General features: G+C 42.3%; 1 non-coding gene across 1 annotated transcript; it reads left to right on the top strand.

Annotated features, from left to right (window-relative positions):
• Nucleotides 1–56,104: 56,104 nt before the first annotated feature.
• Nucleotides 56,105–56,211, top strand: LOC136162035 (U6 spliceosomal RNA). Its single transcript, XR_010661887.1, has one exon. It is a non-coding gene; the product is annotated as a U6 spliceosomal RNA (small nuclear RNA).
• Nucleotides 56,212–60,948: the final 4,737 nt, after the last annotated feature.

The raw sequence follows: 60,948 nt of genomic DNA on the forward strand, positions 1-60,948 counted from the left end.
TTGTAAAGCCATTCAAAAGTCTAAGGGGATCCATAAACCTCCGAAAAATCCACATATGTGCAAAATTGTGCATATCACTCTTTTTCACTGGACATAGATTCCTTTCATATAGTCATCAGTAAGATCACTTTTTGTCAAAATGTTGTCTCTTTCACTTCTTTCCAGACAAAAATGAATGGCTACTTCTCCCTCCTTCACAAGGAAACAGTTACAGATTACACAAATAGAACAGAAAGGCAACTATAATTCTGCATGAAAGTAAATTTCCACTGGAAGGTTCTTTGGTTTGGATTGACTGGGAGGGTCAATCTGTAGATGGGTCTTTGGCATGGCCATCGCTGCCATCTGACCCATTTCATTTCTAGTTCATTCTGTGAGGGACACGTACTGCTAGGTGCACAAGCACTAACAGAATTCCTGTTGCTCCTGTGGCCAGGTAAGGAGGAGGCTGACCAGAGAAACACCAGGATTCCCCAAGACATCCAGTGGAATGTGTTTTACATCAGTCCCTTTTTTTCAGGTTGGACAGGTCATGTGTACCAGAACCTGCTGTGCTGACAATATCCACAGCAGCAGAAGGTTATGTATTTCCATGTTAAATCTCTCTCCCCGAGCATAAGAAAATTTCTAAAAGTCCCTATAGCCTTCCAGGTGTCCATCAATGTCCACCTGCCCTCAAACTGACAAGGATTTGCCACCGTCAAGTGTACTTGTGAGGTCATTCCACTAGCACTGACCAGGTGTTCCCTCATAATTCCTCCATTCTCAGATGTACATGTTAAAATTTTCCCTCTTAAAGTTGATGAGCACATTGGATGTGGCAATATCCCCTTGTCCACTTGAACTTTTAGTAAAGTAATGGTGTATTTTATAGTAGATTTCATCTTAAAATTGAAGCAATGGGTAAATTCTCAACCACCAGTCTCACCCGCAGTATGAAGGCTAAAGGGTTCAGAGTTTTTTTTTTTGCAACAGCTTCCATAACAAGGATGGCAAGAACTTGAATTAAGACAATTAACCCCTTCATTTGATTTTTTAAAAAAATCTGCCAAGAATGCCAAGCTTTAGATGTTACCAAATTGTTTTGAGAATAGACATTATCTTCTGCCCAGTGGTCAATCAAGTGCATTATCCCCTGAAAACTAGGGAACGTCAGGATTTTGGAACAAGTCTTCAGTCTGTTTCCATTTTCTGAGAAGCCCCATGGAAAGATGGTGAACAGAATCTAGCTCTAATACCATGGAGACCCTACCTGTAGTTGACCAGCTGCCTGTCAGCATATTTGGCAGACTGTTTTGACACTAGTGGAATCCTCTGGAAAAAGAAAAAAGCAGCAAGTTAGGATAATGTATAGAACTTCTTTATTCACCCAAGTAGCAAAACCAGATGAGATGTCAGCTTTGCAGGTGTACAGGTCTTAGCTTGGATTTTCCCCAAAACAGTCCGTGACATGACACGGGAATATGAAGCTAAGTAGTTTATTTTGGAGGTGATTCCAGGAAGCAGCTGTTGTAGGGCAGTGAGGAAGTGAGTCAGGAAGTGGAAAGAAGATTCTAAAGGGTGTGTGCGCCACTCGGGTGCAGTCTTGCTGGCACCTCCTGGGAGAGAGTGAAGAACATGCTTCAGAATTATCCCAACTGAGGGATGTTTCAGCATCAACCTCCATTCATCACTGGTTGGGGGCTGCTCCCCTGGAAATATTAACTATTCCAGCAGTTTGATCCTGCTTGGTGCATGGACTGAGCCTACTCCAGCATTCTGAAAATACTTTTAGGTTGAGAGTGGCAGGTGTTTACAGCAAGAAGCCATCGGAATTCAGGAGATGGTGAGTGGCAAGGAGATTCGGGCAGGACTCAGACAGGATCTGCTATACATAGATACTTTGAGCTTCCTTCCAGGTGACATTTTTACCATTTCCAAGAGGCTGCTGCAATTTTTAAAAGGTTCACCAGCAATGTGTTTTCCTTGTTGACACTGTTCTCTACATAATGGACCAAAACAAGGCTGTACAGAGGACATGGTTAATCTCCTCCAGTTGTTTGATGAAGGGACGCAGAGTGATGGAGGGACACAGATCCCTCCATGATCTACTTTGAAATAGTGGAAAGTGGATCAGTGATTCTGGGATGGGTGATGTCGTCTGAGCAAAGCAGTTTTACAGTTTTATTCTTCCTTCTAATCCATACTGTAGCTCAACCCTTTCCAAGACACACAGCTTCATCAAGGCTGTTGCAACTATGTAGATTTTTCCATGGATGCTGAAATAAGCAATCTCATAGGGTGCTTTGAAACAAGGCAGGTTTTCCCTTGGACCGCAAGGAGATCAAACCAGTCAATCCTAAAGGAAATCAACCCTGAATGTTCATTGGAAGGATTGATGCTGAAGCGCCAATACTTTGGCCACCTGATATGAAGAGCTGACTCATTGAAAAATACCCTGATGCTGGGAAAGATTGAAGGCAAAAGGAGGAGGGGGCGGCAGAGAATGAGACAGATAGGACCGCCATGAATTGTCATGAATCTGAGTAAACTCCAGGAGATAGTGAAGGACAGGGAAGCCTGGCATGCTGCAGTCCACGGGGTCACAAAGAGTCAGACACGACTTAGTGACTTAACAACAACAAATGCAAGTTTAGGTAAAGTTCCAGTATTTTCAAAACAAGTATACTTTCCACTTAACACCATTCAGACTAGAGGGTTTTCAAGAGGGACAGATGGAAAATACTCCTTTAACTTGTTGACTTCATGTTTCCAGTGGTCCAAACCTCACTGCACAAGAAGGATGACTTCTTATGTTCTGTCACATCCATGCTGCAAGGAAAATGGTCTTATCATATTTTCTTTTCTTTAATACTTTCCAATTTAGGTGTGGCCTGATGCAATCAATGTATATGGATCAAAATGTTGGAAGATCTCAATTCCTACTGATGGAGGAAATAATCTCAACTATGATGATCAATGCATGTTACTCTGATAATCTGAATGATTGTTTAGCACAGGGCTTCCCTGGTGGCTCAGTTGGTAAAGAATCCACCTACAATGCAGGAGACCTGGGTTTGATCCCTGGGTTGGAAAGATCCCCTGGAGGAGGGGACAGCTACCCACTCCAGTACTCTGGCCAGGAGAATTCCATGGACTGTATAGTCCATGCGGTCACAAAGAGTCAGACACAACTGAGCGACTTGTACTTTTTTCTTGCATTCTAGGCAAAGCACACTTCCCCATCCCATTGATCTTGGGCTGGTCCATGTAACTTTGGCAAGCAGAAGTTTGGACATGACACTGGCAGAAACCTTATGTGTCTTGTGCATCTTGGTCTGGCTCTTGTGCTTCTGCTGTTCTCTATAAGAAGATTACATTGTGGGTGGCCATTGGTCCAAAGAGGATATATGGAGGAACCCCTAACTGTCACCTTGGATCTTGCAGTCATGAGCCTGAAGTTCAACCTAGTCCAATCAAGTTGCAACCAGGGCAGAAAGAATGAAATAATGCCATCTGCAGCAACATGAATGGACCTGAAGATTATCATACTAAGTGAAGGAAATCAGACAGAGAAAGATAAACACCATGTTATCACTTATAAGCAGAATCTTTAAAAAGTGATACAAATGAACTGATTTACAAAACAGAAACAGATTCACAGACTTAGAAAATAAACTTATGATTACCAAAGGGGAAAGGTGGCAGGGAGGGATAAATTAGAAGTTTGGGATTGACATATAAACATTACTATATTTAAAACATAACCAACAAGAACTGACTGTATAGCACAAGGACTTCTGCTTAATATTCTGTAATAATCTATTTGAGAAAAGAATTTGAAAAAGAATAGATATATGTGTATTTATAATTGAATTACTTTGCTGTACCTGAAACTACCACGACATTGTAAATCAACTACAGTCCAATATAAAATGAAAATTAAAACAGAGATAATGTCTATAAAAAAAGAAAGGCATCAGTAAAGCATTTGTGCAAAAATCTGTTAAAAATGACAACCAATGCACAAACCCATGGGTGACAAATAAATACTTGTTATTTTAAGACACTGATTTCGGGGGTGGTTGGTACAGTATTTATTGCAGCAATAACTGGCTGCCGTATTACTTTCTTGGATAAACAAGCATCCTTTAACTCCTCATGCTTGTTCAGAATGAGAAATAACCTTGGTACAGTTGGATTTGAAACATTTTCCCCCAAAAGTCAATTTTTCAAAACTAATAAGAAGTGTACTCAAGAAAGATATATCCTTTTTAATGTGTTCTATTCTCACTTCAACCCCAAACTATACAATCTGTGAGAATGGACCTGTCATTCTATTCTTTGTCTTAGTGGTTGGCACTAATTAACAGTCCATTACAATGGTGTCCCCCCAGCTGATGCCTTTTGATGTGAACTTTTTTCAAGTTCCATCCCCTTTGTTGTGAAAACCTTCCAACTCCTCACTCTGCCACAGTTTAATTTGTAATCAAAATTATGAACTAATGAAATAACACAAGTCTTGTTTAAATAGGGTGCTTTGCTTGTTTGTTTTCAAAATTATACCAATTTGCCATTTTACCAAATTCACATCCTTTTTTTTTTTGTTTTTTTTAATGAAAGCAACATCTTCACTATCACAATTTGAAATGAGAAGCCTCTTGGACTTGTTGCCTACAATTAAACCACAACAAAAGGAAGCCGAAGTCATTTCACTTTTCATAAGGCCGTAATTATTCTTTAGCTATTGGAATACGACATCCCTTAGGAGCTAATTATCGAAAAGCTCTCATCACACATAGGAAACACACAAACAAATCCTTCAAGCACAAAGTAAATGTTCAACATTAAAGAGCTGCATCCAGGAAGTCATACCAATCAGTTGGGCCAGCTAATTACTAATCTGATTTTTGGAGTAGTTGCATTAGATAATTATGATGACTATTCATAACATGAGAAGCACATCCTTTGACTGACTTTAATAAAGATCTAGCTGCAAGAAAAACTGTTACTAAGAGCCATAACATAAAATTTGCATTGCAATGGAACCAAGTGTGGTAGACACTTTTTAATAGGAAACATTTCATTTATCACATGATAGATACATTTGATATACCTTTTTTGTGGCTGTTATGTTTGAAAGTAGAGTGAGTTGTATATTGATCTGATTTCATAAGAGCCACGCAGTACTGCTTATAGCCCAATTCAGACTTTAAAATGTATATTATAAAATACTTTTCCAAATCAGTTGAGATTCACATTAGATAAATATAGCATATTAAAGGTTAATTCCAAAGGAACCAAAGTCAGAGTCATATACATAATGTGGTGACTACTCCCCTCCTTTTTAAATGTATTTCTATATCAAGATATTGAAATTCTTCTTAATTTATAAATGGTTTTAAAACAAATAGACACTCATACACTGTTGATGGAAATGTATATTGGTACTTTTTCAGACAGCAACTTGCCAATAACTATTAAAGCTACAATATCTATATCCTTTTGACCTAGCCGCGTACCTTCTGAGATTTTTATCTTGTAGACAGACTTGTGTGCGTGCATGCTAAGTTGCTTCAGTCACGTCTGACTCTTTCTAATCCCATGGACTGTAGCCCGTCAGACTCCTCTGTCCATGGGATTCTCCAGGCAAGAATACTGGAGTGGGTTGCCATGCCCTCCTCCAGGGGATCTTCCCAACCCAGGGATGGAACCTGCGTCTCTTACATCTCCTGCATTGGCAGATGAATTCTTTACCAATAATACCACCTGGGAAGCCAGACAGACTTGCATTAGCACTCAAAAATAATATGTAAGGATGTTCATTACAACATGGGAAGAGAAAACAGAAAGAATAAGTAAAATAAATAATTGAATTGTCATTGCCAATTTTTATCAGAAATACTTTCTGATAAATCCATTGTAACAGAATACTTAGGCAACTGGTGAAGACACTGAGATACAGTGTATCTCAATGTATATATGTGCATTTATACAAAGATGTTCAAGGTCTATTAAATGCATTAAAAGGTACAATATGTATGGTGTGATCCCATTTCATTTTTGTAACCTAACAAGATATGCACATGCTTCCCAGATAAATGTCCATACAAATGTTTTCCAACACTGTATATGTTTATGCGCATGTATTCGTGAGCGTGAGTAGGTAGCTAGAGATGCAGGTAGATAGAGAAAAAGAAAGATCTCTATTCCCTCTATTTCCGCTGTCACTGTCCAGTTCAGGCCATAGTCACCTCTCCGTGATACAGTCAACAGCCTCCTCATTGTCACCATGATGCCTGTCTTGGGAATCTCAGGTCTGTCGTGAACCCAGAGACTCAAATCATTCATCTAAAGGACACACAGTCCACATCACCGGTTGGTGGTGCCCGCCCACCCTACCAGCTGGGCCCACCCTCCTCAGCCAGGCTCACAAGTCCTCCAGAGTGGGGTCCACCTCTCCCCAAGCCTCATTTCCAATTACACCCCCTCTCACCTCCGTGCTCCAACACCGAGGCCTATGCACAGCCTCCAGTACTGTCAAGTCGGGTTTTACACAGCTTATCCCTTGTGCCCAAAATGCCCTTCCTTCCTCACTGCTTCCCTGCCTGTCTTTCTCTCCCTACCCACCTCGTGGGCAGGGAGACCTTCCATGTGGTAGGTCTCTCTCTCACACATGCACTCACACACACAATCAAAAAGTTTGGCTTGGCAGCTGATTCTAATCCTCAGATAGGAACCACTTATATTTCTCTCAGGGCTTCCCTGGTGGCTCAGACGGTAGAGAATCTGCCTGCAATGCGGAGACCTGGGTTCGATCCCTGGGTTGGGAAGATCCCCTGGAGGAGGGCATGGCAACCCACTCCAGTATTCTTGCCTGGAGAATCCCCATGGACAGAGGAATCTGGTGGGCTACAGTCCATGGGATCAAAGACTCAGACACAACTGAGCAATTAAACACACACATACATATATCCATATTTCTCTCAAGAAGCCACCTCTCAGAGCCAGGATTTTGCTCATTCTGTTTCCAATTTCTACATCTACTACTGCTGGCCTCTTCCTCCTTCCAGTTAGTGCAATTCCTCTAAATGATTCCTAGATACTCTTTAGGAGTCAGTTTATAAGATCATCATCTGCTACTCTAAGTTCCCAAAGCATAGTGAGCCCTCTCTACTGAATTTGCCTTCTGACTTGTGTGTCTCCCTCCCTTAGGGTGACCAACCATCCCAGTAGACCTGGGATTGTCCCTGTGTTACTACTGGAGATCCCACATCCCAAGAAACCCTCCGGTCCCAGGCAAACCAGGAAGGCTGGGGACCCACTCCCCCTAGACTTTATGTTCATCGAGAACAAGGACTGAGCAAAAGACCTGGCACATGACAGATGAGTACTGATTTGAATTAAATAAAAGGAGAGAGAGGAATGTGAGTGTAACTATACTTGGACATGTAGGGTGAAGAGCTCTTCATTTGGTTCCTGGTCATGCAAACTTTTTAAATGTCATCAAAACATGATACATTAAGGTTAGGAAAGTTGTCAAATACACAAGTTAGTCAGATGCACATTGTAATTCACAAAACATTCATGCATGTAGTAAGTGTGTATTAACCACCTTTTGTGTGCTGGGTACGGTGAATTACAGTGGGCTACAAGGATTAGGCAGATATGGACTCCTCCCAAAGGAAGTCTGCAGGGGGATTTTATGAAACTCAAAGAGAAACAATTATGGCATTTAAAAAAAAGAGAGAAGACCAGGTAATCTATGTGTGAGCCTACCAAGAAAAGGCTTCAGGGAGGAGGTGAGGGTACATTTCGGAAGGGTTTACATTTGGATAAGGTTTAAGCAGAAGGATGAGAAAGGACTCCCAGTTTGAGAAAAGACTCTGATCTAAGTTTTCCCTGAGATAGGAAAACTCACCATGTGCACATGGCTTGAGAATATGGATGTGTGTGTTTTCTATGGCTGTGTGGAAAAAAAAAAAATCACCACACAGTTAGCATCTGAAAATAATGATCATTTATCGTCCCATAGCTTCCATGGATCAGAAGTCTGGGCTCAACCTCGCTGGTTCTCCACTCAGCATCTCCCAGGGCTGAAATCAAGGTGTTCCTCTGGGGAGCTCCTCTTCCAAGCTCATGTGGTTGTTGGCAGAGCTCAGTTCCCTGCTGTTGTGAGAGCGAGTTTCTGTATTTTTCTTCTTACTTACTGGGGAAGGACCCCTCCTAGCTTCTAGAGGTCACCCTCAGAGCCTTTCCTCATGGCTGCCTCCACAGACCCTCTCACAACAGCAGCTTTCTTCTTCAAGGCCAGCAAAATTTTTCTGTCTTCCAGAAGGATCTGTCCTTCTTTTTAAAGACTCACCTAATTAGGTCATGCCCACCTAGCATGGGGCTTCCCTGGTGGCTCAGTGGTAAAGAACCCACCTGCCGGCACAGGAGACCAGGGTTCAATCCCTGGGTCAGGAAGATCCCCTGGTGGAGGACATGGCAACCCACTCCAGTATTCTTGCCTGGAGAATCCCATGGACAGAGGAGCCTGGCAGGCTAGTCCATGGGGTCGCAAAGAGTCATACATGACTTAGCCTCGGAGCACGGCCCCTTGGCACCTAGGAAAACTCTCCTTTGATGAACTCCGAGTCAGCTGACTGGTAACCTAATCACATTCTCCAGTTTCTCCCATACTTAAAACAAGAAAATTATATCAAGCACATATACTAGGGGTGGAGGCAGGTATAGGAATGTTGGCAGCCGAAGTAGAATATTTCTTACAACAAGGGGTGATAAAGGGATTCGAGGGGCATTCGATTAGTCGTGGGGAGTGAAAGTGTCACATGATGGAGGACCTTGATGGCAAGACAAGGAGTTTGGAGACTGAGGATTTTTAAGTTGAATGAGAAGTAGAACAGGAAAAGGCAGCACCTTTATCAGAACTCTACAGGAGAGCTGGATAAAATCATTTTAAGTGTTAGTCGCTCAGTCCTGTCTGACTCTTTGAAACCCCATGGACCCACCAGGCTTCTCTGTCCATGGAATTCTCCAGGGAAGAATACTGGTGTGGGCTGCCATTCCCTTCTCCAAGGGATCTTTGTGACCCAGGGATTGAACCCAGGTCTTCTGCATGACAGGCAGATTCTTTACTGACTGAGCCACCAAGGAAGCCCAGCATGTGAAAAATGGAGAAGTTTTAGAGCAAGGATGGGAACTCAGTTGCATTAACTCTGATCAAGTAGTACTGGCTGCCTGGAGGGCTGTGCTGGGAGGATTTGGGGTCGTTTCTGGACTGCAAGGGCAGCAGCACTAGGCTATATTGGTAATGTGTGATACAGTGAGGGTACAGACGAGCCACAGCTCTGGAGTTGGGGCTGGCCACCCTGGCATTTGAGAGAATAGTTTCAGACCTTGTACCTCTGCTAAGGAAAATAGCAAGACTATTTTCCAGGATTCTGAGGTTTAATCTAGCATCCTGCAAAGCAAATCAAAACCAGCAAACATTAGGAAGCTCTTCAAGCCTTCTCCAAATGTCAGGAGCTAGAATAAAATACAAATAAATTAATCCACTGGGAGCTTCTGCTATTCCTTTCTCTCTCCCAGTGGTGGTGGTGGGGGTTGGGGGGACAGCTCCAAAATTTAGGAATTTCTAGCAATCTCTTTAAACACCAGAAAACAGGTCTGCCAGGCAAAGAATTCAAATGCCCTTGCTTTGGACTTTGATGATGCATTCCGAGGCTGCATGGAGACATGTGTAAGGAGAGTGATGAGAAAGTTAATCCTCTAATGATAGGTCTAAGACCCAGAGGGAAGCCTCATCACAGGGTCATGCGTGTAGGTGGGGGTGGGGGGATGTCAGCTTGGCAGAGCAGGCACTCACCTGCCCCTCCCCCCACACACACTGCTTAGGCTCTCCCACCATCTCTCACATGCCTTTAGGAGCAGCCTTACGCCTTCCAAATCAGAAGCCAAATTCCCAATAGACTGATTAAATAGGCTTTTTTTTTTCTCCTACATGTCCAAAAGCTGTGCCCTGGGTAATTGATGTTACTCAAGAGAGTGCTAAGAAAATGTGGCTTCAGAGTTGGAAACTCTGGGGGGACTTCTGACTCTACTTTTTGGTGGGTATGGTGGATTAGATTACTGGGTTTTAAAATTTTATTTATTTATTTAGTTTGGGTGCACTAGGCCTTTGTTGCTGTGCACAGACTTTTCTCTAGTTGCGGTAAGCGGGGGCTACTCTCTCGAGTTGAGGTGCTGGGACGGGAGGGTGTTTCTCCTTGTGGTAGTAGCTTCTCTTGTTGCGGAGCACAGGCTCTGGGAACTACTGCAAGGCTTCAGTAGTTGCAGCACCCAGGCTCAGTAATTGTGGCACATGGGCTTAGCTGCCCTGTGGCATGCGGCATCTTCCCAGACCAGGGATCGACCGCGTGTCCCCTGCATTGTCAGGCAGATTCTTGACTAGACCAGCAGGGAAGTCCTAGGTTACTGTTTGATGAACATTCTCTCTGAGTCCCTATGTTCCTATGTCCTTGGAAGGAGCATAATTCCCCTCCACCCTGATGTGGGGGCTGACCATGTGACTTGCACACTGGTTAATGAAACATTAGTGGTTTTGATACAGCTAGAGGTTTAGACTGTGTTTGAGAGATCGGGTTTGCCCACTGTGTCTCCCATCACTACAGGAAAAACATGCCCAAACTAGCCTCTGGTCCAATGAGGATAAAAGGCATACGAGCAGACCTGAACTCAACAGCTGCTTGGAGTTAAGCCTGTAGGAGCCCAGATGAGATCAAGAAAGCTAACAGATATGTAAGCAAGAAGAGTAGATGATGATTATCTTAAGCCACTGAGTTTAGAGGGGTTTGTTACAAGGTTATTGTGACAACACTTGATGGGTATTGTCGGTATGAGGCCTCAGGGAGGTTCCTTTTTCTCCACCTCAGTTTCTTCATATAGTGAATACATGGGTGCTAAGTCGTTTCAGTCCTATCCAACTCTTCACGACCCCATCGACTGTAGCCTGCCAGGCTCCTCTGTCCATGGGATTCTCCAGGCAAGAATACTGGAGTGGGTTGCCATGCCCTCCTCCAGAGGATATTCCCAACCCAGGGATCGAACCTGCATCATTTACGTCTCATGCATTGGCAGGTGGGTTCTCTACCACTAGTGCCACCTAGGAAGCCCTTCTTCATATAGTAAAAGGATACAGCAAAGGTACCTCTTCATAGGGCTGTTGTGAGGATCAACAGAGACAAGGCATTTAAGTAGCTCATGGGGTGAATGATGCAGAAGCACTTAAGCATAGTTTGTCATCACAGAAGAAATGAACTCTGAATCCAGTCTGGGGCAGGTTCAACTCCTGGCACTATGAATCTGCTACAGATTGGGCTGGTGGGGAGAGTCAAGTGTGAGAGTAATTTCAAAACCAAGACATGTCTATGCTAGCAAAGAAGCTTAAATCTGGACCTCCTCGTTCAGCTATATATTCTTGCCTCCATACATCACTAAGGCCCTATGCTAGGCAAGGTCCTGGGATAATTCTCAGGACACAGATTTCTGTGGTCTCTAATCTTAGAAGGGTTCCAAGGCACAGGAGAGGTGGGGGTGAGGCTCTGGGGGCAGAGAGGAGATATGCAAGGAGGGGCTACAGATCCAGGGTATACACAGAGCCCTTTCTGGGACTGGACTTCAACAGACAGGTTGCTCCTCCTGAGGCTGTGGTTTGAGAGGAGGGCTTCCCAGGTAGCTCAGTGGTAAAGAATCCACCTGCCGAAACAGGAGATGTGGACTGGATCCCTGGGTCGGGAAGATCCCCTGGAGGAGGTTATGGCAACCCACTCTAATATTCTTGTCCGGAAATCCCATGGACAGAAGAGCCTGGCGGGCTACAGTCCATAGGGTCTCAAAGAGCTGGACACGTCTTAGGGACTGAGGGTGAACATGAGGACCACTGAAGTCTGCAAGAGTCTTCCGGAGACTCATACCAGGGAGATAAATACGATCCACAGCAACTCAATGCTGGTGGTTTAAAGCTTGGACATTGAAAATTCAGACTCAGAAGGAGAAAGGGTACCTCAGAGAACATTCATGAACAAGACAGATGGTAAGTCTGAGCTAGGAGTTATGTACAATTTCAAGGCTGGGCATTTAGACTTAGAAGATGCACAGTGTAGCAAGTAAAAGCTTTGACTCTGCTAGACTGCCTTAAGTTCAAACCCTGGCTTCTGGCATTTGCAAGTTGTATGACCTTCAGCAAGTTACATAACATCTCTGAACCTCAGTTTCCTAAGGAAGTTAGGAAAATAGGGTTATTACTAGAACTTGTCTTCTCAAGTCCTTATGAGAATTAAAATCATTAAATATATAAAGCACTTCGAATGGACTTCAGTACTGCCTATTAACATTATTTTTATTATTTATTTGAGTGCACCAGGTCTTAGCTGTGGCATGCAGGTTCTAGTTTCTGGACAAGGGAGCAAACCTGGGCCCCCATCAATGGGAGCTTGGTGTCTTAACCACTACACCACCAGGGAAAGTCCTTATTCTTCTTATTATTAATATTATAGGCTCACAAGCCCATATCTGAATCACATGAGCTGGAGATATGTTTTATAATTCAGAATTTTCAGATGTTAGAGAGGAAATCTGAATGTACATATACAAATTGTACAAAAGAAATAAGGTGCAGATATAAAGATTTTAGAGAAGAAACATGGTGTACATAGAAAAGCGCAGCAGGATCTGGGGCTTTATTCTCTAACCAAATATATGAATATTTATGTGGTGAAATATGTGAATATTTAGATCAAATAAGAACTAGAAATAGCTTCATGTTAGTTCAGGTCAAATTCTGCTACCTTATAAGATTTTTTAAAGAGCAAAGCAAACAAATGATAACAAAAATAAAACTCTTTGAGTTTCTAGGGCTTTGAGGATTTGAGAAATGCAAAAAAGGAGATTGTGGCTTTTATCACTGGAAGTGATGGAGACTGTAAAAGTGTGTTGGGTCAGGAGCAGGGGGGCAGAGGAAGGTCCCTTCCACCTAGGTTGGTTGGGAAAGAGTGTAGGAGGCAGATTTGGAATGGAGACCCTCAAGGATTGGCAGGGTCTCAAAGGCAGGACTTAGGCAGCAACACTAGTACCTATTAATAAAAACGGGCAGGAATCAAAGCCCAGGGTAGATGGCTCAGAACTTGTCAAGAAGTGAACTGAAGCTGGACTGTGAATAGCCTTGGATGCCAGGACAAGAATATGGGCTTTCTGTTATGACAAGGAGATGATTTCACTGGAGCTGAATCTGGCATCTCAGCCAATTTCTGCCTCTGGTACAAAGCCTGGCAGGTCTTTTAGAGATAGATGACCTTAAGTTATGCCCTTTGATGGGGACCCTTTGATGCTCTAGAAGCCCTGTCCTTCACCTTTGAAGTTTGATCACTAATACTACCCACTCTGGGACACACTTTGCCTGTCACCATGGTGACAGACACTGTCAGCTGCCCACCCACATCACCTTGGCACTCATTTGTAAATATAGAAGGATGCTCAGTGAGAACACCTGCAAATCTTTACCAAAGGCTCTTTCTGGTTGCTGGTGTACCCTGAACTGGTGCACAAAGTCAACTGGAAATGCAAAGAGCTAATACCCTCAGAAGTAGCCCTTAACCAGTGATGGACAGGATGCTGAGGATAAATATCCCAATTCCCTCACCCTCAGATCAGGATAATAATGAAATATGTTCTCCAACACATATGCTCTCCAAAGTGTCCTACAATTCCCCTGGGAAAATGGGGTCCAGATGTCCCCAGCAGTAACCTTTAATGCACTGTTAGCATCCTGCCCATTTTTGTCTCACTCTTTACCCTGTAGCCATGTTTCTTGGCATCACCTTCCAAATCAACTAGTTGCACTTGAATCTTTGTCTCAGGGTCTATTTCTGGGGCAACTCAAACTGTATCACTATAGACATAGGAGTGGCCTTCATGCTGGACTTGTTTCATGGTTTCCACTGGGAGAGGTTAAACATCTCAAGGAGAGAAACTTATCATTAGCCTTTGAATCCCCATTGTGCACTTAGAGAAAGTAAAAAGAAAGTGAAAGTTAGTCATACAATCCAACTCTTTGCAATTCCATAGACTATAGCTTCCTTGGCTCCTCTGTCCATGGAATTCTCCAGGCAAGAGTACTGGGGTTGCCATTTCCTTCTCCAGGGGATCTTCCCGGGTTCAATCTCTGGGAAAGGATTCAGTTCACCTGCATTACAGGTGAATTCTTTACCAGCTGAGCCAGTAGGGAAGCCCATGGCCCTTAGACAGTAGACATCAAATAAGGTTGATTGTGGATTTACTTGGAAAATTAGATAAGTTGCGATTACGTGCATGTAGTTAAAGGTCACCAATGACTTCAAGGTCAGAGCCCAGTTTCTGCATTTTATTCACTGGCTCTCCCACTGGCTTGGTGATCTTGGGCAAATCCATTAACCTGTCTAAGACTTAGTCTCTATGAAAGGAAGATGAGAAACTGTGCCACTTAGAGCTGCTATGAGCATTATATAAGATCATGTGTGTGAAGCACCAAGCTTATGTCCTGGCTTTCTGTGTTAGTTACAGCTTTAGACACATTCTGTCCCCAAATATCCTATTCTTCACCTCTTTCCTCCCATAACCACTTTCTCCGAGTCATGGTTTTAAGATTCTCTTAAAATTATTGAAGTGGATTCAAGGCCACATGCATATGATCCTGGGCATTCCACCCCCTACACAGAAAATCTCCATCTTTCAAAGAAGACTTTGTGGCAGCTTTTTCATCTTTCATCACCAGCTCTGATATTGATACATGCATACACATACATACAAACATGGATGCATTCTTCACAAGGCACCTTTCTCAGTTCCCTCTGAAATTGCAACATGGACGCCAACTCAACACTCTTGTGTTTAACCAACATAACATTTGTATCACCTAGAGTAAAAAGATTCCTAGGCTTGGACCATAATAATTAGATCTTCTCATTCTATTATCATCATTGAACATTTCCCAAGACATCATGGCACACATGGCCCTAGTCTAGGTGCTTAGGATGCCAAGGAAAGGTGGTACCCGTGAAGCTTACCCACAAAGATCATCAATATGAGGCAGACACCATGTAGTGTGTGTGTGTGTGCATATGGAGATGTATGCTTATGCAGGCATAGATCTTACCTGTTGTGCTGTTCTAGTTCTCCTCCTGCATGCAAATGTGGAGCCAGGAGACAGTTTAAATGAAGTACCAAGAGTCATCATTTGGGTTTCCAGTCCCAAAATGAGTAGAGAGCTGGATGAACCTGAACAGCTCAGTCCCCTTTCCAGACCTCAGTTTTTCCACCTGTAGGAGCAAGTAAGAGTGAATGTTTTTCAGGACTCCATACAGATCTTGGGGCTTCCCAGGTGGCGCAGTAGTAAAGAATCCACCTGCCAATGCAGAAGACACAAGTTCAATCCCTGGGTAGGGAAGATTCCCCTGGAGAAGGAAATGGCAACCCACTCCAGTATTCTTGCTTAGAAAATGCCATGGACTGAGGAGCCTGGTGGGCTACAGTCCATGGGGTTGCAAAGAGTCTGACATGACTGAGCGACTGAGCATACACATAAAGATCTTGAGTTTAGAAAGTTAAATTCAAGAAAAATTTGAAGGCCGGAAGAAGGCACCATGTGATTCCATATACTTTTTTTATATTTGAAAACATCCAACTGAAAACTGATTTGTTAAAAAAAATTGTGCTATTACACTCACCGTGCTTTCTTTATGAACTGGAGTAAAGAGGAGGGATTTATTTGAAAGTCAATAGACTATTTACAGCTCTACTGTAGGTGCTAGTTTAAATTCAACATTTTGAATGGGGTAGAAACAATCACATCGGAATTTGACCAAGGATACATTCCATGTCAGTTTAATGCTCCAGCTGTTTAATCAAAATATGAATAAAAGGTCTAAAGCCCAACAAGCAAAAATATCATAGTTGTGGGATTCAGCGATTGCTTCCCCATTGTCAACCAATTACTGTGTAATTTTTCCCTGTGACTGAATAACTAACTGTTAGCAAATAATGAAAAGGCAATTACAGCGACGCTTTGTTCCTATTACTCCCTTCATTTTATTCCGGCTATAATTATTGTCAGAGCTGGAGGTTTACTGTACCATGGAAGCAGCACCAGGAAAGAAAATGGAATGGGCTGGTGCATGGAAAATTGCAAATGTCACAGCTACCTTCATCGCCACTGTCGGACTTCTGAGATTAAAAAATCAGAGGAAAAAGCTCTCCGTGTGGGTTTTACAAATTCTCTACCTCAAGCTGTTGAAGCAACGGGGGAAGTGGGGATGGAGTTGAGGATGGGGGTGGGGGGGGTGGGGGGCAGAGAATCAGGCTCGATGTTTCTTCTTTCTTCCTGTGTGTAATTCCCAAAGGAAGGTGCCTTTTCACCACAGTCTGCCTGAACCTGACTCGTGGGCTCTTCTTTTAGCCTTTGCTTCTCATTAATGGTCTCCATGCTGTTTCATAATGGGGAGTGGCATATAAATGATGCATTTTATGGGGTTTGATCTTTCTTCAGAGAGGAAATATGCTGCATATGGACAGATGTCTGAAAAAGAAAATGATGACTGTGTCTTCTTTGTGCAGTTGCTGGGACCAGTTTTTAGAAGTTGATTCTCACTGATCAATATATCTTCCAGTTTAACTTTGTTTTTATTAAAAATTTTATTTGTAAAAATAAGATGAAGGGGATAGAGGTATGACCTTCATATTTTTATAGCTTTTTTATTTAATGAACATATTACCTACAATGTGAAAGATATGGGACTGGGCTTTGTGGAATCAGAGAAGACATGGCCCCTGAGACGTGAAGCCGAACAGGCTCCATCTTGAATTTTTTTTTTTTTAAGTCTAAACAAATGTCTGTCTGCATGAAAAGCAACTTAGCAGAGTCGAAAGTGTGTGCAACTATATGTTTGAAGATCTAGATCCCAAGTCCAGCTTTACAATTTACTAACTGGCTTATCTTGTTGTATCAGCTAGCTATCGCTATGTAACAAATTATCATCCAAACTCTATGGTTCAACAACTGTATTTAATGAAAGCTCATGAATTTGCTTTTGAGTGTCTCATTGGTAAAGAATCCACCTGCCAAAGCAGGGGACGGGGGTTTGATCCCTGGGTTGGGAAGATCCTGTGGAGGGGTAAATGGCAAACTACTCCAGTATTCTTGCCTGGGAAATTCCATGGACAGAGGAGCCTGGTGGGCTGCAAAGAGTTAGATGTGACTGAGTGAATGAGGATGAGCACACATGGATCTGCAGTTCAAAGGAGGCTCTGCTCCAGGCTGAGCTTGGCCGGGGCATCTTATCTGGGGAACTTTGCTCCGGATGTTTCTTACCTTCCTCTTTGGAACAGTTGGCCAGCCAGGACTGTCCTTGTGGTAACGTCTGAAGAGCGAGAGATCAATCAGAAGCACGCAGGCACTTTGAAGCCTCTGCTTCAAGCATGTCTGCTAACATCCTGTTAACAGAATGAATACAGTTAGAGGTGACGAGTTGGGGGAATTCATGCAATCACCTGAGCATGGGTAAAGCTCCATGCCTCAATTTCTTTGTCTGTAACATGTAAGCTCAGTTTACCTGCTTTAAAAGAGCACTGAAAGAACCCAAACAAATGAACAGCATTAGTATGTTCTGAAAACTATAAAGAACTATGACAATGTAATTTACTATTTTTCTTATTACTTCATACTTACCTTTATGTCATAAACCTTTTATGATTTTTTTAGACCAAATTAGAGATTCTTTACAAACTTCAAATTTCTTTACGTTCATTCATCAGATATTCTTTCATTCATCAGAGATATCAAAATGGAAAATGGAAATTACTTACACAGTCTATTAATTTTTGTTTTACTTGTAAAACAGGTCACTTCTCCAAGACCCTGATCCTACTTGAGGTCAGACAGAATCTCAGAAGTATTGCTCTCCGTTCCTGTGGCAGCCAGCCAATAGATTCCCCTGGGATTAAGGTAGAAAGAAAAAACGTTTATAGGCTAGATAGCCTCAGGTTGGGTTATTTTTATAGCTAAAGGAAAGCAGGTTATGAGGGGTTAGTTGGTCATAAATAAATAAGCAAGGATATACATTCATAAGGACAGAAGGGTGCAATAATAACAATAAAAACCCTCAGAAAGTCAAACAGATCTAGGTTTGAATCCTTGCTCTATTACTTAATAACTGGCTTATTTAGCTTCCTGGAGCTTCTCTTTCCTTTTTTGTAAATCGGGGACATAAGATCTAATTCACTGTGTTCTTGTGAGGACTAAATGAGCTACAAAACATGTTGAGTCTCCCCAAATAGATACAGTTGACCCTTGAAAAAATACGTGTTTGAACTGTGTAGGTTCACTTACACACAGATTTTTTTTTTCACTAAATACATACTATGGTACCATATGATACAAGGTTGGCTGAATCCATGGAGGCAGAACCATGACATCTGTATTGGGGGGCCAATTCCAATGTTATATGTGAATTTTTGACTATGGGGAGGGTTGGTACCCCTAATCTCTGTGTTGTTCAACGTTTAACTGTAATTTCAATCAATAGTCTTGCAGGATTTTATATTTCATTTGTATCTAAGAGAGGCAGCATCACCAATGGATAGAGAAAGTACAGATTATTTGGTAAAAAGAGAAACTGACTCATAGAATAGAGAAAAAAATCGAATCATAACCTCACAGCATATACAAGAACATAAGCAAGAGATGAACTGGATGAATTAAAAACTGAGATGTGAGGAGTAAAACTTAAGAAATATAGTAAGTAAACAAGATAAATGTATTTGTGACCTTGGAGTGGATAATGATTGTGTAGTCAAAATCCAAACAAACAAATGATATAGTGAAGGGGAAAAGACAGGAAACTAAAAAGATATGAGTAGGTGTTTCCCAAAAAGGGAAACAAGAATAGCTAACATATATACAAAGCTCATGTTCACTGATAGTGAAAGGCAAATTAGAACAAGCTTGCGATGGCACTTTTTACCTATCAAATTGGAAAAAAATCAGGCAATCGGACATATATACACTATCATGTGTAAAACAGATAGCTAGTGGGAAGTTGCTATATAACACAGGGAACCCAGCCTGGCGTTCTGTGACAACCTAGAGGAGTGGGATGGGAGAGGCGGGGGAGGCTCCAGAGGGAGGAGATATATGTATGACTATGACTGATTTGAGTTGTTGTATGGCAGAAACCAACACAACGTGATAAAGCAGTTATCCTCCAATTAAAAAAAAAAGTAGACAATCAGGTAATCATATTAAGTGATGGTGAGAGTGTTAGGAAATAGGAACTCACCCTCATGTCCTGCTGGTGGGGGGTTTACTGCTACAGGTATTTTGCAGAGGAATCTGGCAGTAGTTAGTGGGAGGAAAAATGCACAGATCCTAAGATCCTAGGACACCCTCTTTTGGGTGAGTACCCCAGAGACATTCTCCGAAAGGTTCACAGGAAGACAAGTATATGGGCTGCTTTTTTTCAAAACTGGAGTATAATCACTTGACAACACTGTGTTAGTTTATGCTGCACAATGAAGTGAATCCGCTATACGTATACACATATCCTTTTTCTCTTGAGCCTCCCTCCCACCCCACCCCTCATGCTCCCCCTCTGTCATCACAGCACTGAGCTGAGCCCCCTGTGTTATATAGCTGCTTCCCACTAGCTATGTGTTATACACATGGCGGTGTGTGTGTGTGTCTGTGATACCTCCCAGCCCATCACACCCTTCTCTTCCCACCCAGTGTCTGCACGTCCGTTCTCTACACCTGCCTCTCTATGCCTGCCCCGCAAATAGGCTCATCTGTACTAGCTTTCTAGATTCCACATCTATGCATCAATATACAATATTTGTTTTTCTCTTTCTGACGTACTTCACTCTGTGTGACAGACTCTAGGACCATCCACATCACCACAAATGACTCATTTTCATTATTTTTTATGCCTGAGTAATATTCCATTGTATATATTTACCACATCTTCTTTATACATTCATCTGTTGATGGATGGCCATCACCTAATGAACATTAGGTACATGTGTCTTTTTGAATTATGGTTTTCTTAGGGTATATGCCAGGCATTGATTGAACTGGCAGAACTGGAAATGCAGAGGGGTTCATCAGAGGCAGAATGGAGGAGTAAAATGGTCCACAGTCCTTTATCTGCAATTCTTAAGTACAAAAACCTCTGAAAATATGAATTTTTTCATAACTTTGGCACAAACTTGTTTGAAAGCAGAAATTGACCTGAATGGATGGAAGGATAGGTTTCTTCCACTTGGTGTGATTATTCATACACTGAGATACAGAAATTAAATTAATGTGTTTGATTAAAGAGTGGTACCTAGGGCTTGCAAAATGAGATTTGGGATCCAACACCACCTACTGTTAACACACAGAACTATACAGAATAGTTCCAGAAGACGCACCTATCAATGCACAGAGGCACAGATTAGGAGAGCCTCAGTGAAACTCACCAGCAAGGATGCATGTATGGGAAGTTAGAGATTTGAAGTGAGGCTAGGATGCAGAAGGGTAAAACTTTTTAAAAATGGAATATAGAATAGGATATAAAAAATAAAATAAAGGAACACCTGGCATAAACTGAAGGAAAAAATAAAATAAAATAAGGCCAATAGGTCATTGTGGACCAGCAGCTCAAATGGGAAGGGGGATTTCTATATCAGTTTCTAACTATATCATGCATTTCTTTTTTGGCAAAAGTCCCATTCCCTAACATGGTAACTTACGAATTTTGTTTAACCCTCTGTCTGTCTCATAGGTTGGGCACTCAGAATTTGGGGCTTAAGAGGGAGTTTCAAAGGGAAGGTACCTATGTATACCTATGGCTGATTCATGTTGAGGCTTGACAGAAAACAACAAAATTCTGTAAAGCAATTATCCTTCAATAAATAAAATAAATTTTAAAAAGTTATACATTAACTGAAAGTCCACTGCAGCCAAACAGGACCACCTGGGGGGACTCTTGATACCAGGGCTGTGTTTTATCACCATGGGCAGCACGTGTGAACTATAATTCAGCCAAAAGAGCACTGGGTTTAGAGTAGACTTGGCTTTATATGTGACCATGGGTAGGTCATTTTGCCTTTTCAAGCTTCAGGACTCTGTATCCGTTCCTTATCTTTCCTCTCCCCCAGGTAACCCCTCTAATAGAACCATTCTGGATGTCTTGCAGGTGACCAAAACCACGCCCCCTGACATTTCCGTGATTTTCTATGTATTTTTCCAACTGAAGTGCTCACCACCCCTCATTTGCTCAGAGAAATCCCAAGTTACCTTTTGAATTAGTGCCAACCTGAAGAAGAACTAAAGAACCTCTTGATGAAAGTGGAAGAGGAGAGTGAAAAAGTTGGCTTAAAACTCAACATTCAGAAAACTAAGATCATGGCATCTGGTCCCATCACTTCATGGCAAATAGATGGGGAAACAATGGAAACAGTGACAGACTTTAATTTTGGGGGCTCCAAAATTACTGCAGATGGTGGCTTCAGCCATGAAATTAAAAGACACTTGCTCCTTGGAAGAGAAGTTATGACCAACCTAGATAGCATATTAAAAAGCAGGGACATTACTTTGTCAGCAAAGGCCCATCTAGTCGAAGCTATGGTTTTTCCCGCAGTCATGTACGGATGTGAGAGGTGGACCATAAAGAAGGCTGAACATTGAAGAATTGATGCTTTTGAACTGTGATGTTGAAGAAGACTCTTGAGAGTCCCTTGGACTGCAAGGAGATCCAACCAATCAATCCCAAAGGACTGAATAGTCATTGGAAGGACTGATGCTGAAGCTGAAGCTCCAATATTTTGGCCACCTGACGTGAAGAGCCAACTCACTGGAAAAGATCCTGATGCTGAGAAATACTGGACATGAATTTGAGCAAACTCCAAGAGACAGTGAAGTACAGAGAAGCCTGGCATGCTGCAGTCCATGGGGTCACAGAGTCGGACACGACTTAGCAGCTGAACAACAGCAAAATGAATGTTTTGTTAATAAGGTAAGACATCTATAGGGCAGGAACCATACCTTACTCATCTCTATAATTCTGAGGTCTAGAACAGTATCTAACATGTGGTAGGTTCTCAATTTGGTGAACAAGGCAGACACATTCTTGCCTTCAGACAGCCTGAATCTAATGGGAGGAAACAGATTCTGAGTGGGCAGTTGTGAATGTGAAGAGCTTTTCAAAAGGGGAGCACAGGCAGCTTTTGGTAGGAGGGCACTTATAATTGTGGCCAAATGGGCCCCGGCTGTGAAGATCCCAGCTATTTACATATACATCTAAAATAACACCTCCCTTCCCCAATTTCCTCCTTCCTTGATTCACCATAGACAATAGGGTTTTCATCTTCCAGGCCAAAACCCGACTCAAGGATATGATCATCCCAGCTTTCCAAGCTACACAGGTTGCAGGTAGAGAGTTCAGAGGAGAGGGGGAGCCGAGCAGGCCACACATGCCCTAGAGGGAGGAAGGGAGCCCCAGGTTGTGCTCAAAATAGAAACACCCTGAACTTTCCCGACCCCACATCAGCCATCATTAGGCTCTTCCCAACACCTCCTATAGTTTCTCTCCAGTTCCCCGGAGGATACGCCACGTAACATAAAACAATAATACTAAATCTAAAGGTAAAAAGGAAAGACATCATTACCAGATTAATACATCGTGAAAAAATTCACATTTCTGATAGATACTTAACAGTGCATTGGTGATTAAATTAATTGCACGTGGCGAACAGAAAGATAGCTCTTTAATGCATGTTAAATATTAACAATTGGAGATAATAGGAGTCTACATGTCTCTTCTTTACGGCTTCCTTTGTCAATGAAATGTTCTCTTGTGTTGGAGGAAGAGAGAGTTTGGAATGTGCTGGTCTTATCCGGTGAAGGCCAGCCCTGCCCCCCGCGCCTGCCACACCAGAACCACCAGCAATCAGCTTAATCATAACTGACCGGAACCAAATGGATTCAGGCAGCCATGCTGACTACTGAGTTAAAAAGTTTTATATATCAAGAGTCTGAATGCCAACTAAATCAAAACCTTTCAAGGCAAATCAAAAGGCCAGCAGCCTTCTCCCTGCTTCTGCCAAAAGCTTTGTTTCACCATTTCCTCCCCGGGCCGTCAGGAGGTGGTGGTGGCTTCTGTGGTTCAGCTCGGCCTCATCTGGGGGCATCCTTACATGCCCCCATTATCCTCAGAAAGTCACCCATCACCTTTACATGAAGAGCACCGGGGGGTGGCTTGTGGGGTAGGCGGGGAGCGAAGAGAAGCAAAACACACTGGTTGATTGCAAACCCAGCTATGATGTCAGCATGAATTAATGTTTCCCACAGGCATGCTAATCAGCTCCATGACATAATAACGGCTTCTATTACACCGGTGGGACTTCAAAGTTATTCCAAAGATAACATAACACAACACTTGAAGCCCCAGGAAACTTCCACCGCGCTTTTAGATGTTTTATAAAGTTACCAATCTTTTCATTGCTCGGGAAACACACTCACAAAAAGCTGAAAGGAAACAGAATATTGAATTTGGGATGAATCGGGGTGGAAAGTGATTTCATTACAAATTCCAAATGTTCAAAGAGATAGTGGCAATTAAAAAGCTGCAAGGGGTCGCCATTTAAAAGCAGCTCTGTGCAAACTTTTCTCAGGCAGGCAGATGGGCACAGTTCCTAATGTGGAAAAAAAAATCTAAGTCTGAATGAAAGGTATTTGTTCAGATGAACAAATGAGCCCACAAAAAGTATGTAAGACAGGAGAGCACAGTTATCAAGGTTTGCATCTCGATTCTGACCTCTCTTAGATATTTGTCTCTGGACTATTGTTTAATATTCCTGAGACTCAACTGCTCCTGTATAAATGGAATTAATGATACTGACCTCATGGTAGAACTGGGAGGTCTAGCTCAGGGAATGTATTCCGAGCACTATGTCAAAGTGGGCACCCAGTAAACATTCTTCTTATTATTCTTATCAATAAACATTTGATGTTACTCACCACTGGCTTCCCAGGTAGGGGCTTGATGGTAAAGAATCTGCCTGCCAATGTAGGAGATTCAAGTTTGATCCCTGGGTTGGGAAGACCCCCTGGAGAAGGGAATGGCTATCCACTCCAGTATTCTTGCCTGGAGAATCCCATGAACAGAGGAGCCTGGAGGGCTACAATCCATGGGGTCACAAAGAGTCAGATACGACTAAGTGACTAACACTTCATGCACTTGAACACTGATATGTAATGACTACTACCAGTAACACAAATATCCAGCATTTACATAAGAACTCACACACATCACCTTTCAAAGCATTCACAAGCCAGTAAGTGAGGTACTATTGTGCCTAATGTACAGAGGATGCAATTGAGGTGCAGAGAGGCGTAAGTGACCTGCCTGAGATAACACCCACGAGATAGAATGGCCGGACTGCAAATCCGTGCCATCTGGATCTGTTCTGTATTCTCAACCACCACTTTCTCTAGACATGTGCACACAAGAGGACACACATGTACACTCACACGCAGACATACACTCCACACACACACACACACACACACACACACTTATGCACTGCCCAAAACACATCCTGCGGGTCTCTAATCTCCTACCGTGATGATGACCAACTCGATTTCTGCAGTTTGAAGCCTGTGTGTGAGGTTTGCATACTCCACTTACTCAACGTGACCCTGGGTAAGTCACTTAACCTTTCTGAAACTCAGTCCTCCAACTGTGCAGTGGGAATATTCACAGAACTCATGCCAGGATACCTGGGAAGAGCTCAGCATGGTGCCTAAACTTGTAAACATCTTGATAAATTCAGCCATCATCTTTATTATAGTGTTCATTGACTTCTCTGTGGTGTCTGACTCTTTGTGAGCCCCATGGGCAGGCCTCTGTCCATGGGACTCTCCAGGCAAGAGTCCTGAAGTGGTTGACATTTTCTTCTCCAGGGGATCGTCCCAACCCAGGGACTGAACCTGGGTCTCCTGCATTGCAGGCAAATTCTTGATTGTCTGAGCCATCAGGGAAGCCCCATCATTATTATAAACAACTATTATTTATAATATAATATTTCTACCTCTATCTCTCTTGTCTGTGTGTCCCTGTCTCTGTCTCTCTCTCTCACACACACACAGAGTTCAGTGTCAATCACAAGAATATGTAGACAGAGCTTCCAGAAAGGGATGCACCAGGCACAGGTGTTTGGGCCAACAGGGATTCCCTCGGAGCATCTGAAAGTTACAGAAGGAGGAAGGAGGCAGGAAGAGAGGCTGCCGCTCTGCCTCCTGACCAGATGGTCCCTCCTCTCTCAGATCCTCTCTTGTCCAGTCTGGCAGCTGCCTACCCCCTTGGTGCGTGGGCAGTTCCTAGGGATTGCTGGAGGGCAAGGTTTTCATGGCCCGGAGGTCCCCGAAGACATGGGGGCAGCCATGGGGGTTGCCATACCACTTCTGAGGGCCCATCGACTCCTTGACATTTTCTTTTTTTTTCCAGTTTTTCTAGGTATTTTACTTAAAAATGCTTAAATGTATCTAACATTTTATTTTTATTTGTTTGTTTATACAATATATCCTTATAGCTTATTTGTTTTATCCCTAATAGTTTGTACCTCTTAGTCCCCTACTCCTATCATGTCCTCCCCCTTCCCTCTCCCCACTGGTAACTGTGAATTGTTGTCCATCTCTGTTGACCCGGCATTGTCTGACTGATTCCTGCTAGACAAGGAGGCTTCTCGCACAGCCTGCCCTCAGCTCCCTGGCTGGCAGATCATCATGTTTATTTGAGGAGGAACCACAAGCACCCGGGGAGCTCAGCTGGCAAAGAATCCACCTGCAATGCAGGAGCCCTGATTTGATCGCTAGGTTGGGAAGATCTCCTGGAGAAGGGCTAGGCTACCCACTCCAGAATTCTTGGGCTTCCCTGGTGGCTCAGTTGGTAAAGAATCCACCTGCAATGCGGGACACCTGGGCTCAATCCCTGGGTTGGGAAGATCCCCTGGAGGAAGACATGGCAACCCACTCAGGTTTTCTTGCCTGGAGAAGCCCCGTGGGCAGAGGAGCCGAGCGGGCTGCAGTCCACGTGGTTGCCAAGAGTCAGACGCGACTGAGCAACTAAGCACAGCACATGGGCACCCAGCTTTCTGTCTTGATAAAATGTGCAGTTGAAAAAGGGGTCTTATTGCCCACGTGTTTCTGTCATCATGCTTGGCACCATGTGGCAGCTGGAGTCCTAGACCTGAGGAAGAACATGAGGGATAAGAAATAAAGGAGAACGGAAACCAACTGAGAGGGTGTAGCAAAGAGGTGAGTAGAAATGACAAAGCGAAGTGATGAAAAGAAAAGATGGAGCTACTTCTAGGAGATAAGGCCCTAAGTGTCTCGAACCATGGCTTTGGCTGTTATCCATTTAACTTTAGTTTAATTGATGCTATTCCTTTGAATGAAACCAAATATCAGCTATGATTTTGCCTCAGAATTTGCTGGTATCTTCAAGTGAAGAATCGTGACAGACCTGACTTTCTTTTTGCTTCTGGCAATTTCATAATGTATATGTGAAATATTCCCCTTGGTTCATTTCCTTTCTTCCAACTTTTAGGGTGGACGGAATTGGGGAGGAAAAAAGACTAATTAAAGAAATCAACTCTGTGACTTTGCTAAACTTAATGATAAATAGCTTTGCTGAAGCTGAACTGAATTTGGTACCTGATGTATTCGTGTGACAGATTATTAGCAAACACAGTGTCTAGCTGAGGACCCAGCGGTCACACAACCTGTCCTCAGGATGCTTAAGCTCTAGTGGAGGATAGAAATGCAAAATAGAGTGGTGAGTGCAGTACTAGACACATCTGGGGACACACTTGCTTGCCTTACTTCTGTTCTCAGCCAAGACTGAGCCTGGCATGCTGCTACCAGCCTGAGCAACACACAGGTGCGTTTTCTGGATGACCCAGACAGGGCAGAAGCCCTGGAGAGCTTCGTCAGTCTGTGAAGCTGCACAGCTGGGAAGGGCAGGGAAACGAGCAACTCTTGGGGCAACCCTCAGCCAACGGTGACTGAGCCAGTGGATAAATGCCCCAGTTCCCCTCCTCCAGGCAGTTATACTGGAATTCATCCAGACACTTCCCAGGAGGACCCAGAGGAATTGAGCTCCCATTACTGATAGCAGCAATCTCAGTGGTGCCCCCTAACTTCTTCCTTCCTGGTTTCACTCTCCCAGCTCCCTCATCCCTGCACCCAGGGGTCACTTCCCAAATGCAGTACCTATACCCAAGTCTCTTTTTAAAATATTTATTTATTTGGCTGCACTGGGTCTTAGTTGCGGAAAGCAGGATCATGGATCTTTGTTGCGGCATGCAAACTCTTAGCTGCAGCATGTGGAATCTAGTTCCCTGACCAGGGATTGAACTCAGGCTGCCTGCACTGGGAGTGTGGAGTGTATTAGTCACTGGACCACCAGGGAAGTCCCTACACTCTAGTCTGTCTCAAGGGTTGCTTTCAGGGAGCTCAAGTCAAACAGAGTGATTCACGAGTTCACTTTAAGGGCATCAAACCTAGTCACAGGGCATGGAAGAAGGTATCCTGGTGACGTGTAAATGGGAGGCCAGGTGTTGGGTGCAGAGATGCAGGCAGAGGGGCCTACATTGAAAACACAGGTAGGAGCCAGAAAAAGCATGACATGCTTGTGGGGCTGCAGTTAGTTTAGACAGAAAGAGAGTTCACCCACATTGGATAAATATGTTTCTGGAATCTGACGGAAGAATTCTTTCTTGTCCTTGATGGCAAACCCAAGAGCAAATAATCACATGAACTATGGCAAATGATTTTTTTTTTAATGAATTATATTTGTCTCATGTAAAAGATACATGAGAAAGCCTCTAATATGGCAGGTGGGGGACTTTGGATTGCTGGGACAGAGAAACCAATGAACACCATAGCACACCAGTGAGAACCTCTCTGAGCCTCAGTTTCTTCATCTGTAAAATGAGCCCATGTCTCAAGCAGAACTGAGTAGCTGGTCCCCATAATGTACTCACAATAGAGAGTACAACCAATCCAGTCTGGAAGAAGAAATACATTTGGCCAAGATCTTTTTGGACTAAAACAACAGACGACCTCCATCCAGCCATCTTTTCTAAACCCATTCATAAATAGCTTCCAACAAGGAAGAGATTCTGATTTAACACAGTGGGGCCAGGAAGGGGCATGGGGGCAAAAGGCAGAGGGGCTGGAAGCATAATTGTACATTTTGACATTAAATGAATTACATGGAAATTATATGCAAATCATTATGTAAATGTGGCATATGTTGTTTTCGAGTTAACAGCTTGGACACTTTTAATAATTACAGCAGTTTTCAGGGTGAATTAAGAGCCCCAATAAACTATATTTAGGATCCCCTTCAAGTGAACAGGATTTAATGGTCTTTGTTTTTCATTTTAAGTGGCTCAGATTAAGAAACTTGAAATTCTCTCTCTCTTAGTCCTATAAAGGCCACTATATATTATACAATATTCTTCTGATGACAGTGACTATCTATGACAATTAATAAGCACATTAATGCCAAAAGCCTTTGAAAATATGGACTTCTCAAGAGAGCATTGCTTTATCTTATTTTATCCTTTTATATCTGGTGAACAGATGTAAAAGATTAAAATGAAATATCCTCCTCTCTATTGCATTATCCTTCCATGATTTAAGAAAAAGAAACCATCACATCACATCACATCACATCATGAGATGTCCTGCCAAGGATGCCATTGTTTCTTCAGAGTGCAGTTGCCTGCAACATCTCTCACTTAAGTCTTCACCTAAAAAAGAGATTATCAGATTTGCTCATCTCTCTTCCTCACTCTTGCAAAATCTCCTTAAAATGTTTATTTTCTGCGAAACCTCAGCCATGGCTCATGCAGGGTAGGTATAGCTATGAAGAGGGGGCTTTCAATTTCCTTGGCAGATTTCTATCTCTAGGAATATTCTGGACTAGATAACCTGAAGAGTCTCTGATTACAACGTCTCTAGAACTACTGGATGACATATAATAAACATCCTTTTAAATGCAGCAAAACTGAACTTGCAAAAAGAAAAAAAAAAAAAATCCGGGGAATTCACAGAATCTTAAAACGAAAATGGTCTAGAAGTCTTGAGGGTTATATGTGAAATGATACTGTAGCTGCCCCCAGGTAGGGTTCATGGTCACCAGTCTAGGCAAAATAGGAGCTTGGTCTTTTATCCCATATAGGGATGGGAGTCAAGGCTTTATGTAGACACCAAGCCAGGACACTCAAAAACCTGCATCCTCTGTTACAGGATGGACTAGGTCATCTTTTCAGCAAAAAGAGATAAAGCAGTTTGATCGTCTAAACTCAGCCCTGGGTGGGAAAAGACATTCAATGTCTCCCATGAGTGCGCGTGTGCTCCGTCACTAAGTCGGGTCCGGCTCTTTGTGACCTCATCAGTTGTAGCCCGCCAGGCTCCTCTGTCCATGGGATACCCCAGGCAAGAATACTGGAGTGGGTTGCCATTTCCTTCCTCAGGGGATCTTCCCAACCCATGGATCGAATCCACATCTCCTGCATTGCAGGCTGATTCTTTCCCACTGAGCCACCTGGGAAGCCCCATCTCCCAGTAGAATTCACAACGAAAAGATGTTTCTAACCTCTGGTTTGGGGTTCCCTGGAATCTACAAGTTCAGTAGTTTTGGCTTGGAAATCTCTCCAGGGTCAGCTGGCAGATAGAAACAAGCACACTAGAAGAATATATACTCCTAAACCAACTCCCACAAGACTCCCTCCCATAAAGCTCCACTAATGATGAGGTCACTCACAATGAAAAATTACAAAACGTGGGAAAGGAAAATCAACCCCCTGGGCACCCAAAAAGTTGGGCCTCAAAGTTTCTCCTCTAGCAGTAAGGGATAAACAGGCTGATGGCCTCAAAAAGACCATCTCTGCACCGCCTGGCTATACAGACCCTGCTGACTGTTCTGCTTTCCCCATGAATGTGATTTCTGGTGGAGGACCTTGCGCAATCTCCACACAAGGAGTCAGGTTAGAAGCAGAGAAGAGGAGAAACTCACGCTTTTGTGGATGGGAAGATGACTAGGAAGCCCAAATCTCCAAACTCTCCACTCCTGGGTAACTGCCCTCTTGGAAGCTCTACTTTCTACCCAATGCAGCAGTCAAGAACTGGAAATGTTGCCCCTTCTACAGTTTTCAACCTACTGGTCGGTCCTAGAGGGATGAATTTATATTGATAGAATATTAAGCAGCATGAAGGGCATTTTGGACAGGACTCCCCGACGGAAATGAGGTCTCAGAAGTAGCTCACCTACTACACAAAGAAAAGATAAAGTTGGGGAAACACAAGTTCCTGGGGCACCCGAGTGCTGTGAGTAACTGATCCTATTCATTTCCATCCCCTACTGAGATGCCTTCAGTGGATTCCAACTCCACTGTAAAATAAGCCCCATCGCTTTGGCCTATCTTTTAGGTTCTAAATGATTTTGCTTTAATCTATGCTTCCAGTCCCATTTCCCAGTGCTCGAAGGAAAATGGATAGTAGCTGTTTCCCAAACTCAGATTGCACTTCTCCACTCTCTCTGCTCCCATCTCCCCACACCATATCCATATAATCAATGGCTACTTATTCCTCAAATAAGTAAGAGCCTAACTCAAATGCCTCTTCCTCAAGTGAACGTGAAAGTCGCTCAGTTGTGTCCGACTCTTTGTGACTCCATGGACTGTCCATGGAATTCTCCAGGCCAGAATACTGGAGTGGGTAGCCTTTCCCTTCTCCAGGGGATCTTCCCAACCCAGGGGTGGAACTCAGGTCTCCCACATTTCAGGCAGATTCTTTGCCAGCTGAGCCACAGGAAGCCTTCCTAATTCCTACTCCCCGAAGTGACCCCACATGCCTGGAGACTCTACCACAATGTGTCCATGCCCCATTTCCAGTCTGTCTTATACTCCACCTTCTCTGATACTCCTACTGATGCACCCACCTCCTCTCCCTTCCACAAAAGATGGAGACTTGGGAATGTGTTCATCAAACACGCTATATGACTCACTTCTGTCAAAGAACTACAATATCACTAAATAGTGCCCGTGCATCAGAAGTATAAGCACCAATGTGTCATCATGTCCGTCTGTGCCTCACGGGGGCTTGGCCTCCTGTGGGTCACAAACAAGTGAAATATTGAGGAGGGCGCTGCTTCTAATATTTCATTCATCTGAGTATCAGTTTTCCATAATTTCTCTATCCTCCTATGATCCATACCATTATTTGTTTTACATTTTTCTTCAAATGGGTTCACTTGTTAAAACCTAGACTGATATATCTTGAAAGAAAACTTTCCATCACTACTACAAATGGGAAATTAATATCACTTGGAATTAAAAGAAAGTTGCCATACAAAACAAATACAAGTATAAAAACAACAGTACTATTAAATTCTAGTTGGACATAATTGCTTGCCCAAAGCTCAGTGCTGGAGGCCGCTGTCTCTTTATTAAAAGGGGAGATTAACAAATGTCAGACAGGTGTCAGAGCCTCACCATCAGCAGACAGAGTTCCTGCTTCGTGTAACCGGTGGTATTGAAGGAGAATATGAAAGGAAGTAGCTTAGTCACCATGGATTCAAGGTTACCCAGTGCACTCAGAGGCCTGAAAGTTGTGTCTGTTCCCTGCTCTGCATGTCCAATATCTGGAGGAGGGATATACGCTGGAAAGGATCTTCGCTACCGAGTACGTGAGACCCAGATTGAAACCCCAAATGGTCAGAAAATGGATAAGTAATCTTAGGAAAGTCACGGTTGTCTCATCAGCAGCAGTTGTCTCATCAGCAAAATGAAGATAATACAATCTGGTTTTAAAAGGTTGCCCTGAGCTTGGACACAGGGTACAGAAAAGGACCAGGAGGGGGTACGTGGCACACGGTTGGGTGCCCAGAACATGGCAGCACTGTTCATCACTGTTGTTGGTATTGTTATCAGGCATGTGGGACCTCAAGGAACTCCTCTGGAGGAAGATAAACAGATAGAACCAAAGCAAAGGCTATCAAGAGCCAAAGAGAGACACAAAAGCTGTGCCCAGGCCTGAGAACCAGCACGGTACCAGTTCCTGCTTCCAACAGAGATGCCCAGAACTGAGTCAAGAACAAGGAAACGACTTGCTTGGTGTGGTCACCAGGCATCTGAGTCATCCTTTATTGTGACTGCCAACTTCCTGTAGGGACTGGGGCAATGAGACACCAAGGGTGACTGTCATCCATGACCAGCAGAGTTCCTCAGGGAATTTCTAAGCGAAGCATGGGCAGGGAATGCATAAGGCAAAATTCCAGGGGTCAGGGAACCACTTTTAGAATCAGAGCAGAGAGGACAGGACAGGCAGAAACGGGACTGGACAAACATTTCCTTATCACCCTATCCTACCTCTCCCCACTCCCAACCCTGAAGTCACAAAAGTCACATGGAAAAATATATGCTTTAAGTGTTCTGTATGGACAAGCCATGGACACACAGGGGTTTTCTTTCTCTCTCTCGCCACCTCACCATCTCTCTTTCCTGCTGTCTGTCTCTCTGTCTCTGAGTCTCTCCCTCATTGTGCATAAACATCAATAGTCAAAAGGAAAGAACTAAAGTGACTCGGAAAAAGGAAGAACCCTGAGCCCATGTAATACCCAACTGAAGGAGTACCAGGGAAGTAAAATATTCCAAGTTTCTGGTCAACAGAACCTCAAAATGCTGCATTTGATCTCCTACTTTCCATTCATGTCCATAATATTCATATCTTCATCTATATTCATATATTTACCATTTATGAAGAAAACGTTCAGGAAGGAGGGTCATTTTTTTTTTAACTGCTGGAGTTGATCATTATAAAAAGAACAAGTAGGATAAATAGAGAAAAAAATTGGAGCAAGATAGGGGCTCAGTTCAGTTCAGTTCAGTTCAGTCACTCAGTCGTGTCCAACTCTTTGCGACCCCATGAATCGCAGCATGCCAGGCCTCCCTGTCCATCACCTAGGATCTGCCAATTATCGGACTATGTTGTCTACACTGAGCAGTCATAAAACTAATTTAAACATTCTCCCCCCTCCAAGTGTCTAAACTGACCAGGTGTTTGAGTATCTCACAAGCACAGCCACAAAAACTTAGGATTCAACTATTTACAGACTAGTGAATATGTGCTTTTCATATTTATGTGTACTTGAATTATGTGTTGTTATGTGTATTGAATTTTATCATCATTTAGCATCAAAGGCCCAATCTTGACAATGTTCATATAATAATTAGAAAGGCAGCAAGCATTTTGTAATCATGAGGACAAAAGCTACACATTAAGAATGGGAAAGTGGAGAAGCAGAAAGAACGGGGTCCACGATGGTCAGGCAAAGCAGCTTTTTCAACCTGGGATCGCCTATCTTTGGATTTTGGTTTATAGGAAAATAAATTCCTATGTGTTAAAGCCAATCTTAGTTGGGCTTCCTGTCACTTGCAACTGAGTGTATCCCTAACTGATACACGTCTTTACAGTTATAAGGCTTCGGGAGCATTGGATGAGTGAGAAGCACTTTGCAAACAGGTGCAGTCTAAATGAATATCCATTACAGTTATGATGCTGATGCTGCTGGGCCTCCCTGGGGGTTCACTGGTAAAGAATCCACCTGCCAGTGCAGGAGATGAGGGTTCGATCCCTGGGCTGGGAAGATCCCCTAGAGGAGGCAGCAGCAACCCCTTCCAGTATCCTTGCCTAAAAAATTCCATGGACAGAGGAGCCGGAAGGGCTAGCGTCCATGGGGTCGCAAAGAGTTGGACACGACTGAGCATGCACACCTGTGATGGTGCCAGTGGTAATAACCTGGCTAAGGGAGCACATGGGGAAAAAAAAAAACAAAGAAACAAGGATTCAGATCACTGCAACCTGGGTTGACTATCCGTGACCAACACAGTTCTCAGTGAAGAAGTATCTGAAATTAGATCTGCAGAGACTATTCAGTTACCACATTTGTGAGTTAAGGAAGTCATTTTTTTTAAAATGTGGACCATTTTTAAAATCTTTACTGAATTTGTTACAATACTGCTTCTGTTCTATGTTTTGTTTTGTTTTTTTTTACCATAAGGCTGTAGGAGCTTAGCTCCCTGATGAGGGATCAAATCCCATCCCTGCATTGGAAGGTGAAGTGTTAACCACTGGACTGCTAGGGAAGTCCTGCCAGCATTCTTATTTTACCAGCTTTTCCAATTTTCTTAAAGTCTCTTAAAATTATTTAAGATGAATTGCTTTTCAAATGTATGGTTAGTAAAAATCTTGTGAGTCTACTTTCCTTTGGTTGCCTTATTTTTTGGAAAAAATTTCCCAAAACTGCCAGATTATGCAAGTTCGGGCAAAAGGAGAAGTGGGTGGCAGAGGATGAAATGGACAGATAACATCACCAACTTAATGGACATGAATTTGAGCAAACTTTGGGGGAAAGTGGAAGACAGAGGAGATTGGCATGCTGCAGTCCACAGGGTCGCAAAGAGTTGGACACGACTTAGTGACTGAACAACAATGCAAGTTAAGAATTCTTATCTTATATATGACTATTTCTAAATAAAATATAACTAGAAATGTCCTCTGTTTCATATTCTGTATGTATTAAAATTTACTCCTTTGGTATCAAAAGATGAATCAGTGTAGTAATGGGTCAGAAAAAATGGAGAAATTCTGAAAAAGAGAGAGCAGCTGTAGCATAGTTTTTTAATCTCCCCGATTCCCAATACAAAAATAGAGCAACTAGATGAAAAAATCAAAGACCTATAAACAATATCTGTAATTGCACTATGCATCTAGTATTCCCAAGAAGCCCCCAAACCTAATGGGTGGGGATAAAATACTAAAATTCTGACACAAGCTCTAATGTGTGTGCTTTTGCCACATGAGCAAATAATTCTGCACATCTGCTGGGTGTCCTCAGTTCAACTCAGTTCTGACACTGTCTACCTGGAGATACTGTTAGATCCCACAGGTAGAGATGCAGGGCTCAGCTGTACAAGACTGGTACTTCCACCACCCCCAACTTCAGAAGTCAGTCATAAGTCCAGACTGCCACCTGTGCTTTGGACCAACCAGCTATAGACTGGAGGTTCCAATGACCCCTTCTTGTTTCTTTTTGTGAGTATAATTGTTCTACAATATCGTGCTAGTTTCTGCTGTACAACAGTGTGAACCAGATATATGCATACTTAACCCCCTCCCTCGGGAGACTGCCTCCCACCCCAGCCCTATCCTATCCATCCAGGTCATCACAGAGCCCTGAGCTTGCCACCTGCGGTATACAGCAGCTTCCCACTAGTTATCTACTTCACACATGGTAGTGTGTACATGCTGAAGCTACTCCCGCAATTTGTCCACCCTGCCCTTCCCCTGCTGTATGCACATGTCTGCTCTCTACATCTGTGTCTCTATTCCTGTCCTGCAAATACGTTCATTTGTACCATTTTTCTACATTATATATATATATATATATATATGTATATATATATATGTGAATTTGCAACACTTGTTTTTCTCTTTCTGACTTACTTCACTCTATATGACAGAAGCTAGGTCCATCCATATCACTACAAATGACCCAGTTTCATTCCTTTCTTATGGTTAAGTAATATCACCTTGTGTATGTGTGTATATATATATATACATATATATACTACATCTTCTTTACCATTCCCTTCATGGGTTTGATTAATTTGTTGGAGTGGCTCACAGAACTCAGTGAAACATTTTGCTTGCTATATTTCCAGTTTATTATAAAAGGATAGAACTTGAGAACAACCAGACGGAAAAGATGCACAGTACAAGGCATGTGGGAAGAGAGGCAGAGCTCCCGTGCTCCCTCTAAGCATGGCACACCTCCAAGATCTCCATACATTCACCAACCCAAAGCTCTCTGAAGATCATCCCTTTGGGTTGTCATGGAGGCTTTATGCTATAGGCACAATTAATAAAATCATTGACCCAATCACCTCCCTGGAGGTCAGGTGGGTTGGACTAAAAGTTCCAACCCTCCAATTACATGGTTGGTTCCCCTGGCAATCAGCCTTCCTCCCTTATGCTTTCTATATTAGTGGTAAGCTAGCTGTGGTTGAGAGGGACTATTTATGAATATCAAGACACCTTGCAAGTGAAAGTGAAGTGGCTCAGCTGTGTCCAACAGGTATGTAGCCTGCCAGGCTCCTCCATCCATGGGATCTTCCAGGCAAGAATACTGGAGTGAGTTGTCATTTCCTCCTCCAGGGGATCTTCCTGACCCAGGGATTGAACCCGGGTCTCCTGCATTGCAGGCAGACTCTTTACCGTCTGAGCCACCATCAGGGAATCCCATCAAGACATGCCCAATCTAACTGTGGGTGAGTAGGAAGGGTCCACAGTAAGAAACGAAGACTCTGTAACAATCTAGTTTCCTTCAGCATCCAAAACCAGTATGCCAGGACTCCCTTTCAGGAGAGGACTCCACATCAAGGAACAACTAGTAGAAATAGCAACAGATTCATAATTAAGTAGGACTCAACACACACAATGGGAGGAGAAAGTCCAGATAAATGTCAAGAAGGGAAACAGAGTCAAGAAAAATCACCATACTTCTTAATACTATACAAAAACATCAGGAAAGGCAAGTTAAGTTTTTAAGTTACGAAAGTTATCTTAAACTATACTTCTTTCCACAAGTTCAGAAAAACAATCTGACATTAAAGTGAGCAACAGACTCAACCAAAGACAAATCCCACACAAAATTATTTTAAAAAGAATAAAGGAGGCAGAACAACAATCTTGCAGACAACAAAATCATGCCAGAAAAATATGCTCACAAAACGGATCAAAACTACACATTTCTATTTTTAAAAGAGTTAAAAAACAATAAGAAAATAAGCAGGACACAAAACAATAGTACTGATTAGACTTTGAAAAACTTGGAGATGAGATCACAGATATAAGAAGAGAAGAAATCTTAAATAATTTTCAGAAATGAAAATTAAACTAGAAGGAACACAGGTATGAATAAACAGGACAGATTATGCCTTAAGATAAACAAAACATTAAAAATATAAAAGAAATTAAGGAAGAACTAAAAGAGTTTGAAAAAAAGTAAAAAATATTTAAAACAGGCAAAGACATCCAACATAGGAATAAGAGGAATGCCTTCAAAAATGAAAACCAAAACAAGGAAAAGAGAACAAATGCTACACATTATAATTCAGGAAAACTTTAGAAAATAAAGATTTGAAACTATACATTGAACTGTATATATATTTGAGACTCTTGACCCAAAGCTACCAGCATTAAGACATACTCTAGTAAAATAGTTAATCATAGAAAGAAAAAAGGAAGGAAGGAAGGGGAAAATCCTTTATACAATTAGGAAAAAGAACAAGTGATTTATAAGGCAAACAAAATTAGACATGAGTTAACACTTTATGTCAACAACTTTATGACAGAAGAAAATGGAGAGAAATATTTAAGAAATTCAAGGAATGAAAATATGAGTCAAAATTTTATATTTAATAATAGCACCTTTAAAGTGCAAAGGACACAGACAAATGTTATCAACCCAAAGAATAGTGTTCCGCAGTACCCTTCCCATGGAAACTTCTGGAACAGAAGCTTCAGACAACCAACCTGAGAGGCATCAACACAAGGACTGTTTATGAGCTTTAACATATAGTTACTTGTGGAACTAACACTAAATGACGGTTCCAAGGAAAAGAGTATAATTTGTAAGGGCTATTATGCCCGGGCATTGTGGCTATCTATAGTACAACTATAAAATAGGATTAATAAGAAGACCATATGGAAAAACTTTAGACTTTGCTCAGTAATTATATTGGTGGCACGGTGTTAGTGTTGTCCTGAAACTGTTGTGTAATTTGGGGTAAAATAAATAGCATGCGATGCTCTGGTTTTTATCTCTCCATGTGTCCCTGAGAACCAAGGTTCTCAGTGTGGGGGAAAAGGAGATATGGATATATTCTAGAAGAGGGTAAGTTACTTAAAAAAAAAAAAAAAAGAATAACTGGGGTCTTGAATTTGAAGTGGAATCATTAGTATAAACTCATGAGCTCTATTGATGAGTTCTAAAGATGACTATCCCAAGCATGAAGATTGTGATCTTGAAATACGTGAACAGAAGAAACCAGAGCTTCTTGGAGAAATGGCTGATTCTGTGGCTGGGGCAGGAGTGTAAAAGGTGAGCCAGGTATACCTTGTCATACAAGCTACCCCAGAAACTTTCAAGGACTTGGGTCATGTGAAAAGCACTCAAGAGCCACCTTTGAAGAGGCCAACAACAGAACAACTTAAGCTTCAAAAAGAAACAAATGCAACTGACTGAATCTCATCAAATAAATTTAAACTCTTAAGATCATAATGACATTTAACAAATAACTATTTTAGAATAGTTTTTGTTCATAGAAATATTGTAGAGGTATTCTGGAGAGTTTCCATATTCCTCATACCCACTTTCTCCTCATAGCTTACATTAGTATAATACATGTGTTACAATTAATAAACTGATACAAATACATTATTTGTATTTGTATCTAAAGTCCACCAACATGGATTATCTCTCCATTTATTTAGATCTTGTCTGATTTCTTTCATTAGTGTTTTACAGTTTTCTGCATACGGATCCTTCATATGTTTTGTTAGATTTATACCTAAGTATTATTTTTTTCTTTCCTTTCCTTTTTCCTTTCATTTTATTTCCCCTCCCCTTCCCTTTCTTTCCTTCCCTTTTCCCTTCTTCCCTCCCTCCCTTCTGTATTTCCTTCTGGTGCTCAATTTGTTCCTCTCTTTTTTGATGACAATTCACAATGATGTTTTTAAAGACTCTGGTTGATCATCTTTGGAATGTAGGGAGTCAATTCATTATCTTGAAAATTCATAAACAAAAGGGGGAAATTAAGCCTTTAACCAACCTTTCATATATAAACTGTGCTACCAGACCCTGATGCTGGGAAATATTTAGGGCAGGAGAAGGGGATGACAGAGGATGAGATGGTTGAATGGCATCACTGACTCAATGGACATGAGTTTGAACAAACTCCAGGAGAAAGTGAAGGACAGGGAAGCCTGGCGTGCTGCAGTCCACCGGGTCACAGAGAGTCAGACATGGCTTAGTGACTAAACACCACCACCAGGCAATCAAATACAGATGAGAGTAAGCATCTCTTTACATTCATACCTCTCTTACATGGGAAAAATGGCAGACAAAGTACTATCATTTTACAAACTTAATGAATGAAAGGATCTAAGCATTGCATGTCATTTAACATTAAAAAAAGCATTGTTTTTCACACTCACGTGAAAGAACACCTTACCAACTACATTCTTTCAAAACAGATCAAATCTGAGTCCAGACCAGCCTCTGGGTCCTCTTATAGGAAAGACAGATAGAGCAGTATGCTAAACTGCACCCTGAATTGCAATCAGCAAAATTTAGAGTGGGTAAAACTCTCAGGTTAAATGTCCTGAGTTCTTTCAACACAAATAGTTAAAGACTAGAAAAAGATGGAGAGAAAACTTATAGACTGAGAGAAACTTTTCAAATATAAAATGTCTTTTGTCTTTTAAAACAAGTGTCAAGGGAGGTCCATTAACTAATAAAACTATAAAGAAATGCAAGGAAGTGACACAAAAGTCAGGGCTGTGGGGAGGAAAGATGTTGTGATTGCAATGCGGCACATAAAAGGTCTTCCGGGATGTCTGCAAAGTCCTCTTTCTTGATCTGGGTAGCAACTGCAAGGATGTTTCTCTTATAAGAACTCCTTAAATTGCTCATTTTTGGTGTTTTCTTTTTCCTCTGTGCTTCTATTTTACTTTAAAACAGTTAACCAAAAATAGAGGAAGAAGAAAGAAAAATGGCATATTCTGGTCTTCAAGAAAGCTCAAGTAGTGATAAGCTAATTATATACATTTACGAGTCCTGAGTAATAAGTTAAAATATTTTCACTTCACATAGAAGCCAATATCAGATTAGGCTTATATATAGCCCTCTACGAAGTACATATATGCCACTGCTATTCTGAACTTCTAAATGGATCCTTTGTGACACTTCATTGTAGTGATTATTCAGAGAAATTAGCAAGTGGTGGGGGGGGAGAGGAAAAATTAATGCAGAGAAACAGTCCAAATTCAGTGCCTTGCCTCTTGTTTTTGCAAAAATGACTCTGAGAGATTTTTCAAAAATCCAGCGAAATTGCAAATATCTCCAGTACAGATGATCAAAGCTCTTCCTATGGGATACTACTTCATAATTGAATCATGCAAACTGCCGGGAAGTTTATACCCAACCTACATTTTCTGTGATGTTAACCTATTATTCCTGGCCCCCTTGTGTACTTATATTATTCTCAAAGATATCTTTAAATAGTCCCTTACCTTCCATCTTACCAGTCAAACAAACATGTACAGGAGAAGTGGAATGCATAAATAGTCTCTGCTCATCTATTTGCAGTTCAAAAGATTGGCCCACAAAGGGGAAAACGAGAGTCGAAATTCTCTCTTTAGAAGTGTTTAGACATTCATGGGAGCAGAGTCAAAAACACTCACTGCAGAGGGAAGACATAGAAGCTATTTATGTTATGGGCAATGACTACATTGCTGGTTTTTTAAGACGAGTCAGAATTTTGCAAGCTCTTATAGATGCATAAAAACTGACATCTTTTCAGAGATGGGAAAATCCATCTAAATTCTAAGGTATGATAATCTCTTAAAATGGATTCATCTTTTGGGTTTAGATTTAACCTAAACTTTAGTTAATGCCTTCCATTGCACAGATGGGGAAAACTGAGGCCTAGAGAAACAAATGCACTCTCCCAAGGTTAAATAGCAAGACAGTGAGAACTGGGATTTGAAAGCAGAGTTACTGACTTGATTTGCTCCTCTAGTGTCTAAGCAAGGTGAACTAAGAGGTATCTGTCAAGTATCCTGGGTTTGGGGTAGGGATGGGGGGAGCAGTTCTGAATTTCACTAGTAAGGACTGGTTTTGGGTCATGTGATTCCCCAGGTATCAGGAACTGCAAAGAGACAGCCCTCTTGGTCTCTCAGAAGGAGTGAGTAAGCCTAGGAAACACACATTCAGAAAGGATAGAAGGATCTACCTTTTGTAATTAAGTCCCCGGGATGTCAGGGACCATGGCACCACTGAGAGACATACACTCAATGTAAAGACAGAGAAAAAGGACAGAGAAGCTCTATCCCCGGGGAAAAGTATAGCCCTGGGACAGAAAGAGTGTCACAGACAATTCCATTTCCCGGACAAACCTGGGAAGAATTCTGAATCCCATAAGATCTTGGGTGGATGTTGACAGAGCTTGGGGTCAGCTGGCTGCCAGCTGGAATTATCTGGATGACTAGAAGAGAGTATTTCACTGGGCTCCCCCACTGGCTGAAGGAGTTTCGGGGAACATGTACTACATAATTATGATAGATTTCTGAGATCACAAACTGAAAAAATTTCACCTCTGTCAATCGAGTAGAATCTTCCTTCCACCCCAGGGTGTCCAGAAAGTTAAATGTTATCAGTGGGAAAATTGCACGTATTAAAATCTTTCCAACTTTTATGTTGTTCCAAAGGAAACAACATCATTTATTTCCCTGTATTTTGGAAGCAGCCAAAGTCCCTCCAGGTTAGAACCAAACAGCTGCAATTAGCCAACTAATTTGGACAAATGAGAGAGGGTCTGTATGCCCAAATTACCCAAATAATTGGAACTTTGGAGTCTTAGACCCCCCAAATAAGTCAGCCTAAGTCTGAATCTTTGCGGTTATCCTACTAAAGAAAACAATATATTATACTCTGTAATTTAGGGAGATGGTCTTTTTTTTTTTCTTTTCCTTTTTTTTCTTTTGACATTAGATCGATTGGAAACCCACAGAGGGAGAATTCCACATGGGTGAGGGAGAAAGAGATCCAATTAAATAGGAAATGCTAACAAGCTCCTTGAGTGAGCTCTGAGGCATGCCGGGATATTACATGTCCACAAAGAAAATATTAATTTTAAGCTCAAAGAAAAAAAATAAAAATGGGAATTTAAGGGACAGGAGAGAATAAGAAAAAAAGTGTCAGGATATTTATATAAACTGTCATGCCGGTGTTTTCATGAAGGCTCATGCCCTCTAAGCAGTCAATCAACACTCTCTCTGATCACAGACTTCGCTCTGATTGAGTGGGGAGATGTCAGCCAAGGAGAAAAACATGTGGAAAATCTGTTAGCCATGTGTGTCATTCCTGATGTCAACATGTAAGGAAATACGGGAGAGACCTAACACTTGTGCATTTCCATTCCAGCTCCAAGGATGCCAAAGGACACTGTTGGCTTTTAAAAGTATGCATTTCTTATCACCATTGCTGCTGTTGTTTCTATGATAATGGTAATGATGAGGAAAATACACATGATTCCCTGTTAGCCCAACATAAATAAAACAAGACCACCTGGTGCCCGGGACTAATGGGACGCTATCAACGTGTGCCTCAGTAACTGTCTGGGAGTTTAACTTTGTATTTCTTGCCAATGGAGAGCTGAAGACAGGCCTTTTTCTTTCTTTTTTTTTTTTTTTGTGGAAACACTGGGTTGTTTTTTTTTTTTTTCTGGTCTTGTCTTAAAGCCTCTTTCTTGATAGGGTATAGAATTCAAGACAGCCTCAGACTAAGAGGTCAGGGAGAGGACCCGTCGCAGTTCTGTTTAGCGAATCATGTGTTGGCAGGTGTGTTGGCGAACGGGCGAGAACAGTGGGCTGGTTGAAGCAGAATCAGCACTTAATCTGGGTGACATCGGAAAAGTCACCGAAACTTCTGAGCCTAGGTTTCCTGCCGAGTGAGAATTCCATCCTAGGGCCGCTCTTCTCAGACCATAATATGCATACAAATCACCCGGAGATCATGTCAAAATGCAGATCCTAGTTTGAGAAGTCTGGGAAAGGATCTGTGATTCTTCATTTCTCATAAGCTCCCAGATGATGCTGGCCCGTGGACCACACTCTTTGAGCCGCAAGGGTTTAGACGATGTTTACAGCGAACATCTGCTGCTTCATCTCTAGCATCCAAGGATTAGGGCATCTTTGTTCTCTCATCAACTACCTGATTTTCTTTTAGGAAGCATACACACTCTCTAGCAATTAGGGCACCCAGGTGGGACTGATGCTGACCCTCAACCCTAATTCTTAGAATGGGCCCATGTTTTAGGCCTAACCAATCAGGGCACTCCATTTCTGTGATTGGCTCATACGTGATCATGTGGCCCATGGCAGGTTATTATAACCTGACCATATACCCGTGGGAGGGCTTTTGCTGCTGCAGTCTTCTTAGCTGAGATCACTTAACTATAGCTAGGATATTAGTCAGAGATTCTGAGAAGCTGTTGTATCACATGATGGTAAATCCTACCTGAAAATAGTTAACAGAGAAGAGAACCAAGCTGAGAGATCAATGGCATCATTTGAACCCCTAGATGCAACCATTTGAAGGCAAGATTCCTGGCTTCTTTAGTTATACAAGCTAGTCATAAATGTAATGTCTACAGACATGATAACACAAATTGCAGCTTCATTATCAATATTTTCTCCATCACTTTCTTAATATAGACCAGAGCAACAATTTTGTAAAGAGCCAGACAGTAAATACTCTAGGCTTATAGAACATACAGTCTCAATAAGAAGGTCTCAATTCTGCGGCTGTAGCACAAGAGCAGCCATAGGTAATATAGAAACAAACGGAATTTGCTATGTTCCAATAAATCTATTTACTAAAACAGGCATCCAGCCCACAAGCTATAGTTTGCCAACCCTGCATATGTGCACGCTCAGTCGCTTCAGTCGTGTCTGACTCTTTGCGACCCTATGGACGGTCGCCCACCAGGCTCCTCTGTCCAAGGGATTCTCCAGGCAAGAATACTGGAGTGGGTTGCCATGCCCTCCTCCAGGGGAACTTCCCGACACAGGGATCGAACTTGTGTCTCCTGTGGCTCCCGTACTGCTGGTGGATTCTTTACCACTGAGCCACCAGGGAAGCCCTTGCCAAAGCCCCTGATTTGTAGTTATCTGCCAATTTCCAAGGCATAAATACTTGCACCATGGTTGATAGCAAACTGCTAGTGTAATGTCACTGAAGGCAGAGCTGGGAAAGGATTAAGCACCAGCTCCCCATTATATATAGTCTCTACCATAGAGATACCATGATGATAACTATGATAACATAGATAATAGTAACATGTACTGAAATCATTAGGAAGTGATACGTACGTTTTAAGTACAGTATTTACTTCCTTTGTCTTGATATCACTTCTTTAATTGCAAGTTTATAAAGCTGACTTTTAATAGCATGTCTAACCTGCAGTACAAGCCAGGTCCAGCGTGTCACTGTACCCTCTCTTACCTTTTTGAAAAGTTCAAAAGTAAAACAGAGAAATCAGGATCCAAAGATATCACAACAGTAGATCAAAGTTTGGAACGGGATTAACGGCATCTTCAGGAATTGCAGTTTAAAATTCCAATGTATTAAACGAGTCCTTTTTGAAATGGTAATGCCTTGTACCTGAGCAGAAAAGACAATTAAGATAATGTGTTAATTTTCCCCTTGAATCTGACAGTAATATTTTGATCCTGTTAATTATCCAGAGAACAGAAAATGTATATAATGTGAGAGCTCTGTGCAGAGCTGACATGCTTGCTGCCTGGTTAAGTAGGCACACTTATCCTATAATTAGCTGCTAGGAATGCAATTTCCATTCCTCCCTAAATACACCCACTAAAAAATAAACCAATGTGGCGTTTCAGGGCCGCTCCAGCCTGGTTTTCCCCCTGGGACAGTAGCCAATGATTATTTACTAAAACTTATCCTCCTTTCAAAACTATCAGAAAATAGCAATCTGGCTGCTAATGATTTCTGGCAGGTGAGGGTTAATCAATGTCTTAAGATCACCGAAAGACCATGTCATTATAGCCCCAGCATGCTTGCCTTCGCCAAGGGATAAACTTATCGATGTCACTAGCTGAGCATTTTAATGAGAGTTCATTTCAAGAGGGCGACCTTTTAAGTGGGCAAGTCAAGCCGCGAGGGGGAAAAGGGTGGACCCAAAATTATTTTCATAAACTGGCAAGTAGGGTTTTTCAGCAAAAGTAGGAGGCTCAGGACAATACTTTGTTTGGAATGGAAATTGTTTAACTGTGTATTTTATAAGATGTGTTACATGTGTTCCTTTTTATTTTTGACTCTAGTTGCTTTACAACGTGATGTTAGTTTCTGCTGTACCGCAAAGTGAACCAGTCACACTATACATATATCCCCTCTGTTTTGGTTTTCCTTCCCATCTAGGTCACCGCAGGGCGCTGAGTAGGGTTCCCTGTGCTGCACAGTAGGCTCTCATACGTCATCTATTTTACACACAGTAGTGTATTTATATATGTCAATCCAACCTCCCAATTCGTCCCACTCCTGCTTTCTCCCCTGCTGGGATCCATACGTTTGCTCTCTACCTCTGTGTCCCTGTTTCCGCTTTGCAAACAGGTTCATCTATACCATTTTTCTAGAGTCCACATGCATGCATTAATATAGGATATGAACACCCTATTAATATTAATTAATATCCTATTAATATTAATGACCCTGGTGGCTCAGCAAATCCCCCCAACAGTGCATGAGCCATGGAGACACAGGTTCACTCCCTGGGTTGGGAAGATCCCCGGGAGGAGGGCATGGCAATCCACCCCAGTAATCTTGCCTGGAGAATCCCCATGGACAGAGGAGCCTGGTGGGCTACAGTCTATGGGGTCGCAAAGAGACAGACACGACTGAAGTGACTTAGCACACACATGTGACATTTGTTTTTCTCTTTCTGACTTACTTCACCTTGTATGACAGTGTCTAGATCCGTCCACATCTCTGCAAATGGTACAGTCTCGTTCTTTTTTAAGGTTGAATAAAATAACACTCTCCAGCTCCTCTCCAGAAATGCTGAAAAAAGAGGTGAGCCCTTCCATTAGAATGAATGGTAGCGTTTAGGCTGTTACCTAAGCGTTATCTATAGCTACCCTTGGTAGCTATATATGTTCTGTAGAAGCACAAACCATTTCTATCTTGTTTTATTCCTATCACACGTCTGTGTGTCTGATCTCCTCTACCATTTTCAACAAGCGTGTTAGGATGGAAACAACACCGGGTCTGGTTTCAGAACATCCAAGTTCATGGTCTAACTCACTCTGTTTCTAATCGTGGGACCTTGAGAAAGGCATGTCAGCTCTCCGGGCTTCAGGTGTCCACATCTGTGAAGATGATCATCAGATCTTCAAGGAAGTGCTTCCTAAAACACTGTACTCGGGTAAGGAATCACTATTTTTGTCTTTGGGATCCCTATGGGGAGGGCCCAGTTAATGACAGATGCTTACAGATCTGTAGAATAAATAAATGCATGAATGAATGTGTGCATCTTTTCATTTAACAATCTTCAGACTTCAGTTTAGGCTGTGTAATAGGGAGTTTGAGATCATACACTTGGTGGGGGGGGGGGGGTGTGCTGACTGCCCCCAACTGAATCACAACTCTGCTCCTGACTCAATGATTGTGTGATCTTGGGTGAAGTTAATCTCTCAGTGTCTCAGTTTCTCATCTGTAAAATGGGAGGGTAATAACAGTTCTTCACTAGATGGTTACAAAGATAAAATGAGTTACTATAAGTTTCTTGGAACAGTGCCTAGCACAGAATTAGTGCTATGTAAATATGAACTTTCATTGCTTTCATTGTGATGTAGAAAATTTACCAAACAAAATACTATGTTACACACTAGGCATTTAATATTTCTGACCTATTTTTCCTTGAAATTTGACATTAATAAGAAAATGTAGTTTCTCTTCTGAAGTTTTGCCTGGACATGCAGGCCTTGATTGATGTATCACCAATCTCTTGGTGGTCATCTGCTCTCCTTTTTCCTCTCTCTGTAGCTTAGATCTGCTCATGGGATTCATTGCAGGGAACACAGGCGAGACTGGGGCTTGGCTAAGACCAAGGGATTAGGGCTGTACTGTCTTGATGAATAATGACAACAGTTGAAGTTCAAGTTAAGCAAGCTTTGTCGAGGTCGGGAATAATAGGATCACTGTTTCACAGACCAAACAGTTTGGCTGGTTGTTTTATTTTAATCCCCAAACATGGACTTGCCCTATGTCCCTGAAGAAGTCCAGCTGCTTTCCCGGGGCCCTTTCTTCCATCAAAGCCAAAGCTCCACCTCTTGGGCCAGTGGTCGACGGCCCATGGCCTCTCCTGGGGAAGCCTTCAGGGTATCTTCAACCTCCCTTTCAGGGCCCTGTGCCCGCAGGAAAGGAACCCGTCACTGACACACCTAAGATGGCATGCTCACGTGTCCATTCATCCAGCATTCATTCACCCCCACTTTGTCTGCAACATGACTACATTCAAACATCCCTTCACTCCAGCTTTCAGTCTTTCCATTGCTCATTCATTCACACATTCATTGAATACCTTCTGTGTACCTGGCACTACTCCAGGCCATTGGAATATAGCAGTTAACTAGAAAAAGTGCCTGTCCACATCAAGTTCACATTCTAACAAGCTCTCAGGTGATGCCCATGTGGCTGGACCACAGATCATGCTTCCAGTAATAAGGTACCAGATACAGAGTACTTAAATGCCACACCCTCATAAACGAAAATGCCCTTTCTTGGATGCACCTACCATCTCTGCAGGTGGTAGTCGGTGCAGTAATTGGGTCAAAAATTATCGGGCACAGAGGACATTCCTGGTTTCCTGAGTTTACCCTGCCTATTCTTTTTTTTTTTTTAATTTATTTATTAATTTTAATTGGAGGCTAATTACTTTACAATATTGTAGTGGGTTTTGCCATACATTGACATGAATCAGCCATCGGTGTACATGTGTTTCCCATCCTGAACCCCCCTCCCAGCCCCCTCCCCATCCCATCCCTCAGGGTCATCCCAGTGCACCAGCCCCGAGCACCCTGTCTCATGCATCCAACCTGGATTGTTTCCTGCCTATTCTTAAACTCTTCTCCCAGAAAGGGACATAGAGGATGCTTTTCTTTGACCCATATTTCTTACTGTAAAGAAAAGACCTTAGCTTGTGATAGAAGAGTGAGATCCTCATCTGACCCTCATATTTTTAGGACAGAGGGATGTAGCCGGTACTCCTGAAATCACACCTTTTCAGAAGTTCCTTATTCTGTCTCATCTCTCAGTGAATATTTACTTTCTCCCATCCCCGTGCCAGGCATTGTGCAATCTTCTAGGAATTTAATGCTGAAGAAGGCAATTCAGACCTCTGTTCCCACAGACCACGGGGAAGCCTGACCTAGCCTGGGGGCTCAGGGAAGCTTTCCTCATGAAAGCGATCCTTGTATGAGACCTGAATGCTGAGAAACATTTAACCAGGGAACAGGCATGGTCTACACAGAGGACAGAGGATGTGCCAAAGCCTAGTGATGGGAGGGAAGAGAGTGTGTTTGGGAAATGGAAAGGCAAGGTGAGACTGGAGAAGACAGCAGGGGTGTGGGAGATGAGGCAGGGGAGTTGGTGATTAGTCACTAAGTCGTGTCCAACTCTTTCTGACCTCACGGACTGTAGCCTGCCAGGTTCCTCTGTCCATGTGATTTCCCAGGCAAGAATACTGGAGTGGGTTGCCATTTTCTTTTCCAGGGGATCTTCCCGACCCAGGGATTGAACCCAGGTCTCCTGCTTGGGAGGTGGATTCTTGACCACTGAACCACCAGGGAAGCCCCTGAGGACCAAACCAGGCAGGTCTTTTTAGGCCCCATTAAGGCCCAGGGGCTTCATCCAAGAGCAATGAGAAGCCCTTAAAAGTTCAGAAGAATACAGTAGCTCACTCTAGCCGTTGTGAACTCAAAGGCCTACAGGGGACCAGTCTAGCTCCAAGAAATCAGCTGGGGGCTTTTGCAGTGGTCTGGGCAAAGAACTACAGAACTGGGGCTAGAGATGATGCCTGGAATCATGAAAAGGCCTGAGGAGGGGCTGCTTTTACCCTCAGGCCCATCTTGGGCTGTACTTCCTCCTGGACCCTCTGCCCAGGTCAGCTACGCTCCATCCCATCTTCTCCCTTTCAAGGGAGAGACCAGGGCCTTTCACTCTAGCAACCCTCCCTGGAGTCTAGTTCAGCATCTGGCTCAGACCTCAGCAACAAATGATCCAGATAATGAGATAAAACACAGAAATGAAAGTGGTAGAGGAACTGCAAAGCAATGAATGAAATGACAGCTGGGTTCATGCAAGTCGAATGTACAAGTGCTGAAAATCCATGGAGTAAAGACATGATTCAGAGGTGCTGAATTATTAACTGGAAACACACTGGGACTCTTATTTAAGAGGTCTATGATGCTTGGGAAGCAAACTGGTCTCTCTAAGCCAAATATGTTAGGCTTGCACAGAGCTCACCAATATAATGGTTTTTTTTTTTTTTTTTTTAAATTTTAGAGCTGAAATTAGATGCCAATGTTTAAAAACAAAATAAAACACTGAGAGATTTTATATGGAAAACATGAATATCCAAATCCTTTTGTGGGAGCGGAGAGCCAAGTTATACCCATCTCAGCTGCACACAGGACTTCCCCCTCCATTTTCCAGTTACCACAGTCCCCACCGCTCCTTACTGCCTCCCAGCACAGAGGCTGCCATCACTAGATCTATGTCATCACACTTGTGTGGTTTTGTTCTTAGAGCCAAGGGAACTGTGACCTACTTCTCATCCCTTCATCTCTCCCCTTGGTTGGAAGGTGAAAGCTAGAGACAAAGGGTAGTGGGTTTCAGCAAAAAATCAAAACAAGTAGGTATTGATGGGAAAGGGTTGAATTTTTTTCAAGTATCATTTATTGACAATATGCAAACAAGCTGCATCAGTCTTAATTTTTGTTTTGGAACCCTGCACTTGCATTTGGGCCTGCTGATCCAATCCAGCTCTCTCACTGTATAGATGCATACATGGGGCCCAGACAGGTGAAGCAAGCTGCCAAAGATCACACAGCATTAGAGGGCAGGTTGGGACTGGAACTGGCAGGAGGCAGGTACAAACTGGCAGATGGGAGGAAGGTGGCAAAGAGGAAGATGACAGAGAGGTGGAAATAACAGAAGGACACCTGGGCGGAGGGGCTTCCCAGGTGGCTCAGTGGTTAAGAACCCACCTGCCAATCCAGGACAAGCAAGAGACGTGGGTTCGATCCCTGGGTTAGGAAGATGCCCTGGAGTAGGTAAAAGTAACCCACTCCAGTATTCTTGCCTGGAAAATTCCATGAACAGAGAAGCCTGGTGGGCAATCCATGGGACTGCAAAGAGTCAGATATGACCAAGCAACTGAGCACACAGCTGGACAGAGTGGGGTTAAGTGCCTGAGTCAGTAAGTGGAGGGACAGGAAGAGCTGGCAAGGAAGGATGGGAGAGAGCAGGAGTGTTCTCAAAAGTCCTGCATCCAAGGTTGTCTCTGGGGAAGTAAGATAAAGGTGGTGGAGAAGGATCAATGTTACTTTGGCAGCAGCAAGAAATACAAAAGGACCAGAGAGGGTGCCCCTCCATTAAGCATGGTAAGAAACAGGGAGAACCTTCCCTGAATGGTATTCACCAGCATAGAGCCACAGTAAGTAGATGGGGATGGTGAGGAAACTCGATCTAGCTGAAGTCTGACAGGCATGGCCTGGAAGCCCAGACCCAGTGCCTTTTGCCTCTTTGGAGGTCTCTGCTGCTCCCCCTGGGACTTGGGTTGGGAAGGACAGAGCTGCTGGGACCTCAATTAAGGTTCCACTTTCTTGTTCTCAGTCAGGCAGACTTTGAAAGGGACACTTAAGACATCTAAATACCAATATTCCTTTTAGAGCAATATTCCTTTTAAATGGTTGGAACAGCCCCCAATGTCATGCAAAATGTAACTTTCTTCTCTACCTGGTTAATTTTTGAGACATGATCAAAAATAATGGAAATAGATGACCATGTCTGTCACTCATAAGTTTCTCAACTGACTTATGACGTTTGAAATTTCACTTTGACAGACTAAAACACACAAGCCACGGGCAACAGACAAAAGGACCAATAAACTGAAATCAGGATCTTGAAGAGGTATCTACACGCCCATGTTTATTGAAGCATTATCATACTAGGAGACACAGAAGCAATCTAAATGCCCATGGACAAATGTACAAACAGTGGAATATTATTCAGTCTTAAAAAGGATGGAAATCTTGCCATTTGCAACAATGTGGATAAACCTGAGGGACATTATGCTGAGTCCAGACCACCATGACAGTTAACTAACCCTCTCAACTTGTCTTCATGGTTCTAACAGCCTATCAAAATGCAAGCACAGTGTCTGCATGCAAACGATTGCCTGACTCTCAAATTATATCCTGCTTATATTTTAAGATCTAAAGGTGTCAAATAATTTAAAGGATGCTTCCTTACAAAGTGACACTTGTCTGCAAGTCTCAGATCCCAAAAGAGCATTTTCCCCAGACACTCCAGTTAGTGTAGCTGTTACTGTTGTTTTCGTTGCTAAGTTGTCATGACTCTTTGTGACCCCATGGACTATACAGCCTGCCAGGTTCCTCTGGCCGTGGGATTTTCCAGGCAAGAATACTGGAATGGTCTGCCATTTCATTCTTGAGGGGATCCTTCTCCTCTCCAAGAGCCAGGGGATCTTCTCAACCCAGGGATCAAATCCGCATCTCCTGCACTGGTAGGCGGACTCTTTACCACTGAGCCACCAGAGAAGCCCCATAGTATACCATTAGTGATTATGACCATAGCTCTGGGGTATCAAGAAAGGTAAGGTTAAAACCCAAGAAAAACAAACAGAAAGAAAACAAAGAAAAAGGAATGTGTAATGATCAAAAACCACTGAGAAAAAATTTCCCAGTTCTTATATGTCTAAAGTCGAATTGTCTGGAAATTGTACTCATGTGAAACATATTACTCCCATTGATACCAGATTATGGAGGTCTTCTTTACGTTATCTCAAATGAATAAAGCACTGTTTCATTGTTTCTCAAAGCATCTGTAAGAGCCTGGTGACAGAGGAAGTATCTGCATTTGAAAGGAAGTCTTAAGGGGTTGTGAAGTCTCAGGAAGGTTCTTAAATGACCTAACCAGATGTTTTGAAGTCTGATACACCCTTAACCCAAACTGAAATTCATAACAAAGTCAAAAGCAATAGAGTCAAATGGATTCCAAAATGCCTTTTTCTAACAAATGTAACTGTTTACACCAAATGACTTTAGGAGAGCCTCATTCCAACTGAGAGAGACTATATATAATGGAAACAATGGGATTCATTATGAAGTATGAAAAGGAAATGAAACTAAAAATTCAGGTAAGTCCTTTGTGCTGGCTAAATTAAGAATCTACATTTCTTAGGCTGTATAGAATCATGGTTAAGAGCCAGAACCTATAGCCAGACTGCTGGTATTAGACTCCAAACTCTACCACTTGCTAGTTGGGTGACCTTGGGAAAGTTACTTGATCCCTCTGAGCCTCCTTTTTCTCACCTGTAAAATGGGAATAAAAATGGTATCCACTTCATGGGGATGTTGTATGGATTAAATGGGATACCAAGGGCTCAGATGGTAAAGAATCCGCCTGTAATGCAAGAGACCCCGGTTCAATTCCTGCGTTGGGAAGATTCCCTGGAGAAGGGAATGGCAACCCACTCCAGTATTCTTGCCTGGAGAATTCCAGGACAGAGGAGCCTAGTGGGCTACAGTCCATGGGGTCACAAAGAGTTGGACATAACTAAGCAATTTATACTTTCACTTTCAAGGTGCCTACAACATAGTAAATGATCAGTAAATTTTAACTATTGGAATTATTTTATTTTTTTAGTATTAGACATATGTACACAGTGAAGTGACACAAAAACTTTTTTCTTTTTGTATTTAAATATAAGACATTTAAAATTTTTAAATATTATTTCAAGGAAGAAGGAGAGAAATAAGGTTGTCTATACCTCTCCACTCAAGAAGTAAAAATCCTGGGGGAAAACATGGTTCCTTTAGTTGATTAATTTTTTTTTCTTTTTATGTTTTTTTTTTTTTTCTTTTTCTTTTTTTTTTTTTTTTATTAGTTGGAGGCTAATTACTTCACAACATTTCAGTGGGTTTTGTCATACATTGACATGAATCAGCCATGGAGTTACATGTATTCCCCATCCCGATCCCCCCTCCCACCTCCCTCTCCACCCGACTCCTCTGGGTCTTCCCAGTGCACCAGGCCCGAGCACTTGTCTCATGCATCCCACCTGGGCTGGTGATCTGTTTCACTATAGATAATATATATGCTGTTCTTTCGAAACATCCCACCCTAAGTTATTTAAATTTGAACAGGTTTGGTTTGGCACACCCCATTTGAGACATAAACCAAAAATGTCAAGAGAAAGTCATACAAAATGGTACTGAACTGCATCCACACAGATCTAGCCCTGGGTTAAAAGGACCATACAAAGTCAAAAGGACACCAGGCTGGGGTCTGGGTGCCTGACTTGCCTAGTTAGTATGGTTTCACTGTTAACTCGAAGAATGACCCAGAAGAATCAAGTCAATTCTGCTCCCTGGGTTTCAGCTTCCTCTTCTACAAAACCAGTGGTTTGAACTCCACGACCAATAAGGTTTCTTCAGGCTGTAAGTGCTTACATGACTTGACTCTGGACTTGACCTCTAGCAGCACAATGGCTCTGGTCCAAATCTGGCCACACACTCCATCCACACTGGATGCCTCCTCACTTCCTGGTCTTCAGGGACTCAGGCATGGGATGTGAACAAACAGTCCAAACCCATTGCTCCTCTGGAAGAAAGAGCCCAAGTACAGGCTGTGCTGCTTCCAGTTCAAGTCACATACCCATCACACAGCCGCTGTTTACCCCACAGGAGAGGAGGGTGGGAACCACTGTATTCAAAGCAGAGCTGAAGAAAGAAATATTTTAGAAGCAATAGCTCATTATTTTGGAGGACTCTGGAATGAAAGTCCAAGGTAGAAACACAACACAACAACCGTCAGCATTTCCATTCTGCAAAGACAATATATGCCAGGAGCTCTGAAATAAAGATAGTGTGATTCGTTTATTATTCCTTCTCTTTAAAACCTGCATTAATTCTGATTTCTATTTAAATAAGAATGATTAAATTTTATCAGCTGAGATGGAAATATTGTGATAAACACTGGCTCGTGGCCAAACTAATCTCCCAAACCCACAGCTTACGGCCATTGTCTTGTATAGATATTTGAATGGCAATGGGCTTTTATCAGTATTTCTAAAGGCACTCATTTAATTATGTGGTTGTAAGGATTTTCAAAACCCCAAAGAATACCATCAATACATATTCATTTCTTGGATTAATTCAACATTAACATCAGAAAATATTGTTATTTAAAGAATGCTGGTACTTGTTTCTGCTTTTGCAAAAAATAAGGCATCCAGTTCTGGTTGCAACGGTGTCTTTTGAAACACTCTGTCAAACTGAAACTACCAAAATGCAATGCACAGTGAGGTAAGGCTAGAATTTAGAGTTACAGGGATTAGATGGAGGGCTCCACAAGTCTTTAACAAAGAATACTTCATAGAGGCTGGACTGTAGCAAGGAAAAAAACCTCTGAACTAGGAAGTTTGTACGCATGCATGGATCTTGTCAATCAAATGTAATATATTTGAAAGCCTCAGGAAAAAAAATTCAAGGGCAGGGGCTGTCTAGGTGCTTCCTGCCTCAAATTTCCATACCCAGAAACTTGAGTGATCTAGATTTCATCACCATAGGGGATACTGTGTTTCTTCAAGAACTGATAAAAGATACAAAAATACACCTGACATGTTTAGCATTAATGTTTCCTCTAAGGTAGGTCTTCATTTTTCAACATTATGATGAATCTGTTTGGGAAGCAAAGACTCACATTATAACTTAAACTGGGGGGTTCTTCTTGTATAAGGTTGGCTGAACAGGACAACTCCATTCATTGCAACTGAGACCCACATGGTTTGCATTTGCAAACTCAACACCTATTTCTCTTTTTAAATGTGTCTTTCAACTTGACCAAACCACCTAATTCTTTCTGTGCTGATTATATTGAGGGGAGCCAGGTAGGGAGGGGAACTAGAGACAGAGGAGGAGAGAGATGGGGGATGGAAAATGAGCCATTTGTCAATTTTGTTAAGACCGATCAGTTTCTAGGATTACCAAGTGCCCTGGTGTGAGGGGTTTCCTAGGACGAAGGAATTTCAGTGCTAAAACTAGGACAGTCCTAAGGTTGCTGGTCCCCTGTACTATTTTTCTTTGACTTATGCTTCCAGGTCAAGCCTTCTAAAGGTTCAAACAAGCTGAGAAGAGAGACATTTAGAATTGGTTGAAGATTACTGAAAGGACCAACTTTCAGTATGGGAACTAAAAGTTAGATGAAGGCTCCCAGCCTTCAGTCTGGACTTAGACTCTGCTCCTCAAGTCCAGGAGTTAGTCTCCAGGCAGTAGAATCTGCCTTCCCTTCTCCCTTCAATCATTTGGATCCTTGGAAGTTCAGTTCCTTCTGGCTGAGATCTGTGGAGTAATCTAATGTGGCCAGATTTGGTAAGATATCTAAGTTCAGCTCACAATATAGATGCTAAATAAAATTCGTGGAAGATATTATTTTATAGAATCGTGAAGGTGAAAAGAACTTTATAAACAATTTCCCTCAGAGCATGTTCAGTGGAACACTAATTCCATAGGCTGTTATTCAGTTTTAGTAAAAAATTGGTTTAGAGATTAAATGTGATACTGTAAAACGTACCTTTGTTGCAGGACTTATCAGAGCCTTTAAAAGGCAAACAGCCTTGTTCATTAACTGTATGCAGTTAAACATGTTTGACCACAGAATCCTTTTCCCCTTGTCTTATGATACGAGTGCTTGTGGAGGATCCTACTTTAGAAAGCATTGCTCTGGGCCAAATTCCTCATTTTAAAGATAGAGAATAATACTCAGGTCTGTATAGTTACAGGTAAGGCTGGTGCTTTAGAAGTTTCTCAGTGCTCACTTCGGCAGCACATATACTAAAATTGGAATGATACAGAGAAGATTAGCATGGCCCCTGCACAAGGAGGACATGCAAATGCGTGAAGCGTTCCATATTTTTGGTAACGATAGCCCTATATGCAGGACAGAAAAAGAGACACAGATGTATAGAACAGACTTTTGGACTCTGTAGGAGAAGGCCAGGGTGGGATGATCTGAGAGAATAGCATCGAAACATGTATATTATCAAGTGTGAAACAAATCGCCAGTCCAGGTTGGATGCATGAGTCAACTGCTCGGGGCTGGTGCATTGGGATGACCCAGAGGGATGGGATGGGGAGGGGGGTTCAGGATGGGGAACACATGTAAATCCATGACTGATTCATGTCAATGTATGGCAAAAACCACTACAATACTGTAAAGTAATTAGCCTCCAACTAATAAAAATAAATGGGGAAAAAAAAAAGAAGTTTCTCAGCCTTCAATGTGCATAACAATCACCCAGGCCTCTTGTTAACCTGCACATGCTGATTCCATAGGTCTAAAATGGGGCCTGAGATTCTGCATTTTTAACAAACTCTTAAGTGATATTATGCTGCTGATCCACGGGCCAAACTTTGAATAGAGAAGCAAGTCTCCTAAATTTATGCTTGTCCCACTGCCTTGTAGCATCTTCCACCAAAGTAGCATCCTTGCCTTATTCTGGTTTCCTTTGCTGCATTGATATCTTCACTTCTTCAAAGCTACTCCCTGCAGTGATAGGACACATCAAGATTAAGGAAGTATTTCCTTGCCCCTAAAATAAATTTTCATTTTGCTCTATTATAAATTAGAAACAGATAAAGCTTGTCATCAAAATGGTTTATTCGGAGGCCCTGTACAGAAATTTAGATTAAAAGTCATGCAAAAATCACTGTTTAACTGAGTCAGATCAACAAAGGACACTTTCCATGAGCATTTCCAGGTATTTTTCAATTGTTCTTGGAAAAACATGGCATGCATCTAACCAAAATGTGCCCAATAATTGTGCAACTATCTGGTTATTGCCAAAATATGAATAGACAGTGACCAGCAGATGTTTACCCAGCATGCAGATTTTATATTACATGGAAAACATTCCCATCCTGATACTTCAAAAGCTTCTGTGGTTTTCACTGTACATGTCTTGTATTTCCTTCAATAAAATTTATTGCTAGATATTTTATTCTTTTTGATGCTATTGTTGATGAGATCATTTTATTAATTTTATTTTTGAGTTGCTCATTGCTATTGTATAAAATTACAACTGATTTTTGTTATCTTTAAAAAAAAGGCTTTTGTATCAGAATATGTATAATCCCCACATCATCGCATATTGTTGATACTGCCAAGAAAATTAGCTTATTGAGATGTTTTCTATGTAATAGCCAGTGTTGTTGTTGTTTAGTACTAAGTCATACCCAACTCTTTTGTGACCCCTTTGGACTGTAGCCCACCAGGCTCCTCTGTTCATGGGATTTTCCACATAAAAATACTGAAGTGGTTGCCATTTCCTTCTCCAGGGGACCTTCCCGATCCAGGAGTCGAACCCATGTCTTCTGCAGTGGCAGGCAGATTCTTTATCACTGAGCCACTTGGGAGGCCCATATAACAGCCATCAGTTCAGTTCAGTTCAGTTCAGTCCAGCCGCTCAGTCGTGTCTGACTCTTCGCGACCCCATGAATTGCAGTACGCCAGGTGTCCCTGTCCATCCCCAATTCCCGGAGTTTACTCAAACCCATGTCCATCGAGTTGGTGATGCCATCCAGCCATCTCATCCTGTCATCCCCTTCTCCTCCTGCCCCCAATCCCTCCCAGCATCAGGGCTCTTTCCAATGAGTCAACTCTTCGCATGAGGTGACCAAAGTACTAGAGTTTCAGCTTCAGCATCAGTCCTTCCAGTGAACACCCAGGACTGATCTCCTTTAGGATGGACTGGTTGGATCTCCTTGCAGTCCAAGGGACTCTCAAGAGTCTTCTCCAACACCGTAGTTCAAAAAGATCAATTTTTCGGCACTCAGCTTTCTTTATAGTCCAACTCTCACATCCATACATGACCACTGGAAAAACCATACCTTTGAGTAGACAGACCTTTGTTGGCAAAGTAATGTCTCTGCTTTTTAACATGCTATCTAGGTTGGTCATAACTTTCCTTCCAAGGAGTAAGTGTCTTTTAATTTCATGGCTGCAGTCACCATCCACAGTGATTTTGGAGCCCAAAAAAATAAAGTCTGACACTGTTTCCACTGTCTCCCCATCTATTTCCCATGAAGTGATGGGACCAGATGCCATGATCTTGGTTTTCTGGATGTTAAGCTTTAAGCCAACTTTTTCACTCTCCTCTTTCACTTTCATCAAGAGGTTTTTTAGTTCACCTTCACTTTCTGCCATAAGGGTGGTGTCATCTGCATATCTGAGGTTATTGATATTTCTCCCGGCAATCTTGATTCCAGCTTGTGCTTCTTCCTGCCCAGCGTTTCTCATGATGTACTCTGCGTAAGTTAAATAAGCAGGGTGACAATATACAGCCATTTGGAACCAGTCTGTTGTTCCATGTCCAGTTCTAACTGTTGCTTCCTGACCTGCATACAGATTTCTCAAGAGGCAGGTCAGGTGGTCTGGTATTCTCACCTCTTTCAGAATTTTCCACAGTTTATTGTGATCCACACAGTCGAAGGCTTTGGCGTAGTCAATAAAGCAGAAATAGATGTTTTTCTGGAACTCTCTTGCTTTTTCGATGATCCAGCAGATGTTGGCAATTTGATCTCTGGTTCCTCTGCCTTTTCTAAAATCAACTTGAACATCTGGAAGTTCACAGTTCACATATTGCTGAAGCCTGGCTTGGAGAATTTTGAGCATTACTTTACTAGCGTGTGAGATGAGTGCAATTGTGCGATAGTTTGAGCATTCTTTGGGATTGCCTTTCTTAAGGACTGGAATCAAAACTGACCTTTTCCAGTCCTGTGGCCACTGCTGAGTTCTCCAAATTTGCTGGCATATTGAGTGCAGTACTTTCACAGCATTATCTTTCAGGATTTGAAATAGCTCAACTGGAATTCCATCACATCCACTAGCTTTGTTCGTAGTGATAACAGCCATAGGCCTTGTCAATTTAGGGCAGGGGAAGGAAGGGGAAGGAGGAAGGATCCAAAATGAAGAAAAATGACTTGCTTATTGATGAAACTTTCTACTTAGCGACAAATGTTTGTGACATAGTTCAAAGGATAGATGATATCTGTATTTTACAGATGATGTATTTACAGATAAATACAGATGTTGTCTGTATTTTATGACACTGAAACCAACCACAGGTAAACAAAATATACTGGGTGATAAGTATGTAGAATATTATTGTTGTTTACAGGCCAGCCTCTCCCCTCAAAAAGCTGAACTTAGATATCTTACCCAACCTGGCCACACAAGGTTTCTCCACAGATCTCAGCCAGAAGGGACTAAACTTCTAAGGATCCAAATGACTGAAGGGAGAAGAGAAGGCGAATTCTACTGCTGGAGACTAACTCCTGGACATGAGAAGCAGAGTCTAAGTCCAGACTGAAGGCTGAGGGCCTTCATCTAACTTCTAGTTCCTATGCAGAGCAGGACCTTAATATCCCCATATTCAAGCTCTATCTTTGCTGCCTGCTAGTTAGTGCATCATTTTGGTCTCATCTCTGTGACATGGGAAGCAGCAGTCATTGTCTCATAGAGTTAGGAAAGTTAAATGAGAAAATTGCATATATTTGCAAGTATTACAGGGCAGATGCTGACAAAGCTGAGCTATAGTGGGTTTTTTTTTGGGGGGGGGGGTTAGGTGTTTTTTAAAATTGCGTAAGAAATCTGAGATCTATCTCCTTACGTTTCTCATACAGAACTGTTCACTGAGTTATATTTTAATGATCAAGCTTACATCCTATTTTGCTGGTTTCATGCCTTTTCATCATACATTGGTTCATACTTGACATGGGTTCCTACTAAGCATCAGCCTTGTAAGGCACTAGGAAATCAACAATGAAGACGACACTAGTCCTGCCCTCAAGGATCTCTCAGGGCTTCTTAGGGAGGTTGACACCAAAATCAACAATTAAGATACAGCTCCATGAAAGTTGCATCTGGGGGCAGGGGGCATCTCACAGCCTCTGGAGGAGAGTGATGGGGAAGAGTTGGGAAAGAATGTCCCAGAAGATGTCCCAGCTGAGGAATCTCTCTGACTCTTCATCTGTCTAGCTGGCTGGCTCATCTTCCAATGCCTGAAGCTCTGCACAGATCCCATCCTGATTCCATCTCTTCTCAAACTCATGCTCCGAAATGACAGCCTCTCATGTTCCACATCTATGCGGCTGACCTTCAGGTCTGCATTTCCCACCTTGACTTTTCTCCCAAGCCTCAGATTTCATGACCTATGTGCTAGTTGGGTTGCCCAGTAAAGAGAGGCTAAAATGGGGTTAGGAGATTTCTTGGGAGTAAGGCCTATGAAAGATAAAAGTGGGTGTGTTATTTACTCACCGCTGTGTAATAAATTACCCCATAGTTACTGTGGGTCAAGAATACGGGCATGAGTTAACTGGGTATTTCTGACTCAACGTCTCTCACAAGGCTGCAACCATTGTCAGCCTGAAGTTCTGGTTTTATCTAAAGGTTCAAAGAAGAATTTGCTTCCAAGCTCACTTTTGTGGTTGTTGACAGGATTCAGTTCCTTGAAGGCTATTGATCTGCGGCCCTCCAGTGCCTACTGGCTGGAGTCTGCACTAAATTTCTTGCCTTTCTAGAGGGCAGCTCACAATACGGCAGCCTGATTCACCAGACAGCAAAAGGGAGACAGCAAGAGAGTCCGAGTGGGACC

This window comes from Muntiacus reevesi, chromosome 2 (assembly GCF_963930625.1).
Source record: "Muntiacus reevesi chromosome 2, mMunRee1.1, whole genome shotgun sequence".
Classification (NCBI taxonomy): Eukaryota; Metazoa; Chordata; class Mammalia; order Artiodactyla; family Cervidae; genus Muntiacus; species Muntiacus reevesi.